The sequence below is a fragment of the Phyllobates terribilis genome, unplaced genomic scaffold (assembly GCF_046119375.1).
Source record: "Phyllobates terribilis strain yellow unplaced genomic scaffold, ASM4611937v1 Scaffold_7__3_contigs__length_470593459, whole genome shotgun sequence".
Lineage (NCBI taxonomy): Eukaryota > Metazoa > Chordata > Amphibia > Anura > Dendrobatidae > Phyllobates > Phyllobates terribilis.
Window position 1 is genome coordinate 136,579,130 of NW_027362767.1, and position 72,089 is coordinate 136,651,218.

The 72,089-nt window shown below is 43.1% G+C and overlaps 4 protein-coding genes across 5 annotated transcripts in view; 2 read left to right on the forward strand and 2 right to left on the reverse strand.

The window, feature by feature from the left end:
- Window positions 1–17,973: 17,973 nt before the first annotated feature.
- KLHDC9 (kelch domain containing 9) lies at window positions 17,974–20,250 on the forward strand. Of its 2 annotated transcripts, none has more exons than XM_073637601.1 (5): window positions 17,974–18,295; window positions 18,734–19,250; window positions 19,323–19,479; window positions 19,607–19,805; window positions 19,872–20,250. In XM_073637601.1, the coding sequence occupies exons 1-5, from the start codon at window positions 18,274–18,276 to the stop codon at window positions 20,033–20,035; spliced, it is 1,059 nt and encodes a 352-aa protein (XP_073493702.1). In that variant the 5' UTR covers window positions 17,974–18,273; the 3' UTR covers window positions 20,036–20,250. The 2 variants fall into 2 exon arrangements, with proteins under 2 accessions (XP_073493702.1, XP_073493704.1); XM_073637603.1 differs by having other exon boundaries at window positions 17,975–18,251.
- Window positions 20,251–20,947: 697 nt separating this feature from the next.
- PFDN2 (prefoldin subunit 2) lies at window positions 20,948–49,560 on the reverse strand. Its single transcript, XM_073639247.1, has 4 exons — window positions 49,408–49,560; window positions 25,602–25,690; window positions 21,473–21,596; window positions 20,948–21,361 (listed from the first exon to the last, which is right to left on the reverse strand). Exons 1-4 carry the CDS (start codon window positions 49,444–49,446, stop codon window positions 21,182–21,184), a joined length of 432 nt encoding a protein of 143 aa, XP_073495348.1. The 5' UTR covers window positions 49,447–49,560; the 3' UTR covers window positions 20,948–21,181.
- Window positions 49,472–54,216, forward strand: NIT1 (nitrilase 1). Its single transcript, XM_073637604.1, has 6 exons — window positions 49,472–49,599; window positions 50,760–51,011; window positions 53,218–53,321; window positions 53,440–53,573; window positions 53,648–53,773; window positions 53,847–54,216. Exons 1-6 carry the CDS (start codon window positions 49,544–49,546, stop codon window positions 54,114–54,116), a joined length of 942 nt encoding a protein of 313 aa, XP_073493705.1. The 5' UTR covers window positions 49,472–49,543; the 3' UTR covers window positions 54,117–54,216.
- Window positions 54,217–71,744: 17,528 nt separating this feature from the next.
- The window catches only part of DEDD (death effector domain containing), a 3,851-nt gene continuing 3,506 nt past the window's right edge, over window positions 71,745–72,089 (reverse strand). The window contains exon 5 of the mRNA XM_073639248.1: window positions 71,745–72,089. This exon is cut by the window's right edge and continues 1,220 nt beyond it. The gene's annotated coding sequence lies outside the window, so the exon portion shown is untranslated.

The following is a 72,089-nucleotide window of genomic DNA, read 5'->3' on the forward strand; positions in this document are numbered from 1 at the left end:
ATCTGTATTATTCTGTATATATACACTGCACAGTACCACTTCTCCTGTCCTGTATACTGGGTGTGATTCTCAGTATCTGTATTATTCTGTATATATAGACTGCACAGTACCACTTCTCCTGTCCTGTATACTGGGTGTGATTCTCAGTATCTGTATTATTCTGTATACATACACTGCACAGTACCACTTCCCCTGTCCTGTATACTGGGTGTAATTCTCAGTATCTGTATTATTCTGTATATACACTGCACAGTACCACTTCTCCTGTCCTGTATACTGGGTGTGATTCTCAGTATCTGTATTATTCTGTATACATACACTGCACAGTACCACTTCTCCTGCCCTGTATACTGGGTGTAATTCTCAGTATCTGTATTATTCTGTATATATACACTGCACAGTACCACTTCCCCTGTCCTGTATACTGGGTGTAATTCTCAGTACCTGTATTATTCTGTATATACACTGCACAGTACCCCTTCTCCTGTCCTGTATACTGGGTGTAATTCTCAGTATCTGTATTATTCTGTATATATACACTGCACAGTACCACTTCTCCTGTCCTGTATACTGGGTGTAATTCTCAGTATCTGTATTATTCTGTATATATACTGCACAGTACCACTTCTCCTGTCCGGTATACTGGGTGTAATCCACAGTATTTGTATTATTCTGTATATATACACACTGCACAGTACCACTTCTCCTGTCCTGTATACTGGGTGTGATTCTCAGTATCTGTATTATTCTGTATATATACTGCACAGTACCACTTCTCCTGTCCGGTATACTGGGTGTAATCCACAGTATTTGTATTATTCTGTATATATACACACTGCACAGTACCACTTCTCCTGTCCTGTATACTGGGTGTGATTCTCAGTATCTGTATTATTCTGTATATATACTGCACAGTACCACTTCTCCTGTCCTGTATACTGGGTGTAATCCTCAGTATCTGTATTATTCTGTATATATACACACTGAAAAGTACCACTTCTCCTGTCCTGTATACTGGGTGTAATTCTCAGTATCGGTATTATTCTGTACATATTCACTGCACAGTACCACTTCTCCTGTCCTGTATACTGGGTGTGATTCTCAGTATCTGTATTATTCTGTATATATACTGCACAGTACCACTTCTCCTGTCCGGTATACTGGGTGTAATCCTCAGTATCTGTATTATTCTGTATATATACACACTGCACAGTACCACTTCTCCTGTCCTGTATACTGGGTGTAATTCTCAGTATCTGTATTATTCTGTATATATACACTGCACAGTACCACTGCTCCTGCCCTGTATACTGGGTGTAATTCTCAGTATCTGTATTATTCTGTATATATACACTGCACAGTACCACTTCTCCTGTCCTGTATACTGGGTGTGATTTTCAGTATCTGTATTATTCTGTATATATACACTGCACAGTACCACTTCTCCTGTCCTGTATACTGGGTGTGATTCTCAGTATCTGTATTATTCTGTATATATACACTGCACAGTACCACTTCTCCTGTCCTGTATACTGGGTGTGATTCTCAGTATCTGTATTATTCTCTATATATACACTGCACAGCACCTCTTCTCCTGTCCTGTATACTGGGTGTGATTCTCAGTATCTGTATTATTCTGTATATATACACTGCGCAGTACCACTTCTCCTGTCCTGTATACTGGGTGTAATTCTCAGTAGCTGTATTATTCTGTATACATACACTGCACAGTACCACTTCTCCTGTCCTGTATACTGGGTGTAATTCTCAGTACCTGTATTATTCTGTATATATACACTGCACAGTACCACTTCTCCTGTCCTGTATACTGGGTGTAATTCTCAGTACCTGTATTATTCTGTATATATACACTGCACAGTACCACATCTCCTGTCCTGTATACTGGGTGTAATTCTCAGTATCTGTATTATTCTGTATATACACTGCACAGTACCCCTTCTCCTGTCCTGTATACTGGGTGTAATTCTCAGTATCTGTATTACTCTGTATATATACACTGCACAGTACCACTTCCCCTGTCCTGTATACTGGGTGTAATTCTCAGTATCTGTATTATTCTGTATATATACACTGCATAGTATCACTTCTCCTGTCCTGTATACTGGGTGTAATTCTCAGTATCTGTATTATTCTGCATATATACACTGCACAGTACCACTTCTCCTGTCCTATATACTGGGTGTAATTCTCAGTATCAGTATTATTCTGTATATATACTGCACAGTACCACTTCTCCTGTCCGGTATACTGGGTGTAATCCTCAGTATCTGTATTATTCTGTATATATACACTGCACAGTACCACTTCTCCTGTCCAGTATACTGGGTGTAATTCTCAGTATCTGTATTATTCTGTATATATACACTGCACAGTACCACTTCTCCTGTCCTGTATACTGGGTGTGATTTTCAGTATCTGTATTATTCTGTATATATACACTGCACAGTACCACTTCTCCTGTCCTGTATACTGGGTGTGATTCTCAGTATCTGTATTATTCTGTATATATACACTGCACAGTACCACTTCTCCTGTCCTGTATACTGGGTGTGATTCTCAGTATCTGTATTATTCTGTATATATAGACTGCACAGTACCACTTCTCCTGTCCTGTATACTGGGTGTGATTCTCAGTATCTGTATTATTCTGTATACATACACTGCACAGTACCACTTCCCCTGTCCTGTATACTGGGTGTAATTCTCAGTATCTGTATTATTCTGTATATACACTGCACAGTACCACTTCTCCTGTCCTGTATACTGGGTGTGATTCTCAGTATCTGTATTATTCTGTATACATACACTGCACAGTACCACTTCTCCTGCCCTGTATACTGGGTGTAATTCTCAGTATCTGTATTATTCTGTATATACCCTGCACAGTACCACTTCTCCTGTCCTGTATACTGGGTGTAATTCTCAGTACCTGTATTATTCTGTATATACACTGCACAGTACCCCTTCTCCTGTCCTGTATACTGGATGTAATTCTCAGTATCTGTATTATTCTGTATATATACACTGCACAGTACCACTTCTCCTGTCCTGTATACTGGGTGTAATTCTCAGTATCTGTATTATTCTGTATATATACTGCACAGTACCACTTCTCCTGTCCGGTATACTGGGTGTAATCCACAGTATTTGTATTATTCTGTATATATACACACTGCACAGTACCACTTCTCCTGTCCTGTATACTGGGTGTGATTCTCAGTATCTGTATTATTCTGTATATATACTGCACAGTACCACTTCTCCTGTCCGGTATACTGGGTGTAATCCACAGTATTTGTATTATTCTGTATATATACACACTGCACAGTACCACTTCTCCTGTCCTGTATACTGGGTGTGATTCTCAGTATCTGTATTATTCTGTATATATACTGCACAGTACCACTTCTCCTGTCCTGTATACTGGGTGTAATCCTCAGTATCTGTATTATTCTGTATATATACACACTGAAAAGTACCACTTCTCCTGTCCTGTATACTGGGTGTAATTCTCAGTATCGGTATTATTCTGTACATATTCACTGCACAGTACCACTTCTCCTGTCCTGTATACTGGGTGTGATTCTCAGTATCTGTATTATTCTGTATATATACTGCACAGTACCACTTCTCCTGTCCGGTATACTGGGTGTAATCCTCAGTATCTGTATTATTCTGTATATATACACACTGCACAGTACCACTTCTCCTGTCCTGTATACTGGGTGTAATTCTCAGTATCTGTATTATTCTGTATATATACACTGCACAGTACCACTGCTCCTGCCCTGTATACTGGGTGTAATTCTCAGTACCTGTATTATTCTGTATATATAAACTGAACAGTACCACTTCTCCTGTCCTGTATACTGGGTGTAATTCTCAGTATCTGTATTATTCTGTATATATACACTGCACAGTACCACTTCTCCTGTCCTGTATACTGGGTGTGATTCTCAGTATCTGTATTATTCTGTATATATACACTGCACAGTACCACTTCTCCTGTCCTGTATACTGGGTGTAATTCTCAGTATCTGTATTATTCTGTATATATACACTGCACAGTACCACTTCTCCTGTCCTGTATACTGGGTGTAATTCTCAATATCTGTATTATTCTGTATATACACTGCACAGTACCACTTCTCCTGTCCTGTATACTGGGTGTGATTCTCAGTATCTGTATTATTCTGTATATATACACTGCACAGTACCACTTCTCCTGTCCTGTATACTGGGTGTGATTCTCAGTATCTGTATTATTCTGTATATATACACTGCACAGCACCACTTCTCCTGTCCTGTATACTGGGTGTGATTCTCAGTATCTGTATTATTCTGTATATATACACTGCACAGCATCACTTCTCCTGTCCTGTATACTGGGAGTGATTCTCAGTATCTGTATTATTCTGTATATATACACTGCGCAGTACCACTTCTCCTGTCCTGTATACTGGGTGTAATTCTCAGTAGCTGTATTATTCTGTATACATACACTGCACAGTACCACTTCTCCTGTCCTGTATACTGGGTGTAATTCTCAGTACCTGTATTATTCTGTATATATACACTGCACAGTACCACTTCTCCTGTCCTGTATACTGGGTGTAATTCTCAGTACCTGTATTATTCTGTATATATACACTGCACAGTACCACATCTCCTGTCCTGTATACTGGGTGTAATTCTCAGTATCTGTATTATTCTGTATATACACTGCACAGTACCACTTCTCCTGTCCTGTATACTGGGTGTAATTCTCAGTACCTGTATTATTCTATATATACACTGCACAGTACCACTTCTCCTGTCCTGTATACTGGGTGTAATTCTCAGTATCTGTATTATTCTGTATATATACACTACACAGTACCACTTCTCCTGTCCTGTATACTGGGTGTGATTCTCAGTATCTGTATTATTCTGTATATATACACTGCACAGTACCACTTCTCCTGTCCTGTATACTGGGTGTGATTCTCAGTATCTGTATTATTCTGTATATACAGTTATATGAAAAAGTTTGGGCACCCCTATTAATCTTAAGCTTATTGTTTTATAAAAATTGGTGTTTTTGCAACAGCTATTTCAGTTTGATATATGTAATAACTGTTGGACACAGTAATGTTTCTGCCTTGAAATGAGGTTTATTGTACTATCAGAAAATGTGCAATCTGCATTCAAACAAAATTTGACAGGTGCATAAGTATGGGCACCTCACCAGAAAAGTGACATTAATATTTAGTAGATCCTCCTTTTGCAAAAATAACAGCCTCTAGTCGCTTCCTGTAGCTTTTAATGAGTTCCTGGATCCTGGATGAAGGTATTTTTGACCATTCCTCTTTACAAAACAATTCCAGTTCAGTTAAGTTTGATGGTCACCGAGCATGGACAGCCCTCTTCAAATGATCCCACAGATGTTCAATGATTTTCAGGTCTGGGGACTGGGATGGCCATTCCAGAACATTGTAATTGTTCCTCTGCATGAATGCCTGAGTAGATTTGGAGCGGTGTTTTGGATCATTGTCTTGCTGAAAGATCCATCCCCTGCGTAACTTCAACTTTGTCACTGATTCTTGAACATTATTGTCAAGAATCTGCTGATACTGAGTGGAATCCATGCGTCCCTCAACTTTAACAAGATTCCCGGTGCCGGCATTGGCCACACAGCCCCAAAGCATGATGGAACGTCCACCAAATTTTACTGTGGGTAGCAAGTGTTTTTCTTGGAATGCTGTGTTTTTTTGTCGCCATGCATAACACCTTTTTGTATGACCAAACAACTCAATCTTGGTTTCATCCGGCCACAGGACCTTCTTCCAAAAGGAAATTGGCTTCTCCAAATGTGCTTTTGCATACTTCAGCTGACTCTGTTTGTGGCGTGCTTGCAGAAACGGCTTCTTTCGCATCACTCTCCCATACAGCTTCTCCTTGTGCAAAGTGCGTTGTATAGTTGACCGATGCACAGTGACACCATCTGCAACAAGTTGATGCTGCAGCTCTCTGGAGGTGGTCTGAGGATTGTCCTTGACTGATCTCACCATTCTTCTTCTCTGCCTTTCTGATGTTTTTCTTTGCCTGCCACTTCTGGCCTTAACAAGAACTGTCCCTGTGTTCTTCCATTTCCTTACTATGTTCCTCACAGTGGAAACTGACAGGTTAAATCTCTGAGACAGCTTTTTGTATCCTTCCCCTGAACAACTATGTTGAATAATCTTTGTTTTCAGATCATTTGACAGTTGTTTTGAGGAGCCCATGATGCCACTCTTCAGAGGAGATTCAAACAGGAGAACAACTTGCAAGTGGCCACTTTAAGTAGCTTTTCTCATGATTGCATACACCTGGCTATGAAGTTCAAAGCTCAATGAGGTTACAAAACCAAAAAAAGTGCTTTAGTAAGTCATTAAAAAGTAGGTAGGAGTATTTAAAACAAGAAAATGATAAGGGTGCCCATACTTATGCACCTGTCAAATTTTGTTTGAATGCAGATTGCACATTTTCTGTTAGTACAATAAACTTCATTTCAAGGCAGAAACATTACTGTGTCCAACAGTTATTACATATATCAAACTGAAATAGCTGTTGCAAAAACACCAATTTTTATAAAACAATAAGCTTAAGATTAATAGGGGTGCCCAAACTTTTTCATATAACTGTATACACTGCACAGTACCACTTCTCCTGTCCTGTATACTGGGTGTAATTCTCAGTAGCTGTATTATTCTGTATACATACACTGCACAGTACCACTTCTCCTGTCCTGTATACTGGGTGTAATTCTCAGTAGCTGTATTATTCTGTATACATACACTGCACAGTACCACTTCTCCTGTCCTGTATACTGGGTGTGATTCTCAGTATCTGTATTATTCTGTATATATACACTGCGCAGTACCACTTCTCCTGTCCTGTATACTGGGTGCAATTCTCAGTAGCTGTATTATTCTGTATACATACACTGCACAGTACCACTTCTCCTGTCCTGTATACTGGGTGTGATTCTCAGTATCTGTATTATTCTGTATATATACACTGCGCAGTACCACTTCTCCTGTCCTGTATACTGGGTGTAATTCTCAGTAGCTGTATTATTCTGTATACATACACTGCACAGTACCACTTCTCCTGTCCTGTATACTGGGTGTAATTCTCAGTAGCTGTATTATTCTGTATACATACACTGCACAGTACCACTTCTCCTGTCCTGTATACTGGGTGTGATTCTCAGTATCTGTATTATTCTGTATATATACACTGCACAGTACCACTTCTCCTGTCCTGTATACTGGGTGTAATTCTCAGTATCTGTATTATTCTGTATATATACACTGCGCAGTACCACTTCTCCTGTCCTGTATACTGGGTGTAATTCTCAGTAGCTGTATTATTCTGTATACATACACTGCACAGTACCACTTCTCCTGTCCTGTATACTGGGTGTAATTCTCAGTATCTGTATTATTCTGTATATACACTGCACAGTACCACTTCACCTGTCCTGTATACTGGGTGTAATTCTCAGTATCTGTATTATTCTGCATATATACACTGCGCAGTACCACTTCTCCTGTCCTGTATACTGGGTGTAATTCTCAGTAGCTGTATTATTCTGTATACATACACTGCACAGTACCACTTCTCCTGTCCTGTATACTGGGTGTAATTCTCAGTATCTGTATTATTCTGTATATACACTGCACAGCACCACTTCTCCTGTCCTGTATACTGGGTGTAATTCTCAGTATCTGTATTATTCTGTATATATACACTGCACAGCACCACTTCTCCTGTCCTGTATACTGGGTGTGATTCTCAGTATCTGTATTATTCTGTATATACACTGCACAGTACCACTTCTCCTGTCCTGTATACTGGGTGTGATTCTCAGTATCTGTATTATTCTGTATATACAGTGCCTACAAGTAGTATTCAACCCCCTGCAGATTTAGCTGCTTTGATAAGATGCAAATAAGTTAGAGCCTTCAAACTGCAAACGAGAGTAGGTTTTATGAACAGAAGCATAAATCTTACAAACCAAAAAGTTATGTTGCTCAGTTGAATTTTATTAAATTTTAAACATAAAAGTGTGGGTCAATTATTATTCAACCCCTATGTTTAATATTTTGTGGAATAACCCTTGTTTGCAATTACAGCTAATAATCGTCTTTTATAAGACCTGATCAGGCCGGCACAGGTCTGTGGAGTTATCTTGGCCCACTCCTCCATGCAGATCTTCTCCAAGTTATCTAGGTTCTTTGGGTGTCTCATGTGGACTTTATTCTTGAGCTCCTTCCACAAGTTTTCAATTGGGTTAAGGTCAGGAGACTGACTAGGCCACTCCAACACCTTGACTTTTTCCCTCTTGAACCAGGCCTTGGTTTTCTTGGCTGTGTGCTTTGGGTCATTGTCTTGTTGGAAGATGAAATTACGACCCATCTTAAGATCCTTGATGGAGGAGCGGAGGTTCTTGGCCAAAATCTCCAGGTAGGCCGTGCTATCCATCTTCCCATGGATGCGGACCAGATGGCCAGGCCCCTTGGCTGAGAAACAGCCCCACAGCATGATGCTGCCACCACCATGCTTGACTGTAGGGATGGTATTCTTGGGGTCGTATGCAGTGCCATCCAGTCTCCAAACGTCACGTGTGTGGTTGGCACCAAAGATCTCGATCTTGGTCTCATCAGACCATAGAACCTTGAACCAGTCTGTCTCAGAGTCCTCCAAGTGATCATGAGCAAACTGTAGACGAGCCTTGACATGACGCTTTGAAAGTAAAGGTACCATACAGGCTCGTCTGGAACGGAGACCATTGCGGTGGAGTACGTTACTTATGGTATTGACTGAAACCAATGTCCCCACTGCCATGAGATCTTCCCGGAGCTCCTTCCTTGTTGTCCTTGGGTTAGCCTTGACTCTTCGGACAAGCCTGGCCTCGGCACGGGAGGACACTTTCAAAGGCTGTCCAGGCCGTGGAAGGCTAACAGTAGTTCCATAAGCCTTCCACTTACGGATGATGCTCCCAACAGTGGAGACAGGTAGGCCCAACTCCTTGGAAAGGGTTTTGTACCCCTTGCCAGCCTTGTGACCCTCCACGATCTTGTCTCTGATGGCCTTGGAATGCTCCTTTGTCTTTCCCATGTTGACCATGTCTGAGTGCTGTTCAAAAGTTTGGGGAGGGTCTTAAATAGTCAGAAAAGGCTGGCAAAAGAGATCTTTAATCCACACATGTGAAGCTCATTATTCTTGGTGCCTGAACTACTTCTTAATACTTTAGGGGGACCAAACAGAATTCTTGTGGTTTGAGGGGTTGAATAATAAATGACACTCTGAATTAACTTTTAACGTTTTAAAAAAAAAAAATAAAAAAAAACAAAAACAAAATTTGCTGCAGTGCATTTCCCACTTCCAGGCTGATCTACAGTACAAATGTCACAATGCCAAGTTAATTCCGCATGTGTCAACCAGCTAAATCTGCAGGGGGTTGAATACTACTTGTAGGCACTGTATACACTGCACAGTACCACTTCTCCTGTCCTGTATACTGGGTGTGATTCTCAGTATCTGTATTATTCTGTATATATACACTGCACAGTACCACTTCTCCTGTCCTGTATACTGGGTGTGATTCTCAGTACCTGTATTATTCTGTATATATACACTGCACAGCACCACTTCTCCTGTCCTGTATACTGGGTGTGATTCTCAGTATCTGTATTATTCTGTATATATACACTGCGCAGTACCACTTCTCCTGTCCTGTATACTGGGTGTAATTCTCAGTAGCTGTATTATTCTGTATACATACACTGCACAGTACCACTTCTCCTGTCCTGTATACTGGGTGTAATTCTCAGTACCTGTATTATTCTGTATATATACACTGCACAGTACCACATCTCCTGTCCTGTATACTGGGTGTAATTCTCAGTATCTGTATTATTCTGTATATACACTGCACAGTACCCCTTCTCCTGTCCTGTATACTGGGTGTAATTCTCAGTATCTGTATTACTCTGTATATATACACTGCACAGTACCACTTCTCCTGTCCTGTATACTGGGTGTGATTCTCAGTATCTGTATTATTCTGTATATATACACTGCACAGCACCACTTCTCCTGTCCTGTATACTGGGTGTGATTCTCAGTATCTGTATTATTCTGTATATATACACTGCGCAGTACCACTTCTCCTGTCCTGTATACTGGGTGTAATTCTCAGTAGCTGTATTATTCTGTATACATACACTGCACAGTACCACTTCTCCTGTCCTGTATACTGGGTGTAATTCTCAGTACCTGTATTATTCTGTATATATACACTGCACAGTACCACTTCTCCTGTCCTGTATACTGGGTGTAATTCTCAGTACCTGTATTATTCTGTATATATACACTGCACAGTACCACATCTCCTGTCCTGTATACTGGGTGTAATTCTCAGTATCTGTATTATTCTGTATATACACTGCACAGTACCCCTTCTCCTGTCCTGTATACTGGGTGTAATTCTCAGTATCTGTATTACTCTGTATATATACACTGCACAGTACCACTTCTCCTGTCCTGTATACTGGGTGTGATTCTCAGTATCTGTATTATTCTGTATACATACACTGCACAGTACCACTTCTCCTGTCCTGTATACTGGGTGTAATTCTCAGTACCTGTATTATTCTGTATATACACTGCACAGTACCCCTTCTCCTGTCCTGTATACTGGGTGTAATTCTCAGTATCTGTATTACTCTGTATATATACACACTGCACAGTACAACTTCCCTGTCCTGTATATACACTACACTGTACCAATTCTCTTGTCCTGTATACTGAGTGTAATTCTCTGTATCTGTATTACTCTGCATATATACACTGCACAGTACCACTTCTCCTGTCCTGTATACTGGGTGTGATTCTCAGTATCTGTATTATTCTGTATATATACACTGCACAGCACCACTTCTCCTGTCCTGTATACTGGGTGTGATTCTCAGTATCTGTATTATTCTGTATATACAGTTATATGAAAAAGTTTGGGCACCCCTATTAATCTTAAGCTTATTGTTTTATAAAAATTGGTGTTTTTGCAACAGCTATTTCAGTTTGATCTATGTAATAACTGTTGGACACAGTAATGTTTCTGCCTTGAAATGAGGTTTATTGTACTAACAGAAAATGTGCAATCTGCATTCAAACAAAATTTGACAGGTGCATAAGTATGGGCACCTCACCAGAAAAGTGACATTAATATTTAGTAGATCCTCCTTTTGCAAAAATAACAGCCTCTAGTCACTTCCTGCAGCTTTTAATGATTTCCTGGATCCTGGATGAAGGTATTTTTGACCATTCCTCTTTACAAAACAATTCCAGTTCAGTTAAGTTTGATGGTCGCCGAGCATGGACAGCCCTCTTCAAATGATCCCACAGATGTTCAATGATATTCAGGTCTGGGGACTGGGATGGCCATTCCAGAACATTGTAATTGTTCCTCTGCATGAATGCCTGAGTAGATTTGGAGCGGTGTTTTGGATCATTGTCTCGCTGAAAGATCCATCCCCTGCGTAACTTCAACTTTGTCACTGATTCTTGAACATTATTGTCAAGAATCTGCTGATACTGAGTGGAATCCATGCGTCCCTCAACTTTAACAAGATTCCCGGTGCCGGCATTGGCCACACAGCCCCAAAGCATGATGGAACGTCCACCAAATTTTACTGTGGGTAGCAAGTGTTTTTCTTGGAATGCTGTGTTTTTTTGTCGCCATGCATAACACCTTTTTGTATGACCAAACAACTCAATCTTGGTTTCATCCGGCCACAGGACCTTCTTCCAAAAGGAAATTGGCTTCTCCAAATGTGCTTTTGCATACTTCAGCTGACTCAGTTTGTGGCGTGCTTGCAGAAACGGCTTCTTTCGCATCACTCTCCCATACAGCTTCTCCTTGTGCAAAGTGCGTTGTATAGTTGACCGATGCACAGTGACACCATCTGCAACAAGTTGATGCTGCAGCTCTCTGGAGGTGGTCTGAGGATTGTCCTTGACTGATCTCACCATTCTTCTTCTCTGCCTTTCTGATGTTTTTCTTTGCCTGCCACTGCTGGCCTTAACAAGAACTGTCCCTGTGTTCTTCCATTTCCTTACTATGTTCCTCACAGTGGAAACTGACAGGTTAAATCTCTGAGACAGCTTTTTGTATCCTTCCCCTGAACAACTATGTTGAATAATCTTTGTTTTCAGATCATTTGACAGTTGTTTTGAGGAGCCCATGATGCCACTCTTCAGAGGAGATTCAAACAGGAGAACAACTTGCAAGTGGCCACTTTAAGTAGCTTTTCTCATGATTGCATACACCTGGCTATGAAGTTCAAAGCTCAATGAGGTTACAAAACCAAAAAAAGTGCTTTAGTAAGTCATTAAAAAGTAGGTAGGAGTATTTAAAACAAGAAAATGATAAGGGTGCCCATACTTATGCACCTGTCAAATTTTGTTTGAATGCAGATTGCACATTTTCTGTTAGTACAATAAACCTCATTTCAAGGCAGAAACATTACTGTGTCCAACAGTTATTACATATATCAAACTGAAATAGCTGTTGCAAAAACACCAATTTTTATAAAACATTAAGCTTAAGATTAATAGGGGTGCCCAAACTTTTTCATATAACTGTATACACTGCGCAGTACCACTTCTGTCCTGTATACTGGGTGTAATTCTCAGTAGCTGTATTATTCTGTATACATACACTGCACAGTACCACTTCTCCTGTCCTGTATACTGGGTGTAATTCTCAGTAGCTGTATTATTCTGTATACATACACTGCACAGTACCACTTCTCCTGTCCTGTATACTGGGTGTGATTCTCAGTATCTGTATTATTCTGTATACATACACTGCACAGTACCACTTCTCCTGTCCTGTATACTGGGTGTAATTCTCAGTAGCTGTATTATTCTGTATACATACACTGCACAGTACCACTTCTCCTGTCCTGTATACTGGGTGTGATTCTCAGTATCTGTATTATTCTGTATATATACACTGCACAGTACCACTTCTCCTGTCCTGTATACTGGGTGTAATTCTCAGTATCTGTATTATTCTGTATATATACACTGCGCAGTACCACTTCTCCTGTCCTGTATACTGGGTGTAATTCTCAGTAGCTGTATTATTCTGTATATATACACTGCGCAGTACCACTTCTCCTGTCCTGTATACTGGGTGTAATTCTCAGTAGCTGTATTATTCTGTATATATACACTGCGCAGTACCACTTCTCCTGTCCTGTATACTGGGTGTAATTCTCAGTAGCTGTATTATTCTGTATACATACACTGCACAGTACCACTTCTCCTGTCCTGTATACTGGGTGTGATTCTCAGTATCTATATTATTCTGTATACATACACTGCACAGTACCACTTCTCCTGTCCTGTATACTGGGTGTAATTCTCAGTAGCTGTATTATTCTGTATACATACACTGCACAGTACCACTTCTCCTGTCCTGTATACTGGGTGTGATTCTCAGTATCTGTATTATTCTGTATATATACACTGCACAGTACCACTTCTCCTGTCCTGTATACTGGGTGTAATTCTCAGTATCTGTATTATTCTGTATATATACACTGCGCAGTACCACTTCTCCTGTCCTGTATACTGGGTGTAATTCTCAGTAGCTGTATTATTCTGTATACATACACTGCACAGTACCACTTCTCCTGTCCTGTACACTGGGTGTGATTCTCAGTATCTGTATTATTCTGTATATATACACTGCACAGTACCACTTCTCCTGTCCTGTGTACTGGGTGTAATTCTCAGTATCTGTATTATTCTGTATATATACACTGCACAGTACCACTTCACCTGTCCTGTATACTGGGTGTAATTCTCAGTATCTGTATTATTCTGTATATATACACTGCACAGCACCACTTCTCCTGTCCTGTATACTGGGTGTAATTCTCAGTAACTGTATTATTCTATATATACACTGCACAGTACCACTTCTCCTGTCCTGTATACTGGGTGTAATTCTCAGTACCTGTATTATTCTATATATACACTGCACAGTACCACTTCTCCTGTCCTGTATACTGGGTGTAATTCTCAGTACCTGTATTATTCTGTATATATACACTGCACAGTACCACTTCTCCTGTCCTGTATACTGAGTGTAATTCTCAGTATCTGTATTATTCTGTATATATACACTGCACAGTACCACTTCTCCTGTCCTGTATACTGGGTGTAATGCTCAGTACCTGTATTATTCTGTATATACACTGCACAGTACCCCTTCTCCTGTCCTGTATACTGGGTGTAATTCTCAGTATCTGTATTACTCTGTATATATACACACTGCACAGTACAACTTCCCTGTCCTGTATATACACTACACTGTACCATTTCTCCTGTCCTGTATACTGAGTGTAATTCTCTGTATCTGTATTATTCTGTATATACACTGCACAGTACCACTTCTCCTGTCCTGTATACTGGGTGTAATTCTCAGTACCTGTATTATTCTATATATACACTGCACAGTACCACTTCTCCTGTCCTGTATACTGGGTGTAATTCTCAGTACCTGTATTATTCTATATATACACTGCACAGTACCACTTCTCCTGTCCTGTATACTGGGTGTAATTCTCAGTACCTGTATTATTCTGTATATATACACTGCACAGCACCACTTCTCCTGTCCTGTATACTGGGTGTAATTCTCTGTATCTGTATTATTCTGTATATATACACTGCACAGTACCACTTCTCCTGTCCTGTATACTGGGTGTGATTCTCAGTATCTGTATTATTCTGTATACATACACTGCACAGTACCACTGCTCCTGTCCTGTATACTGGGTGTAATTCTCAGTACCTGTATTATTCTGTATATACACTGCACAGTACCACTTCTCCTGTCCTGTATACTGGGTGTAATTCTCAGTATCTGTATTATCCTGTATATATACACTGCACAGTACCACTTCTCCTGTCCTGTATACTGGGTGTAATGCTCAGTACCTGTATTATTCTGTATATACACTGCACAGTACCCCTTCTCCTGTCCTGTATACTGGGTGTAATTCTCAGTATCTGTATTACTCTGTATATATACACACTGCACAGTACAACTTCCCTGTCCTGTATATACACTACACTGTACCAATTCTCCTGTCCTGTATACTGAGTGTAATTCTCTGTATCTGTATTATTCTGTATATACACTACACTGTACCATTTCTCCTGTCCTGTATACTGAGTGTAATTCTCTGTATCTGTATTATTCTGTATATACACTGCACAGTACCACTTCTCCTGTCCTGTATACTGGGTGTAATTCTCAGTACCTGTATTATTCTATATATACACTGCACAGTACCACTTCTCCTGTCCTGTATACTGGGTGTAATTCTCAGTACCTGTATTATTCTATATATACACTGCACAGTACCACTTCTCCTGTACTGTATACTGGGTGTAATTCTCAGTACCTGTATTATTCTATATATACACTGCACAGTACCACTTCTCCTGTCCTGTATACTGGGTGTAATTCTCAGTACCTGTATTATTCTGTATATATACACTGCACAGTACCACTTCTCCTGTCCTGTATACTGGGTGTAATTCTCAGTATCTGTATTATTCTGTATATACACACTGCACAGTACCACTTCTCCTGTCCTGTATACTGGGTGTAATTCTCTGTATCTGTATTATTCTGTATATATACACTGCACAGTACCACTTCTCCTTTCCTGTATACTGGGTGTGATTCTCAGTATCTGTATTATTCTGTATACATACACTGCACAGCACCACTTCTCCTGTCCTGTATACTGGGTGTAATGCTCAGTACCTGTATTATTCTATATATACACTGCACAGTACCACTTCTCCTGTCCTGTATACTGGGTGTAATTCTCAGTACCTGTATTATTCTGTATATATACACTGCACAGCACCACTTCTCCTGTCCTGTATACTGGGTGTAATTCTCTGTATCTGTATTATTCTGTATATATACACTGCACAGTACCACTTCTCCTGTCCTGTATACTGGGTGTGATTCTCAGTATCTGTATTATTCTGTATACATACACTGCACAGCACCACTTCTCCTGTTCTGTATACTGGGTGTAATTCTCAGTATCTGTATTATTCTGTATATATACACTGCACAGTACCACTGCTCCTGTCCTGTATACTGGGTGTAATTCTCAGTACCTGTAGTATTCTGTATATACACTGCACAGTACCACTTCTCCTGTCCTGTATACTGGATGTAATTCTCAGTATCTGTATTATTCTGTATATATACACTGCACAGTACCACTTCTCCTGTTCTGTATACTGGGTGTAATTCTCAGTATCTGTATTATTCTGTATATATACACTGCACAGTACCACTTCTCCTGTCCTGTATACTGGGTGTGATTCTCAGTATCTGTATTATTCTGTATATACACTGCACAGTACCACTTCTCCTGTCCTGTATACTGGGTGTAATTCTCAGTATCTGTATTATTCTGTATATACACTGCACAGTACCACTTCTCCTGTCCTGTATACTGGGTGTAATTCTCAGTATCTGTATTATCCTGTATATATACACTGCACAGTACCACTTCTCCTGTCCTGTATACTGGGTGTAATTCTCAGTATCTGTATTATTCTGTATATATACACTGCACAGTACCACTTCTCCTGTCCTCTGTACTGGGTGTAATTCTCAGTATCTGTATTATTCTGTATATATACACTGCACAGTACCACTTCTCCTGTTCTGTATACTGGGTGTAATCCTCAGCATCTGTATTATTCTGTATATATACACTGCGCAGTACCACTTCTCCTGTCCTGTATACTGGGTGTAATTCTCAGTATCTGTATTATGCTGTATATATACACTGCACAGTACCACTTCTCCTGTCCTGTATACTGGGTGTAATTCCCAGTATCTGTATTATTCTGTATATATACACTGCGCAGTACCACTTCTTCTGTCCTGTATACTGGGTGTAATTCTCAGTATCTGTATTATCCTGTATATATACACTGCACAGTACCACTTCTCCTGTCCTGTATACTGGGTGTAATTCCCAGTATCTATATTATTCTGTATATATACACTGCACAGCACCACTTCTCCTGTCCTGTATACTGGGTGTAATTCTCAGTATCTGTATTATCCTGTATATATACACTGCACAGTACCACTTCTCCTGTCCTGTATACTGGGTGTAATTCTCAGTATCTGTATTATTCTGTATATACACTGTACAGTACCACTTCTCCTGTCCTGTATACTGGGTGTAATTCCCAGTACCTGTATTATTCTGTATATATACACTGCACAGTACCACTTCTCCTGTCCTGTATACTGGGTGTAATTCCCAGTATCTATATTATTCTGTATATATACACTGCACAGCACCACTTCTCCTGTCCTGTATACTGGGTGTAATTCTCAGTATCTGTATTATCCTGTATATAAACACTGCACAGTACCACTTCTCCTGTCCTGTATACTGGGTGTAATTCTCAGTATCTGTATTATTCTGTATATATACACTTCACAGTACCACTTCTCCTGTCCTGTATACTGGGTGTAATTCTCAGTATCTGTATTATTCTGTATATACACTGCACAGTACCACTTCTCCTGTCCTGTATACTGGGTGTAATCCTCAGTACCTGTATTATTCTGTATATACACTGCACAGTACCACTTCTCCTGTCCTGTATACTGGGTGTAATTCTCAGTATCTGTATTATTCTGTATATATACACTGCACAGTACCACTTCTCCTGTCCTGTATACTGGGTGTAATTCTCAGTATCTGTGATATTCTGCACAGTACCACTTCTCCTGTCCTGTATACTGGGTGTAATTCTCAGTATCTGTGATATTCTGCACAGTACCATACCGCTTGCTCAGTATTGTCTCTGTACAGTCTCAGTCTGGCAGTGGTTTATGTACTGCGGTTGCTCTGGAGATGTGGGCGTGGTCAAGACGGAACTACAGCATCAGACCTGTGGATCAGATAAATGAGTGATTTTACTCTGCTGTTTATTAACCCTTTGTGTGCTGACACTGGCCCCAGCGTGCAGAGGGGGCACACAGCAGGACATATATTGATAAGGGAACAGGGCCCTTGTGTTGTGTTGAGGTTTCTGAGAGCCTTTGTCTACATGCAGATTGCTGGGTGAGTAGGGATTTCTTCAAAGATGTGTCTTCTTGAAGAGACAGGTTAGTAAGATGGGATTTAGTAAGGAGTAATTAATGGACATTACTCAGTAGGAAGGGTCCCTGATGGGTGAGGGTTTAAAAGATGTGTTTCTATAGGCATGACTTAGTGGGTGTATATCAGCTGGGTTTTATTAGTAATTGTGTCTCATTAGGGATCATTTAGTGAGGTTGTTCCAGTAGGGATTGCTTAGTGGGCACGTCTCCGTAGGGATTGCTTAGTGGGCACGTCTCCGTAGGGATTGCTTAGTGGGCACGTCTCCGTAGGGATTGCTTAGTGGGCACGTCTCCGTAGGGATTGCTTAGTGGGCACGTCTCCGTAGGGATTCAGTGGCTATGCCTCAGTCATCATTTAGTGGGTGGGTCACGGTGGAATATTTAATGGGTGTGTATCAGTAGGGGTCATCTGCTCTCAGTGAAGCATTTCCATGTGTCTTGTAGACCCAGCGATAATGTATGGAGCAGATCTGTGGACGTTGACCCCGGTGGCTCATGATTCACGATTTGCCCTTGCCCACCACACATGTACACCCATACAGGGCAAGCTGTATCTATATGGAGGGGTAAAATCCGCTGACCCCAAAGATCTCCCTCTTGATGATATTGTGACCTTTGACCCGGAGCAAACAGCCGCAGACAGTGGCGGTCAGGACAGTACGTTTAGAAGAAGTCATCACGACGCAGTCGTGCTCAATAACAGGTGGCTTTGTGTGGTCGGGGGATGGGACGGTGCACGGAGATTATCAACTATCTGCAGCTACGATACAGAGACCAGGGAGTGGGCATCATGGGCAGAGGAGCCATCCAGTAACCCCCCAGCGGGGCTCAGCAGTCACACCTGCACCAAGGTATCTGACCGCGAGCTGTGCGTGGTGGGCTGGGAAGGAGGACTACGCACACAGAGACGTTACGCCAGCGTATACACCCTACACCTCAACGCCAGCGACAAGACTTACCGGCAAGTAACATTTGTGCTGGTCCCCCGACTCTCCACACACTTGGCATTAAAATCTACATGTGTTATCCACAGGTACAAAGAGGAGGAATCCCACACCGCGTCACGATCAGGGCACTCCGCCATCCTCCTGCAGTCCGGCATCAGATATGGATGGTCTCTCTTCGTATTCGGGGGCAGAGAATCAACTGCTGGTGACTTAGTCGGACGGTGGGAAGCGGGAAAAATCCAGGTATCAGCCAGAAATGCCGCAATGGTCAGAGTTTCCTTGCCAAAAATAATGGAGGACCACAAATGGTCTCTGAAGGATTTCAGGTAGATTAGTCTGAGCCCTCTCTAATATTACGTCTCTTTTCCAGGAGAATGTGTCTCCTTGCTCTCGGCTGTCGGAGCAGTTGTCTAAGCTTGTAACCTCAGATAAAGCCAAACGCGAAGCCCCCAAGAGCCTGCGCCATCATTCCTGCTCCGCTATTGGTCCTTTTATAGTGGTTTATGGTGGAGAAACTCTCGCCCGGAGCCGCGATGCCATCTGCAACGACCTCTATGTCTGCGACACACGTGAGTTTTTCTTGGATTTGTAACGTTTACACTTGGTCACAGTGCCATCACAATATCCATTTACAGGCTGCAACCCAATGAGCTGGTTCCGTTTCCCTGGATCAGATCCTCTGCAGAAGAGAGTCGGCCACCGGACCAGCCAGCTTAATGGCCGCCTGTATCTGGTGGGTGGATTTGGCGCTGATGGCAGAACACCTTGCCCCACCATCTCTGTGCTGGAATTCCTGTAATGGGCAGAGACTGCAGGGGTCTTGTCCTCTCCACCTGGGCACCGATTTAACAGCTACAAAGACTATAATAATCAACAAATTGAAAAAGATCAAAACTTTGCCTGTATCCCAACAGCTCACCGCGCAGGACAATGTCAAACCACATAGCTCTATGTCAAATGTGTTTTGGGCCAAAATTCATGATATCACTTGGGTTCATTAAAAATTTTGCAGTATTTGCCATCTTTTGTGTCTGTGTTGCACAATGCGTAGCAGGCTGCAGAGTGAGCTAACCGAGAATCCATAAGCGAGTGACTGTTCACAGAGAGCATCTTATGAGCTCTTCTCAACTGATTTACAATCACAAAGTTCAGCTAAACTTTCAAGTGAGAAGGCAAAAACAAGAGGGTGAATTCAGATGTCTGTATATCGTGGTCTGAGTACACACCACAACTTCAGGACGTACGGTGTAGCACTATGGGGAGGCTCCCTCCATGGCGGCAGAAGAGCCGCCGTCCTCCGAGGGAGGCTCCGTCCATGGCGGCAGAAAAGCCGCCGTCCTCCGAGGGAGGCTCCGTCCATGGCAGCAGAAGAGCCGCCGTCCTCCGCGGGAGGCTCCGTCCATGGCGGCAGAAGAGCCGCCGTCCTCCGCGGGAGGCTCCGTCCATGGCGGCAGAAGAGCCGCCGTCCTCCGCGGGAGGCTCCGTCCATGGCGGCAGAAAAGCCGCCGTCCTCCGCGGGAGGCTCCGTCCATGGCGGCAGAAGAGCCGCCGTCCTCCGCGGGAGATTCTGTCCATGGCGGAACAGCCGCTGTCCTCTCTGGGAAGTTCTATCTACAATGGTAGAGCCACCGTCATCTGCAGGAAGATCTGTCCATCCATTAATGTGGTGCCGCCATCACCTGCAGCAGAGGGAACAAAAACTACAAACGCCTTATAACTGCAACAACAAAAACTTTATTTAACAAAAACAAAACAAATAAAGATCGATTATGCCCATCATAAATCAGGAGAGTGCCTTTGGTGCAGGCTGAGGCCATATTCAGGAATAACCCAACTTCTTAGGCGCACAGCTCAAAGATGGGGGTGACATGTAACCGCAGGAGAGGGCTCCGGATTCGTCCTCCATTAAATAAAAAAGATAAAAATGGCAGCTCCTGTGGGAGGATCACGACACCAGGACGCCCGCAGAGCTTGGTTTGCTGCCAGGTCCATCTCCATTCTCTTTGGGTGGTTGCTTCTGGTTGTCTTCACCCATAAGGCGGATGTTATGCTTCTCCCGATACTCGTTGAGCTCACGCCCCTTGGTCTGCAGCTGCGCGCTCAGCGTCTCGATAATCTTATTGATCTGAAACGAGATTGATTACAAAGACTGATGTAGTGATCTGCAGGGGAGGACCACAAGGTGCAGCAGGAAACAGAGAGCCTAGACATGTAACTTCTCTTGCATAATCCTCACCTGATCCTTATTATTCTGCAGAGCGGGGAGGACTTCCTTCACTGTGCGCTCCACCAACACACCCCCAACCATCCGGTAACACTTCCTGTCCTGATCCACGTCCTTCAAAGTGTCAATCACCAGTCTACAGACATGGAAAATAATGGGTTAACTATTGGTTTAGTAGATCAGCGGTGACATCACTGAGAATGCCACCTATCCATCACCAGAGATCAGCGGTGACATCACTGAGAATGCCGCCTATCCATCACTAGAGATCAGCGGTGACATCACTGAGAATGCCGCCTATCCATCACTAGAGATCAGCGGTGACATCACTGAGAATGCCGCCTATCCATCACTAGAGATCAGAGGTGACATCACTGAGAATGCCGCCTATCCATCACTAGAGATCAGCGGTGACATCACTGAGAATGCCGCCTATCCATCACTAGAGATCAGCGGTGACATCACTGAGAATGCCGCCTATCCATCACTAGAGATCAGCGGTGACATCACTGAGAATGCCTCCTATCCATCACCAGAGATCAGCGGTGACATCACTGAGAATGCCGTCTATCCATCACTAGAGATCAGCGGTGACATCACTGAGAATGCCGCCTATCCATCACTAGAACAAGAATCAGCGGTAACATCACTGAGAATGCCGCCTATCCATCATCAGAGATCAGCGGTGACATCACTGAGAATGCCGTCTATCCATAACTAGAGATCAGCGATGACATCACTGAGAATGTCGCCTATCCATCATCAGAGATCAGCGGTGACATCACTGAGAATGCCTCCTATCCATCACTAGAGATCAGCGGTGACATCACTGAGAATGCCGCCTATCCATCACTAGACAGCAGCCGTGACATCACTGAGAATGCCGCCTATCCATCACTAGAGAACAGCGGTGACATCACTGAGAATGCCGCCTATCCATCACTAGAGATCAGCGGTGACATCACTGAGAATGCCACCTATCCATCACGAGAGATCAGTGGTGACATCACTGAGAATGCCGCCTATCCATCACTAGAGATCAGCGGTGACATCACTGAGAATGCCGCCTATCCATCACTAGAGATCAGTGGTGACATCACTGAGAATGCCGCCTATCCATCACTAGAGATCAGCGGTGACATCACTGAGAATGCCGCCTATCCATCACCAGAGATCAGCGGTGACATCACTGAGAATGCCGCCTATCCATCACTAGAGATCAGCAGTGACATCACTGAGAATGCCGCCTATTCATCACTAGAGATCAGCGGTGACATCACTGAGAATGCCGTCTATCCATCACTAGAGATCAGCGGTGACATCACTGAGAATGCCTCCTATCCATCACCAGAGATCAGCGGTGACATCACTGAGAATGCCGCCTATCCATCACTAGAGATCAGCGGTGACATCACTGAGAATGCCGCCTATCCATCACTAGAGATCAGCGGTGACATCACTGAGAATGCCGCCTATCCATCACCAGAGATCAGCGGTGACATCACTGAGAATGCCGCCTATCCATCACTAGAGATCAGCGGTGACATCACTGAGAATGCCGCCTATCCATCACTAGAGATCAGCGGTGACATCACTGAGAATGCCTCCTATCCATCACCAGAGATCAGCGGTGACATCACTGAGAATGCCGTCTATCCATCACTAGAAATCAGCGGTGACATCACTGAGAATGCCGCCTATCCATCACTAGAACAAGAATCAGCGGTGACATCACTGAGAATGCCGCCTATCCATCATCAGAGATCAGCGGTGACATCACTGAGAATGCCGCCTATCCATAACTAGAGATCAGCGATGACATCACTGAGAATGCCGCCTATCCATCATCAGAGATCAGCGGTGACATCACTGAGAATGCCACCTATCCATCACTAGAGATCAGCGGTGACATCACTGAGAATGCCGCCTATCCATCACTAGACAGCAGCCGTGACATCACTGAGAATGCCGCCTATCCATCACTAGAGAACAGCGGTGACATCACTGAGAATGCCACCTATCCATCACGAGAGATCAGTGGTGACATCACTGAGAATGCCGCCTATCCATCACTAGAGATCAGCGGTGACATCACTGAGAATGCCGCCTATCCATCACTAGAGATCAGTGGTGACATCACTGAGAATGCCGCCTATCCATCACTAGAGATCTGCGGTGACATCACTGAGAATGCCGCCTATCCATCACTAGAGATCAGCAGTGACATCACTGAGAATGCCGCCTATCCATCACCAGAGATCAGCGGTGACATCACTGAGAATGCCGCCTATCCATCACTAGAGATCAGCAGTGACATCACTGAGAATGCCGCCTATCCATCACCAGAGATCAGCGGTGACATCACTGAGAATGCCGCCTATCCATCACCAGAGATCAGCGGTGACATCACTGAGAATGCCGCCTATCCATCACTAGAGATCAGCGGTGACATCACTGAGAATGCCGCCTATCCATCACCAGAGATCAGCGGTGACATCACTGAGAATGCCGCCTATCCATCACCAGAGATCAGCGGTGACATCACTGAGAATGCCGCCTATCCATCACTAGAGATCAGCGGTGACATCACTGAGAATGCCGCCTATCCATCACCAGAGATCAGCAGTGACATCACTGAGAATGCCGCCTATCCATCACTAGAGATCAGCGGTGACATCACTGAGAATGCCGCCTATCCATCACTAGAGATCAGCGGTGACATCACTGAGAATGCCGCCTATCCATCACTAGAGATCAGCGGTGACATCACTGAGAATGCTGCCTATCCATCACTAGAGATCAGCGGTGACATCACTGAGAATGCCGCCTATCCATCACCAGAGATCAGCAGTGACATCACTGAGAATGCCGCCTATCCATCACTAGAGATCAGCGGTGACATCACTGAGAATGCCGCCTATCCATCACTAGAGATCAGCCGTGACATCACTGAGAATGCCGCCTATCCATCACTAGAGATCAGCCGTGACATCACTGAGAATGCCGCCTATCCATCACCAGAGATCAGCGGTGACATCACTGAGAATGCCGCCTATCCATCACTAGAGATCAGCGGTGACATCACTGAGAATGCCGCCTATCCATCACTAGAGATCAGCGGTGACATCACTGAGAATGCTGCCTATCCATCACTAGAGATCAGCGGTGACATCACTGAGAATGCCGCCTATCCATCACCAGAGATCAGCAGTGACATCACTGAGAATGCCGCCTATCCATCACTAGAGATCAGCGGTGACATCACTGAGAATGCCGCCTATCCATCACTAGAGATCAGCCGTGACATCACTGAGAATGCCGCCTATCCATCACTAGAGATCAGCCGTGACATCACTGAGAATGCCGCCTATCCATCACCAGAGATCAGCGGTGACATCACTGAGAATGCCGCCTATCCATCACTAGAGATCAGCGGTGACATCACTGAGAATGCCGCCTATCCATCACCAGAGATCAGCAGTGACATCACTGAGAATGCCGCCTATCCATCACTAGAGATCAGCGGTGACATCACTGAGAATGCCGCCTATCCATCACTAGAGATCAGCGGTGACATCACTGAGAATGCCGCCTATCCATCACTAGAGATCAGCGGTGACATCACTGAGAATGCTGCCTATCCATCACTAGAGATCAGCGGTGACATCACTGAGAATGCCGCCTATCCATCACCAGAGATCAGCAGTGACATCACTGAGAATGCCGCCTATCCATCACTAGAGATCAGCGGTGACATCACTGAGAATGCCGCCTATCCATCACTAGAGATCAGCCGTGACATCACTGAGAATGCCGCCTATCCATCACTAGAGATCAGCAGTGACATCACTGAGAATGCCGCCTATCCATCACCAGAGATCAGCGGTGACATCACTGAGAATGCCGCCTATCCATCACTAGAGATCAGCGGTGACATCACTGAGAATGCCGCCTATCCATCACTAGAGATCAGCGGTGACATCACTGAGAATGCCGCCTATCCATCACTAGAACAAGAATCAGCACCATATGCCACATTATTTGTTGATAAACTACGACTCCCATGATCCATGGACAGCTATTGTACCAAAACTTGCTGATCTCTCCTCTACTGAGGTAAATATCGAGAAATTGTACTTACGCGTGTTCATTTAACTCCATCTCGAGCTCCGCCGCTTTGGAGGCTAGTCCTCTCTGATCTTGCCTGAGGCGATTAAACCCAGCGACAACCTAAAGGTGCAGAAACAAAAGAAATTACCAACACAGTAAATACAGTTATATGAAAAAGTTTGGGAACCCCTATTAATCTTAAGCTTAATGCTTTATAAAAATTGGTGTTTTTGCAACAGCTATTTCAGTTTGATATATGTAATAACTGTTGGACACAGTAATGTTTCTGCCTTGAAATGAGGTTTATTGTACTAACAGAAAATGTGCAATCTGCATTCAAACAGAATTTGACAGGTGCATAAGCATGGGCACCTCACCAGAAAAGTGACATTAATATTTAGTAGATCCTCCTTTTGCAAAAATAACAGCCTCTAGTCGCTTCCTATAGCTTTTAATGAGTTCCTGGATCCTGGATGAAGGTATTTTTGACCATTCCTCTTTACAAAACAATTCCAGTTCAGTTAAGTTTGATGGTCGCCGAGCATGGACAGCCCTCTTCAAATGATCCCACAGATGTTCAATGATATTCAGGTCTGGGGACTGGGATGGCCATTCCAGAACATTGTAATTGTTCCTCTGCATGAATGCCTGAGTAGATTTGGAGCGGTGTTTTGGATCATTGTCTTGCTGAAAGATCCGTCCCCTGCGTAACTTCAACTTTGTCACTGATTCTTGAACATTATTGTCAAGAATCTGCTGATACTGAGTGGAATCCATGCGTCCCTCAACTTTAACAAGGTTCCCGGTGCCGGCATTGGCCACACAGCCCCAAAGCATGATGGAACCTCCACCAAATTTTACTGTGGGTAGCAAGTGTTTTTCTTGGAATGCTGTGTTTTTTTGCCGCCATGCATAACACCTTTTTGTATGACCAAACAACTCAATCTTGGTTTCATCAGTCCACAGGACCTTCTTCCAAAAAGAAATTGGCTTCTCCAATGTGCTTTTGCATATCTCAGCCGACTCTGTTTGTGGCGTGCTTGCAGAAACGGCTTCTTTTGCATCACTCTCCCATAAAGCTTCTCCTTGTGCAAAGTGCGTTGTATAGTTGACCGATGCACAGTGACACCATCTGCAGCAAGTTGATGCTGCAGCTCTCTGGAGGTGGTCTGAGGATTGTCCTTGACTGATCTCACCATTCTTCTTCTCTGCCTTTCTGATGTTTTTCTTGGCCTGCCACTTCTGGCCTTAACAAGAACTGTCCCTGTGTTCTTCCATTTCCTTACTATGTTCCTCACAGTGGAATCTGACAGGTTAAATCTCTGAGACAGCTTTTTGTATCCTTCCCCTGAACAACTATGTAGAATAATCTTTGTTTTCAGATCATTTGACAGTTGTTTTGAGGAGCCCATGATGCCACTCTTCAGAGGAGATCCAAACAAGAGAACAACTTGCAAGTGGCCACTTTAAGTAGCTTTCAGCAGCAGATGGAAGGAAGGGAGACACAGTCATTACTAGTGGGTAGGCGGAGCCCACATAGGATAGAACACCTCAGATTAAAAAAGAGTGTTGTCCGGCCCCTCCAGCTTGGGCTCCTCCTACTCCAGCTCTCCAGTCTAAAATTTGAGGTCACAGAGGATGGTCGCTGCTGGAAGCAGCTCCTCAGAAAATTTTTTATTTTTATCGGACAGAGACTTGGACCCCCGTGGTCTTGAGGTCTCAGCGCTACTGGACCCCCACCCCTCCCTTGGCGGATCTGCATTACCCTTTGAGAGAGGTCCCTGCAGAACCCTGCCGGCCCCGGGGGATGAGGGATGCTTCCCTGGCGGGGACGCAAACCGCGCATCTGGGGTCACTGCGTTCTCCGCCCTGGGGGGAAGCTTGGGCACAGCGCCACAAATCCCTGGGGGTCCCTGTGGCGCTCAGCTGGGTGAGTACTCAGCATGTTAATGTGTTTTGAGTGCTTCAGCGGCTGCTGCGGCAGCCGCTGCTACATGTATTCATGTGGTGACTTGTGTTTTTTTGTCCGCAGGTGGATGCCTGCAGGACATGGAAGCGGGGCAGGAGCGGAGGAGTAGCGCGCGCTTTTTTTTTTTTTTTTTAAGCCGGCGGGGGGCGTGGCTTCGAGCCTTCCCGGTCTTTCGCGGGCAGGAAGCGCTCTGAGCGCGCGCTTTCTCCTGCCCCTCCTCTTCCGGCTTCTCTCTCCTCACAGCGCGGCGGCCATTACTGAACGGCTTCCATCGGGCTCCTCACTCTCCTCTCCTCCCGACAGACCGAAGGAACACTGCACCGCGGCCAGCTGGGTGAGTCGCTTCTGCCTGTCAGGGCAGAAGCTTAACCCCTCACCCCCTCAGCGCAGGGCACCTTTCTGAGGCACAATAAGGTGGCAGACTGTGCTGTCCTGCAGCTATTACCTCATATAGAGGTTCCTTTTTTTGTCTGGGGCTCGCACATCCTTTTCATTTCACAGAGGTTGTGGGGAGTCTGCGACATTAACCCCTTATTAGGCGGTTATCCCTTAATTGGGGGTCAGCTGGGGTAGCTCTCTCTTTAAGAGCTTTAACCCTTCAGCTTTCTTTTAAGAAACCACACTGTCCTACTTACTGACAGGTTTAACCTGCCATATACTGTGTGAGGGCATGTCAGATCAGGGTCCAGGAGGTGCGGACCGTCTCCCAGGTCCGCTACAGGATCAGTCTCGCGTGTCTGACACGCAGGAGTCCTCGACGGCGTCAAGCGCAGCGGTCGGGGGTTTCGGTGATGGGGCAGTGGTCAAAATGGAGGCCCTCACTCGTTCTATTGATGGCCTGTCTGACCTTCTAGGTTATTGGGTGTCAGCTAGATCCTCTCATGGCAGGAAGCGCCACAGGCCGGTACTGCCCTCCCCGCGCAGCGACTCGGAGATCTCTGTTATGGAGGGTTCTCCTTCAAGCTCAGATGGGGAGATGTCCGATTCGGATAAGGAGGATCGGCAGGGGCACTCTGCCTCTTTTTTGGGCCGTGCAGAGGCTTTTATTGGAGCCATGAGGGAGGCGTTACAGTTTCCGGAGGAGGTAACTAGACGTCCTGGTAAGTCGGCCCGGATGTTTCAGGAGTCGCATAGGTCGCGTTTGGCATTACCATCTCTGGATGAGCTTAATGGGGCAGTGGAGAAGGAACGCTTGTGTCCAGATAAACGTTTTCAGGGGACACGGTTTTTTGAGGCACTGTATCCGTGTTCCACGGAGTTGATTGATAATTGGATTCCTTCTCCTGAAGTGGATGTCCCTTTATCCCAGCTTAGCAAATCCTCATTACTGCCTGTTAAAGGGAAGGCGAGTCTGCAGGATCCGCTGGACAGAAAAACGGAGATGGCGGCGAAATCCATCTACGAGGCCGCGGGTCATGGATTCAGAGCGGTGCTAGGATCCATGTGTGCTTGTAAAGCTTCCCTAAGCTGGTTGGACCGTCTACGGACGGCGTGGCAGGATGGATCCCCGCTATCCGAGGTAGATGGGCTTTTTCAAGTTGTTGGAGGATGCGGCCCGATATGGCAGTGATGCAGGTTTAAATACCGCGTCACTGCTGTCCAGGGCACAATCCTCGGCGGTCACAGTCAGAAGAGCACTGTGGCTCAGACAGTGGACCGGGGACGCGGTTTCCAAGCAAGGTTTGCTATCTTTAGCTTACAAGGGTGGTCAGTTATTTGGATCTGACCTCACGGAGCTGATTGTCAAGGCAAAGGCAAAAGAAGCGGCCTTACCACAGCGAAGAACTGTGGCTTCTGCGTCGGGCAGGCCTAGTGCCGGTAGTAGTCGGCGGCCCTTTCGGTCCAGGGGACGGTCCGGTCAGCCCTCTTGGGGATCGGGTCGTCCCTCTTTTTCAGGAAAAAAGGCTTCTCAGAAATCCCGCACTCCCTGGAAACAGAGCTTCCGTCAAGAGAAGCGGGAAGCTGACAAAAAGCCCGCTAAGGCGGACTGACGCCAGGTTTTCACTCGAGGGCTCTCGAGTGGGGGGTCGCCTGCTCCAATTCGAATCGACTTGGGCGTCCCGCGTTTCGGACGCCTGGGTGACGCGGGTTGTGTCAGCAGGCTACTTCATAGAGTTTCTTTCTCGACCCCCGGACAGGTTTTGGCGATCTCGCATTCCGTCAGAGCCCGAGCTAGTTGCCGCTCTACGGCAGGAGGTCGATTCCCTTCTGCAGAAGGGTGTGGTGGTACCGGTTCCGCCGGAGGACCGGGGAAGAGGGTTTTATTCAAACCTCTTTGTGGTCCCCAAAAAGGAGGACAAATTTCGCCCCATTCTGGATCTCAAAAGATTGAATCGGCATGTCCGCACCCGGAAATTCCGCATGGAGTCGCTTCGCTCGGTTGTGGCGGCCCTGTCGCAGAACGACTTTTTGGTGTCAATCGACATTCGCGACGCTTATTTGCATGTTCCCGTCGGAAGGGCCCACCAACGCTTCCTTCGTTTTGCCATAGGTCAGGACCATTTCCAGTTTGTGGCCCTACCATTCGGGTTGGCCTCGGCGCCCAGAGTTTTTACAAAAATTCTGGCACCTCTCATGGCGATCCTTCGAAGACAGGGGGTTACGGTTCTTCCCTACCTGGACGACCTTTTGATTGTGGTGTCCTCAAAGGAGGAGGCGGTGACGGCTCGCAATCTATCCCTTCAGCTCCTGGAGGACTTCGGGTGGCTGATCAATTGGAAGAAGTCGTCTCTGGAACCGTCGCAGTCAATCCTGTTTTTGGGGATGCATTTCGACACGGTACGAGCAGTGGTGTCCCTGCCTCCAGACAAGCAAGCAAGTCTTCTTCGACATGTACAGGTTATGAAGTCTTCGACAGCAATGTCCCTTCGAAGGTGTATGCGCCTTTTGGGTTTGATGGTGGCGTCAATGGAGGCACTTCCGTTTGCCCAATTTCATTCCAGGACTCTCCAAATGCTCATTCTGAACCGTTGGGATCGATCACAGGCTTCGCTGGATCGCAGTGTCATCATCTCCCACAGGGTGCGAGAGTCTCTAGAATGGTGGTTACGTCCGGAAGCGTTATCCCTGGGGAAGTCCTTCCTCCTTCCGAGGTGGTCGGTCATAACCACCGATGCCAGCCTGTCAGGCTGGGGGGGTGTCTGGAACGATCTCTGGATTCAGGGAGTATGGTCGTCGGAAGAGTCTGTCCTGCCGATCAACATCCTGGAATTGAGGGCGATTTTCCTTTGCCTCCAACACTGGACGGTCCCTTTAAACGGTCTGCCAGTCCGAGTGCAGACAGACAACGCGACGGCGGTCGCGTATATCAACCATCAAGGTGGAACGAGGAGCTCCAGGCTCATGATGGAAGTGTCTCGGATCCTGGTATGGGCCGAGGCCAAGGTGCCAGCCATCTCTGCGATTCACATTCCGGGAGTTCAGAATATCACGGCGGACTTCCTCAGTCGCGAGAAGGTGGATCCCGGAGAATGGAGTCTTCACCCAGAAATTTTTGCACAGCTGTGCTCCCGTTGGGGAACTCCTCAAGTGGATTTGATGGCATCAAGGTTCAACACCAAGTTACCGACGTTCATGTCCAGGTACAAGGACCCGAAGGCTGTGGCGGTGGATGCTCTGGTGGCTCCGTGGGACCAATTCGAGCTAATCTATGTGTTCCCGCCGATATCCTTACTTCCTCTGGTGTTGCGTCGGATCAGACTGGAAAGAGTCCCGGCTATGTTAGTAGCCCCAGACTGGCCAAGGAGGACGTGGTTCTCGACGCTGGTGTCGCTTCTGGCTGCGCCTCCACTTCCTCTCCCTCTTCGCCCGGACCTGTTAACCCAAGGGCCCGTTCGTCATCCGGACCTGAAGTCTCTGCGTTTGACGGCGTGGCTCTTGAGACCGAAATCTTGACTCGTCAAGGTTTTTCAGCCGAAGTCATTGCCACTCTGCGAGCTGCCAGGGGTCCTGCCACTACTAGGATCTATCACAAGACTTGGGAGGCCTTCTTTTCATGGTGTTCGGGTTCTTCAAGGAACCCGAGGATTTTTTCCATTCCCAATTTGTTGGCCTTTTTGCAGTATGGCCTGGACAAGGGTTTGGCAGTTAGCACTCTGAGGGGTCAGGTTTCTGCTTTGTCCTTGCTGTTTCGGAAGGCTATTGCCTCGCGTAGGGACGTTCGTTCCTTTTTTCGCGGGGTAACCCGTCAGTTTCCGCCGCGGAAGGCGCTTGTGTCCCCTTGGCGGCTCAATCTGGTCTTGGAGGCTCTTCAACATGGGCCTTTTGAGCCTATGGACTCCGTTAGCCTTTCTTTGCTTTCTTGGAAGGTTGCCTTTTTAGTGGCAGTCACCTCTTTGAGAAGGGTTTCTGAACTGGCGGCTCTTTCTTGCTCGTCTCCTTTTCTGGAGTTTCTCCTGGATCGCGTGGTGCTTCGCACACGGGGCGACTTTCTACCTAAGGTGGTGTCACAATTTCATGTTAACCAGGATATTGTGTTGCCCTCGCTCTGTCCGGAACCGAGGAATGCGAAGGAATGGGCCTTGCACTCATTGGATTTAGTGCGGGCTTTGAAGTTCTATTTGTCTATTACTCAAGGTTTTCGGAAATCGGACTCTCTGTTTGTGATTCCAGCAGGTCGTCGGCGTGGTCAACGAGCTTCCAAGGACACTATAGCTCGATGGATTCGGTCGGCCATTTTAGAGGCTTATCGACTCAAGGGCGAATCTTGTCCAATTAAGATTCGAGCTCACTCCACGAGAGCTGTGGGTTCATCGTGGGCTTTTCATCAAGGGGCCTCGGCAGCTCAACTCTGCCGGGCGGCTACCTGGCGCTCCGTCCACACTTTTACAAAGTTTAATAAGGTGGACATCACCGCTCCTCACATATAATGATATATTACAGCGGTGACATCACCGCTCCTCACATATAATGATATATTACAGCGGTGACATCACCGCTCCTCACATATAATGATATATTACAGCAGTGACATCACCGCTCCTCACATATAATGATATATTACAGCGGTGACATCACCGCTCCTCACATATAATGATATATTACAGCAGTGACATCACCGCTCCTCACATATAATGATATATTACAGCAGTGACATCACCGCTCCTCACATATAATGATATATTACAGCAGTGACATCACCGCTCCTCACATATAATGATATATTACAGCAGTGACATCACCGCTCCTCACATATAATGATATATTACAGCAGTGACATCACCGCTCCTCACATATAATGATATATTACAGCAGTGACATCACCGCTCCTCACATATAATGATATATTACAGCAGTGACATCACCGCTCCTCACATATAATAATATATTACAGCGGTGACATCACCGCTCCTCACATATAATGATATATTACAGCAGTGACATCACCGCTCCTCACATATAATGATATATCACAGCAGTGACATCACCGCTCCTCACATATAATGATATATTACAGCAGTGACATCACCGCTCCTCACATATGATATATTACAACAGTGACATCACCGCTCCTCACATATAATGATATATTACAGCAGTGACATCACCGCTCCTCACATATAATGATACAGCAGTGACATCACCGCTCCTCACATATAATGATATATTACAGCAGTGACGTCACCGCTCCTCACATATAATGATATATTACAGCTGTGACGTCACCGCTCCTCACATATAATGATATATTACAGCGGTGACATCACCGCTCCTCACATATAATGATATATTACATCAGTGACATCACTGCTCCTCACATATAATGATATATTACAGCAGTGACATCACAGCTCCTCACATATAATGATATATTACAGCAGTGACATCACCGCTCCTCACATATAATGATATATTACAACAGTGACATCACCGCTCCTCACATATAATGATATATTACAGCGGTGACATCACCGCTCCTCACATATAATGATATATTACAGCAGTGACGTCACCGCTCCTCACATATAATGATATATTACAGCGGTGACGTCACCGCTACTCACATATAATGATATATTACAGCGGTGACATCACCGCTCCTCACATATAATGATATATTACAGCGGTGACATCACAGCTCCTCACATATAATGATATATTACAGCAGTGACATCACCGCTCCTCACATATAATGATATATTACAGCGGTGACATCACTGCTCCTCACATATAATGATATATTACAGCAGTGACATCACCGCTCCTCACATATAATGATATATTACAGCGGTGACATCACCGCTCCTCACATATAATGATATATTACAGCAGTGACATCACCGCTCCTCACATATAATGATATATTACAGCGGTGACATCACCGCTCCTCACATATAATGATATATTACAGCAGTGACGTCACCGCTCCTCACATATAATGATATATTACAGCGGTGACGTCACCGCTACTCACATATAATGATATATTACAGCGGTGACATCACCGCTCCTCACATATAATGATATATTACAGCGGTGACATCACAGCTCCTCACATATAATGATATATTACAGCAGTGACATCACCGCTCCTCACATATAATGATATATTACAGCGGTGACATCACCGCTCCTCACATATAATAATATATTACAGCGGTGACATCACCGCTCCTCACATATAATGATATATTACAGCAGTGACATCACCGCTCCTCACATATAATGATATATCACAGCAGTGACATCACCGCTCCTCACATATAATGATATATTACAGCAGTGACATCACCGCTCCTCACATATGATATATTACAACAGTGACATCACCGCTCCTCACATATAATGATATATTACAGCAGTGACATCACCGCTCCTCACATATAATGATACAGCAGTGACATCACCGCTCCTCACATATAATGATATATTACAGCAGTGACGTCACCGCTCCTCACATATAATGATATATTACAGCTGTGACGTCACCGCTCCTCACATATAATGATATATTAGAGCGGTGACATCACCGCTCCTCACATATAATGATATATTACATCAGTGACATCACTGCTCCTCACATATAATGATATATTACAGCAGTGACATCACAGCTCCTCACATATAATGATATATTACAGCAGTGACATCACCGCTCCTCACATATAATGATATATTACAACAGTGACATCACCGCTCCTCACATATAATGATATATTACAGCGGTGACATCACCGCTCCTCACATATAATGATATATTACAGCAGTGACGTCACCGCTCCTCACATATAATGATATATTACAGCGGTGACGTCACCGCTACTCACATATAATGATATATTACAGCGGTGACATCACCGCTCCTCACATATAATGATATATTACAGCGGTGACATCACAGCTCCTCACATATAATGATATATTACAGCAGTGACATCACCGCTCCTCACATATAATGATATATTACAGCGGTGACATCACTGCTCCTCACATATAATGATATATTACAGCAGTGACATCACAGCTCCTCACATATAATGATATATTACAGCAGTGACATCACCGCTCCTCACATATAATGATATATTACAGCAGTGACATCACCGCTCCTCACATATAATGATATATTACAGCAGTGACATCACTGCTCCTCACATATAATGATATATTACAGCAGTGACATCACCGCTCCTCACATATAATGATATATTACAGCGGTGACATCACCGCTCCTCACATATAATGATATATTACAGCAGTGACATCACCGCTCCTCACATATAATGATATATTACAGCAGTGACATCACCGCTCCTCACATATAATGATATATTACAGCGGTGACATCACCGCTCCTCACATATAATGATATATTACAGCGGTGACATCACCGCTCCTCACATATAATGATATATTACAGCAGTGACATCACCGCTCCTCACATATAATGATATATTACAGCGGTGACATCACCGCTCCTCACATATAATGATATATTACAGCAGTGACATCACAGCTCCTCACATATAATGATATATTACAGCGGTGACATCACCGCTCCTCACATATAATGATATATTACAGCGGTGACATCACCCCTCCTCACATACAGTTATATGAAAAAGTTTGGGCACCCCTATTAATCTTAAGCTTAATGTTTTCTTAAAATTGGTGTTTTTGCAACAGCTATTTCAGTTTGATATATGTAATAACTGTTGGACACAGTAATGTTTCTGCCTTGAAATGAGGTTTATTGTACTAACAGAAAATGTGCAATCTGCATTCAAACAAAATTTGACAGGTGCATAAGTATGGGCACCCTTATCATTTTCTTGTTTTAAATACTCCTACCTACTTTTTACTGACTTACTAAAGCACTTTTTTTGGTTTTGTAACCTCATTGAGCTTTGAACTTCATAGCCAGGTGTATGCAATCATGAGAAAAGCTACTTAAAGTGGCCACTTGCAAGTTGTTCTCCTGTTTGAATCTCCTCTGAAGAGTGGCATCATGGGCTCCTCAAAACGACTGTCAAATGATCTGAAAACAGAGATTATTCAACATAGTTGTTCAGGGGAAGGATACAAAAAGCTGTCTCAGAGATTTAACCTGTCAGTTTCCACTGTGAAAAACATAGTAAGGAAATGGAAGAACACAGGGACAGCTCTTGTTAAGGCCAGAAGTGACAGGCCAAGAAAAACATCAGAAAGGCAGAGAAGAAGAATGGTGAGATCAGTCAAGGACAATCCTCAGACCATCTCCAGAGAGCTGCAGCATCAACTTGCTGCAGATGGTGTCACTGTGCATCGGTCAACTATTCAACGCACTTTGCACAAGGAGAAGCTGTATGGGAGAGTGATGTGAAAGAAGCCGTTTCTGCAAGCACGCCACAAACCGAGTCGGCTGAGGTATGCAAAAGCACATTTGGAGAAGCCAATTTCTTTTTGGAAGAAGGTCCTGTGGACTGATGAAACCAAGATTGAGTTGTTTGGTCATACAAAAAGGCGTTATGCATGGTGGCAAAAAAACACAGCATTCCAAGAAAAACACTTGATACCCACAGTAAAATTTGGTGGAGGTTCCCTCATGCTTTGGGGCTCTGTGGCCAATGCCGGCACCGGGAATCTTGTTAAAGTTGAGGGACGCATGGATTCCACTCAGTATCAGCAGATTCTTGACAATAATGTTCAAGAATCAGTGACAAAGTTGAAGTTACGCAGGGGATGGATCTTTCAGCAAGACAATGATCCAAAACACCGCTCCAAATCTACTCAGGCATTCATGCAGAGGAACAATTACAATGTTCTGGAATGGCCATCCCAGTCCCCAGACCTGAATATCATTGAACATCTGTGGGATCATTTGAAGAGGGCTGTCCATGCTCGGCGACCATCAAACTTAACTGAACTGGAATTGTTTTGTAAAGAGGAATGGTCAAAAATACCTTCATCCCGGATCCAGGAACTCATTAAAAGCTACAGGAAGCGACTAGAGGCTGTTATTTTTGCAAAAGGAGGATCTACTAAATATTAATGTCACTTTTCTGGTGAGGTGCCCATACTTATGCACCTGTCAAATTTTGTTTGAATGCAGATTGCACATTTTCTGTTAGTACAATAAACCTCATTTCAAGGCAGAAACATTACTGTGTCCAACAGTTATTACATATATCAAACTGAAATAGCTGTTGCAAAAACACCAATTTTTATAAAACATTAAGCTTAAGATTAATAGGGGTGCCCAAACTTTTTCATATAACTGTATAATGATATATTACAGCGGTGACATCACCGCTCCTCACATATAATGATATATTACAGCGGTGACATCACTGCTCCTCACATATAATGATATATTACAGCGGTGACATCACCGCTCCTCACATATAATGATATATTACAGCGGTGACATCACCGCTCCTCACATATAATGATATATTACAGCGGTGACATCACCGCTCCTCACATATAATGATATATTACAGCAGTGACATCACCACTCCTCACATATAATGATATATTACAGCAGTGACATCACCACTCCTCACATATAATGATATATTACAGCAGTGACATCACCGCTCCTCACATATAATGATATATTACAGCGGTGACATCACCGCTCCTCACATATAATGATATATTACAGCGGTGACATCACCGCTCCTCACATATAATGATATATTACAGCAGTGACATCACCGCTCCTCACATATAATGATATATTACAGCGGTGACATCACCGCTCCTCACATATAATGATATATTACAGCGGTGACATCACCGCTCCTCACATATAATGATATATTACAGCGGTGACATCACTGCTCCTCACATATAATGATATATTACAGTGGTGACATCACTGCTCCTCACATATAATGATATATTACAGCGGTGACATCACCGCTCCTCACATATAATGATATATTACAGCAGTGACATCACCGCTCCTCACATATAATGATATATTACAGCAGTGACATCACCGCTCCTCACATATAATGATATATTACAGCAGTGACATCACCGCTCCTCACATATAATGATATATTACAGCGGTGACATCACCGCTCCTCACATATAATGATATATTACAGCAGTGACATCACCGCTCCCCACATATGATATATTACAGCAGTGACATTACCGCTCCCCACATATAATGATATATTACAGCAGTGACATCACCGCTCCTCACATATAATGATATATTACAGCAGTGACATCACCGCTCCTCACATATAATGATATATTACAGCAGTGACATCACCGTTCCTCACATATAATGATATATTACAGCGGTGACATCACCGCTCCTCACATATCTATATATATAATCGTCTTATCCGTCTGTCTGTCTGTCCTGGAAATCCCACGTCGCTCATTGGTCCGGCAGTGGCCAATCAGCGCCGCGGGATTTCTGAAAAAAGATGGCGGCCGTTAGTGGCTCATCTGCGGGACGGAGATGCAGCCGGGAGATGACCGGCGCGAGGCGCTCATCTCCCGGTCGGTAGCAGCAGAAGGACCCCGACCGCCGGCGCCGCTTACCTCCATGCGGCTAGGGTGTCAAGGGAGGACCGGGGAGCGGCGCTGCGGGTCGGTATACTTCTGCTGCGAGCAGTCGCTCATCTCCCGGCTTCTCGCAGCGGAAGTAGCCGCACAGGCAGCGGCACTCCCCGGTCCTCACCAATACGATTCGCTGATTGGTTGCGGGCAGAGAGCGTGACCAATCAGTGATCTTGGCGCTAAAGTTAAACACCGCTCTGCTGATTGGTTGCGGCCGCTGCCCGCGACCAATCACCGATTTGGGCGCCACATTTAAATAGCGGCCGCGACCAATCACCGATGTTGGCGCCACATTAAAACACTGCTGTGCTGATTGTGCGCGGACGCCAGGCGCGACCAATCAGCGATTTTGGCGCCAAATTTAAACAACGCTCTGCTGATTGGTCGCCGACGCCAGCCGCGACCAGAGAGATTGGCGCCAAATTTAAACAACGCTCTACTGATTGATCGCTGACGCCAGCCGCGACCAATCAGCGAGATTGGCGCCAAATTTAAACAACGCTCTGCTGATTGGTCACCGACGCCAGCCGACCGCGACCAATCAGCGACATTGGCGCCAAATTTAAACAACGCTCTGATCTCCCGACAGCAAGTGTGAACGGAGGACCGAGGAGCAGCGCCGCCGGTCGGGATGCTTCTGCTGCGAGCAGCAGCTCATCTCCCAGCTGCTCGCAGCGGAAGTACCCGCACAGGCAGCGCCGCTCCCCGGCGAACAATCAGCGATATGCGCGGCAAATTTAAACCCCGCTCTGCTGATTGGTTGCGGTCGCCGGCCGCGACCAATCAGCAGTATTGGCACCAAATTTAAACACCGCTTTGCTGATTGGTGGCGGTTACCGGTGGCAAATATTCAGCAATATTGGCGCCAAATTTTAACACCGCTCTGCTGATTAGTCGCAACCACCGGCCGCGACCAATCAGCGATACTGGCGCCATATTTAAACACCGCTATGGTGATTGGTCGCGGTTACCGGTGGCAAATAATCAGCATTATTGGCGCCAAATTTAAAACACCGCTCTGTTTACAGCAGTGACATCACAGCTCCTCACATATAATGATATATTACAGCAGTGACATCACCGCTCCTCACATATAATGATATATTACAGCGGCGACATCACCGCTCCTCACATATAATGATATATTACAGCGGTGACATCACCGCTCCTCACATATAATGATATATTACAGCAGTGACATCACCGCTCTTCACATATAATGATATATTACAGCGGTGACATCACCGCTCTTCACATATAATGATATATTACAGCGGTGACATCACCGCTCCTCACATATAATGATATATTACAGCGGTGACATCACCGCTCCTCGCATATAATGATATATTACAGCGGTGACATCACCGCTCCTCACATATAATGATATATTACAGCAGTGACATCACCGCTCCTCACATATAATGATATATTACAGCAGTGACATCACAGCTCCTCACATAATGATATATTACAGCAGTGACATTACAGCTCCTCACATATAATGATATATTACAGCAGTGACATCACCGCTCCTCACATATAATGATATATTACAGCAGTGACATCACCGCTCCTCACATATAATGATATATTACAGCAGTGACATCACCGCTCCTCACATATAATGATATATTACAGCAGTGACATCACCGCTCCTCACATATAATGATATATTACAGCAGTGACATCACCGCTCCCCACATATAATGATATATTACAGCGGTGACATTACCGCTCCCCACATATAATGATATATTACAGCGGTGACATCACCACTCCTCACATATAATGATATATTACAGCAGTGACATCACCGCTCCTCACATATAATGATATATTACAGCGGTGACATCACAGCTCCTCACATATAATGATATATTACAGCGGTGACATTACCGCTCCCCACATATAATGATATATTACAGCGGTGACATCAGCGCTCCTCACATATAATGATATATTACAGCAGTGACATCAGCGCTCCTCACATATAATGATATATTACAGCAGTGACATCAGCGCTCCTCACATATAATGATATATTACAGCGGTGACATCAGCGCTCCTCACATATAATGATATATTACAGCGGTGACATCAGCGCTCCTCACATATAATGATATATTACAGCGGTGACATCAGCGCTCCTCACATATAATGATATATTACAGCGGTGACATCACCGCTCCTCACATATAATGATATATTACAGCGGTGACATCACCGCTCCTCACATATAATGATATATTACAGCGGTGACATCACCGCTCCTCAGATATAATGATATATTACAGCAGTGACATCACCGCTCCTCAGATATAATGATATATTACAGCAGTGACATCACCGCTCCTCAGATATAATGATATATTACAGCAGTGACATCACCGCTCCTCAGATATAATGATATATTACAGCAGTGACATCACCGCTCCCCACATATAATGATATAATACAGCAGTGACATCACCGCTCCTCACATATAATGATATATTACAGCAGTGACATCACCGCTCCTCACATATAATGATATATTACAGCAGTGACATCACCGCTCCTCACATATAATGATATATTACAGCAGTGACATCACCGCTCCTCACATATAATGATATATTACAGCGGTGACATCACCGCTCCTCACATATAATGATATATTACAGCGGTGACATCACCGCTCCTCACATATAATGATATATTACAGCAGTGACATCACCGCTCCTCACATATAATGATATATTACAGCGGTGACATCACCGCTCCTCACATATAATGATATATTACAACAGTGACATCACCGCTCCTCACATATAATGATATATTACAGCAGAGACATCACAGCTCCTCACATATAATGATATATTACAGCGGTGACATCACCGCTCCTCACATATAATGATATATTACAACAGTGACATCACCGCTCCTCACATATAATGATATATTACAGCGGTGACATCACCGCTCCTCACATATAATGATATATTACAGCAGTGACATCACCGCTCCTCACATATAATGATATATTACAACAGTGACATCACCGCTCCTCACATATAATGATATATTACAGCAGTGACATCACCGCTCCTCACATACAATGATATATTACAACAGTGACATCACCGCTCCTCACATATAATGATATATTACAACAGTGACATCACCGCTCCTCACATATAATGATATATTACAGCAGTGACATCACCGCTCCTCACATATAATGATACAGCAGTGACATCACCGCTCCTCACATATAATGATATATTACAGCAGTGACGTCACCGCTCCTCACATATAATGATATATTACAGCGGTGACGTCACCGCTCCTCACATATAATGATATATTACAGCGGTGACATCACAGCTCCTCACATATAATGATATATTACATCAGTGACATCACTGCTCCTCACATATAATGATATATTACAGCAGTGACATCACAGCTCCTCACATATAATGATATATTACAGCAGTGACATCACCGCTCCTCACATATAATGATATATTACAACAGTGACATCACCGCTCCTCACATATAATGATATATTACAGCGGTGACATCACCGCTCCTCACATATAATGATATATTACAGCAGTGACGTCACCGCTCCTCACATATAATGATATATTACAGCGGTGACGTCACCGCTCCTCACATATAATGATATATTACAGCGGTGACATCACCGCTCCTCACATATAATGATATATTACAGCAGTGACATCACAGCTCCTCACATATAATGATATATTACAGCAGTGACATCACCGCTCCTCACATATAATGATATATTACAGCGGTGACATCACTGCTCCTCACATATAATGATATATTACAGCAGTGACATCACCGCTCCTCACATATAATGATATATTACAGCGGTGACATCACTGCTCCTCACATATAATGATATATTACAGCAGTGACATCACGGCTCCTCACATATAATGATATATTACAGCAGTGACATCACCGCTCCTCACATATAATGATATATTACAGCAGTGACATCACCGCTCCTCACATATAATGATATATTACAGCAGTGACATCACCGCTCCTCACATATAATGATATATTACAGCGGTGACATCACCGCTCCTCACATATAATGATATATTACAGCGGTGACATCACCGCTCCTCACATATAATGATATATTACAGCAGTGACATCACCGCTCCTCACATATAATGATATATTACAGCGGTGACATCACCGCTCCTCACATATAATGATATATTACAGCAGTGACATCACAGCTCCTCACATATAATGATATATTACAGCGGTGACATCACCGCTCCTCACATATAATGATATATTACAGCGGTGACATCACCCCTCCTCACATACAGTTATATGAAAAAGTTTGGGCACCCCTATTAATCTTAAGCTTAATGTTTTTTTAAAATTGGTGTTTTTGCAACAGCTATTTCAGTTTGATATATGTAATAACTGTTGGACACAGTAATGTTTCTGCCTTGAAATGAGGTTTATTGTACTAACAGAAAATGTGCAATCTGCATTCAAACAAAATTTGACAGGTGCATAAGTATGGGCACCCTTATCATTTTCTTGTTTTAAATACTCCTACCTACTTTTTACTGACTTACTAAAGCACTTTTTTTGGTTTTGTAACCTCATTGAGCTTTGAACTTCATAGCCAGGTGTATGCAATCATGAGAAAAGCTACTTAAAGTGGCCACTTGCAAGTTGTTCTCCTGTTTGAATCTCCTCTGAAGAGTGGCATCATGGGCTCCTCAAAACGACTGTCAAATGATCTGAAAACAGAGATTATTCAACATAGTTGTTCAGGGGAAGGATACAAAAAGCTGTCTCAGAGATTTAACCTGTCAGTTTCCACTGTGAAAAACATAGTAAGGAAATGGAAGAACACAGGGACAGCTCTTGTTAAGGCCAGAAGTGGCAGGCCAAGAAAAACATCAGAAAGGCAGAGAAGAAGAATGGTGAGATCAGTCAAGGACAATCCTCAGACCATCTCCAGAGAGCTGCAGCATCAACTTGCTGCAGATGGTGTCACTGTGCATCGGTCAACTATTCAACGCACTTTGCACAAGGAGAAGCTGTATGGGAGAGTGATGTGAAAGAAGCCGTTTCTGCAAGCACGCCACAAACAGAGTCGGCTGAGGTATGCAAAAGCACATTTGGAGAAGCCAATTTCTTTTTGGAAGAAGGTCCTGTGGACTGATGAAACCAAGATTGAGTTGTTTGGTCATACAAAAAGGCGTTATGCATGGTGGCAAAAAAACACAGCATTCCAAGAAAAACACTTGATACCCACAGTAAAATTTGGTGGAGGTTCCCTCATGCTTTGGGGCTCTGTGGCCAATGCCGGCACCGGGAATCTTGTTAAAGTTGAGAGACGCATGGATTCCACTCAGTATCAGCAGATTCTTGACAATAATGTTCAAGAATCAGTGACAAAGTTGAAGTTACGCAGGGGATGGATCTTTCAGCAAGACAATGATCCAAAACACCGCTCCAAATCTACTCAGGCATTCATGCAGAGGAACAATTACAATGTTCTGGAATGGCCATCCCAGTCCCCAGACCTGAATATCATTGAACATCTGTGGGATCATTTGAAGAGGGCTGTCCATGCTCGGCGACCATCAAACTTAACTGAACTGGAATTGTTTTGTAAAGAGGAATGGTCAAAAATACCTTCATCCCGGATCCAGGAACTCATTAAAAGCTACAGGAAGCGACTAGAGGCTGTTATTTTTGCAAAAGGAGGATCTACTAAATATTAATGTCACTTTTCTGGTGAGGTGCCCATGCTTATGCACCTGTCAAATTTTGTTTGAATGCAGATTGCACATTTTCTGTTAGTACAATAAACCTCATTTCAAGGCAGAAACATTACTGTGTCCAACAGTTATTACATATATCAAACTGAAATAGCTGTTGCAAAAACACCAATTTTTATAAAACATTAAGCTTAAGATTAATAGGGGTGCCCAAACTTTTTCATATAACTGTATAATGATATATTACAGCGGTGACATCACCACTCCTCACATATAATGATATATTACAGCGGTGACATCACTGCTCCTCACATATAATGATATATTACAGCGGTGACATCACTGCTCCTCACATATAATGATATATTACAGTGGTGACATCACTGCTCCTCACATATAATGATATATTACAGCGGTGACATCACCGCTCCTCACATATAATGATATATTACAGCAGTGACATCACCACTCCTCACATATAATGATATATTACAGCAGTGACATCACCACTCCTCACATATAATGATATATTACAGCAGTGACATCACCGCTCCTCACATATAATGATATATTACAGCGGTGACATCACCGCTCCTCACATATAATGATATATTACAGCGGTGACATCACCGCTCCTCACATATAATGATATATTACAGCAGTGACATCACCGCTCCTCACATATAATGATATATTACAGCGGTGACATCACCGCTCCTCACATATAATGATATATTACAGCGGTGACATCACCGCTCCTCACATATAATGATATATTACAGCGGTGACATCACTGCTCCTCACATATAATGATATATTACAGTGGTGACATCACTGCTCCTCACATATAATGATATATTACAGCGGTGACATCACCGCTCCTCACATATAATGATATATTACAGCAGTGACATCACCACTCCTCACATATAATGATATATTACAGCAGTGACATCACCACTCCTCACATATAATGATATATTACAGCAGTGACATCACCGCTCCTCACATATAATGATATATTACAGCAGTGACATCACCGCTCCTCACATATAATGATATATTACAGCGGTGACATCACCGCTCCTCACATATAATGATATATTACAGCAGTGACATCACCGCTCCCCACATATGATATATTACAGCAGTGACATTACCGCTCCCCACATATAATGATATATTACAGCAGTGACATCACCGCTCCTCACATATAATGATATATTACAGCAGTGACATCACCGCTCCTCACATATAATGATATATTACAGCAGTGACATCACCGTTCCTCACATATAATGATATATTACAGCGGTGAAATCACCTCTCCTCACATATAATGATATATTACAGCGGTGACATCACCGCTCCTCACATATAATAATATATTACAGCGGTGACATCACCGCTCCTCACATATAATGATATATTACAGCGGTGACATCACCGCTCCTCACATATCTATATATATAATCGTCTTATCCCGTCTGTCTGTCTGTCCTGGAAATCCCACGTCGCTCATTGGTCCGGCAGCGGCCAATCAGCGCCGCGGGATTTCTGAAAAAAGATGGCGGCCGTTAGTGGCTCATCTGCGGGACGGAGATGCAGCCGGGAGATGACCGGCGCGAGGCGCTCATCTCCCGGTCGGTAGCAGCAGAAGGACCCCGACCGCCGGCGCCGCTTACCTCCATGCGGCTAGGGTGTCAAGGGAGGACCGGGGAGCGGCGCTGCGGGTCGGTATACTTCTGCTGCGAGCAGTCGCTCATCTCCCGGCTTCTCGCAGCGGAAGTAGCCGCACAGGCAGCGGCACTCCCCGGTCCTCACCAATACGATTCGCTGATTGGTTGCGGGCAGAGAGCGTGACCAATCAGTGATCTTGGCGCTAAAGTTAAACACCGCTCTGCTGATTGGTTGCGGCCGCTGCCGGCGACCAATCACCGATTTGGGCGCCACATTTAAATAGCGGCCGCGACCAATCACCGATGTTGGCGCCACATTAAAACACTGCTGTGCTGATTGTGCGCGGACGCCAGGCGCGACCAATCAGCGATTTTGGCGCCAAATTTAAACAACGCTCTGCTGATTGGTCGCCGACGCCAGCCGCGACCAATCAGCGAGATTGGCGCCAAATTTAAACAACGCTCTGCTGATTGGTCACCGACGCCAGCCGACCGCGACCAATCAGCGACATTGGCGCCAAATTTAAACAACGCTCTGATCTCCCGACAGCAAGTGTGAACGGAGGACCGAGGAGCAGCGCCGCCGGTCGGGATGCTTCTGCTGCGAGCAGCAGCTCATCTCCCAGCTGCTCGCAGCGGAAGTACCCGCACAGGCAGCGCCGCTCCCCGGCGAACAATCAGCGATATGCGCGGCAAATTTAAACCCCGCTCTGCTGATTGGTTGCGGTCGCCGGCCGCGACCAATCAGCAGTATTGGCACCAAATTTAAACACCGCTTTGCTGATTGGTGGCGGTTACCGGTGGCAAATATTCAGCAATATTGGCGCCAAATTTTAACACCGCTCTGCTGATTAGTCGCAACCACCGGCCGCGACCAATCAGCGATACTGGCGCCATATTTAAACACCGCTATGGTGATTGGTCGCGGTTACCGGTGGCAAATAATCAGCATTATTGGCGCCAAATTTAAAACACCGCTCTGTTTACAGCAGTGACATCACAGCTCCTCACATATAATGATATATTACAGCGGCGACATCACCGCTCCTCACATATAATGATATATTACAGCAGTGACATCACCGCTCCTCACATATAATGATATATTACAGCAGTGACATCACCGCTCCTCACATATAATGATATATTACAGCAGTGACATCACCGCTCTTCACATATAATGATATATTACAGCGGTGACATCACCGCTCTTCACATATAATGATATATTACAGCGGTGACATCACCGCTCCTCACATATAATGATATATTACAGCGGTGACATCACCGCTCCTCGCATATAATGATATATTACAGCGGTGACATCACCGCTCCTCACATATAATGATATATTACAGCAGTGACATCACCGCTCCTCACATATAATGATATATTACAGCAGTGACATCACAGCTCCTCACATAATGATATATTACAGCAGTGACATCACAGCTCCTCACATATAATGATATATTACAGCAGTGACATCACCGCTCCTCACATATAATGATATATTACAGCAGTGACATCACCGCTCCTCACATATAATGATATATTACAGCAGTGACATCACCGCTCCTCACATATAATGATATATTACAGCAGTGACATCACCGCTCCTCACATATAATGATATATTACAGCAGTGACATCACCGCTCCTCACATATAATGATATATTACAGCAGTGACATCACCGCTCCCCACATATAATGATATATTACAGCGGTGACATTACCGCTCCCCACATATAATGATATAATACAACAGTGACATCACCGCTCCTCACATATAATGATATATTACAGCAGTGACATCACCACTCCTCACATATAATGATATATTACAGCAGTGACATCACCGTTCCTCACATATAATGATATATTACAACAGTGACATCACCGCTCCTCACATATGATATATTACAGCAGTGACATCACCGCTCCTCACATTTGATGATATATTACAGCAGTGACATCACCGCTCCTCACATATAATGATATATTACAGCGGTGACATCACCGCTCCTCACATATAATGATATATTACAGCGGTGACATCACCGCTCCTCACATATAATGATATATTACAGCGGTGACATCACCGCTCCTCACATATAATGATATATTACAGCAGAGACATCACAGCTCCTCACATATAATGATATATTACAGCGGTGACATCACCGCTCCTCACATATAATGATATATTACAACAGTGACATCACCGCTCCTCACATATAATGATATATTACAGCGGTGACATCACCGCTCCTCACATATAATGATATATTACAGCAGTGACATCACCGCTCCTCACATATAATGATATATTACAGCAGTGACATCACCGCTCCTCACATATAATGATATATTACAGCGGTGACATCACCGCTCCTCACATATAATGATATATTACAGCAGTGACATCACCGCTCCTCACATATAATGATATATTACAACAGTGACATCACCGCTCCTCACATATAATGATATATTACAGCAGTGACATCACCGCTCCTCACATATAATGATATATTACAGCAGTGACATCACCGCTCCTCACATATAATGATATATTACAGCGGTGACATCACCGCTCCTCACATATAATGATATATTACAGCAGTGACATCACCGCTCCTCACATATAATGATATATTACAGCAGTGACATCACCGCTCCTCACATATAATGATATATTACAGCGGTGACATCACCGCTCCTCACATATAATGATATATTACAGCAGTGACATCACCGCTCCTCACATATAATGATATATTACAGCAGTGACATCACCGCTCCTCACATATAATGATATATTACAGCAGTAACATCAACGCTCCTAACATATAATGATATATTACAGCAGTGACATCACCGCTCCTCACATATAATGATATATTACAGCAGTGACATCACCTCTCCTCACATATAATGATATATTACAGCAGTGACATCACCGCTCCTCACATATAATGATATATTACAGCAGTGACATCACCGCTCCTCACATATAATGATATATTACAGCATTGACATCACCGATCCTCACATATAATGATATATTACATCAGTGACATCACCGCTCCTCACATATAATGATATATTACAGCAGTGACATCACCGCTCCTCACATATAATGATATATTACAGCAGTGACATCACCGCTCCTCACATATAATGATACATTACAGCAGTGACATCACCGCTCCTCACATATAATGATATATTACAGCAGTGACATCACCGCTCCTCACATATAATGATATATTACAGCAGTGACATCACCGCTCCTCACATATAATGATATATTACAGCAGTGACGTCACCGCTCCTCACATATAATGATGTATTACTGCAGTGACGTCACCACTGTAGCTATATATGCCGGTTACCTGCTCCGCTGCTATCTGTTTGGCCGCCGCTGACGCCATGTTTCTTCGCTCTCACGTTAGGATCCGTTGCTGCATGGACCGGAAATGCCAGGTCACATGACTTCCGGCTGATCTGCAGTCGCACATCCAGCACCGGATGTCAGGCTGCGGGCGGCTTCTGGGGCGCGCTAACTGCGTCATCGTCGGGCTCTGGTGAGTGACGTCACGTCATTCGGGTTGTGGCCCTAAAACGAGAGGAACCTGTGCCCATTTCAGTCAGTGTATAGATAATAGCAGTGTGTAGGTTGGATTGCTGGGACTTGTAGTTGACAATAAACTATAATAATAATAATGTGTCACATATTAGACCTCAGTGAGAGGTGGAGTTTTTAGGCAGCTGACAACTTCCCATTAAAGATTAACAACTCCCTATAAGAGGCTGACAACCCCCTATAAGAGGCTGACAACCCCCTATAAGAGGCTGACCACCCCCTATAAGAGGCTGACCACCCCCTATAAGAGGCTGACAACCCCCTATAAGAGACTGACAACTCCCTATAAGAGGCTGACAACCCCCTATAAAAGGCTGACAACCTCCTATAAGAGACTGACAACCCCCTATAAAAGGCTGACAACCTCCTATAAGAGACTGACAACCCCCTATAAGAGACTGACAACCAACTATAAGAGGCTGACAACCCCCTGTAAGAGGCTCACCACTCCCTATAAGAGACTGACCACTCCCTATAAGAGGCTCACCACTCCCTATAAGAGACTGACAACCCCCTATAAGAGACTGACCACCCCCTATAAGAGGCTGACCACCCCCTATAAGAGGCTGACCACCCCCTATAAGAGGCTGACAACCAACTATAAGAGGCTGACAACCTCCTATAAGAGACTGACAACCCCCTATAAGAGACTGACAACCAACTATAAGAGGCTCACCACTCCCTATAAGAGACTGACCACTCCCTATAAGAGGCTCACCACTCCCTATAAGAGGCTCACCACTCCCTATAAGAGACTGACAACCCCCTATAAGAGGCTGACAACCCCCTGTAAGAGGCTGACCACTCGCTATAAGAGGCTGACAACCCCCTATAAGAGGCTGACAACCCCCTATAAGAGGCTGGCAACTTCCTATAAGAGGCTGACAACCCCCTATAAGAGGCTGACAACTTTCTGTAAGTGGCTGACAGCCCCCTATAAGAGGCTGACAACTTCCTATAAAACATTTTTAAAGCTTCTCAAATGTTGAGTGCTTTTTCTCGACTGCTGATTGGCTGGAGGGCTGCTTGTAGGAAGGGCTGGTGTTCTGACCTCTGACTGATGCGTTGGGATTATTGCTGACCCCTTTGTTTTCTGTGAAGGGTCAGGAAGATGTCATCCTCGGGAGCCGGGCAGAAGCCGCTGATCGCTGTCTGTCAGATGACGTCCACATCAGATAAGGAGAAGAATTTCTCCACATGTTCGCGGCTCGTCCAGGAGGCCTCGGCCCACCGCGCCTGTATGGTGTTCCTGCCGGAGGCCTGTGACTACATTGGTGGCAGCACTGAGGAGACCCTCAACCTGGCCGAGACCCTGCAGGGGGACCTCATACAGCGCTACAGCGGCCTGGCAAGGTAAGGAGGGCGCCTGCGGGTGAAGCTAGGGTTCCCTCAGTGCTGGTAATACAGCGCAGCACAGTGCAAGTGCATGGGGGTGCAGTGAGGTCTTAAGGGGGCACATTGAGGTCACATGGGGGCGCACTGCGACCGAGAAGACGGCGACAACCGAATCGCAGGAAGTCCAACCTTGTCGGATATGTTGCTTGCTTGTCACAGTGTGCCCCCCATGTAACCCCCATCACCTGTATTGTGCTGGTCTGTTGCAGCAGCACCGAGCAAAGTTTGGATACACAACGGGTGTCACCGCCAATGAGAATGACTTGTAGCACCATCAAGAGGGGGCACTTTAAAGATCAGTGTCTACCTCTCCAGTCAAACTGCAAGCTGCGGTCATAATTCAAATGCTCCAGTTACATACAACCCCTGGCAAAAATTATGGAATCACCGGGCTCGGAGGATGTTCATTCAGTTGTTTAATGTTGTTTAAAAAAAGCAGATCACAGACATGGCACAAAACTAAAGTCATTTCAAATGACAACTTTCTGGCTTTAAGAAACACTAAAACAAATCACAAAAAAAAAATGTGGTACTCAGTAAGGATAATTTTTTTCAGACCAAGCAGAGGGAAAAATCAAATCTGAGGAAAGAATTATGGAATCACCCTGTAAATTTTCATTTCCAAAACTAACACCTGCATCAAATTAGATCTGCTCGTTAGTCTGCATCTAAAAAGGAGTGATCACACCATGGAGAGCTGTTGCACCAAGTGGACTGACATGAATCATGGCTCCAATACGAGAGATGTCAATTGAAACAAAGGAGAGGATTATCAAACTCTTAAAAGAAGGTAAATCATCGCGCAATGTTGCAAAAGATGTTGGTTGTTCACAGTCAGCTGTGTCTAAAATCTGGACCAAATACAAACAACATGGGAAGGTTGTTAAAGGCAAACATGCTGGTAGACCAAGGAAGACATCAAAGCGTCAAGACCGGAAACTTAAAGCAATATGTCTCCAAAACAGGAAATGCACAACAAAACAAATGAGGAACGAATAGGAATAAACTGGAGTCAATGTCTGTGAACGAACTGTAAGAAACCCCCTAAAGGAAATGGGATTTACATACAGAAAAGCTAAACATAAGCCATCATTAACACCTAAACAGAAAAAAACAAGGTTACAATGGGCTAAGGAAAAGCAATCGTGGACTGTGGATGACTGGATGAAAGTCATATTGAGTGATGAATCGCGAATCTGCATTGGGCAAGGTGATGATGCTGGAACTTTTGTTCGGTGCCATTCCAATGAGATTTATAAAGATGACTGCATGAAGAGAACGTGCAAATTTCCACAGTCATTGATGATATGGGGCTGCATGTCAGGTAAAGGCACTGGGGAGATGGCTGTCATTACATCTTCAATAAATGCCCAAGTTTACATTGATATTTTGGACAGTTTGCTTATCCCATCAATTGAAAGGATGTTTGGGGATGATGACATCATTTTTCAAGATGATAATGGATCCTGCCATAGAGCAAAAACTGTGAAAACATTCCTTGAAAGAAGACACATAAGGTCAATGTCATGGCCTGCAAATAGTCCGGATCTCAATCCAATTGAAAATCTTTGGTGGAAGTTGAAGAAAATGGTCCAAGACAAGGTTCCAACCTGCAAAGCTGATCTGGCAACAGCAATCAGAGAAAGTTGGAGCCAGATTGATGAAGAGTAATGTTTGTCACTCATTAAGTCCATGCCTCAGAGACTGCAAGCTGTTATTAAAGCCAGAGGTGGTGCAACAAAATACTAGTGATGTATTGGAGTGTTCTTTTGTGTGTTTGTTTTTCATGACTCCATATTTTTTCCCTCAGAATTGAGTGATTCCATAATTTTTCCCTCTGCTTGGTCTGAAAAAAAAATTACCCTTACTGAGTACCACATTTTTAATCTTGATTTCTTTTAGTGTTTCTTAAAGCCCTAAAGTTGCCATTTGAAATGACTTTAGTTTTGTGCCATGTCTGTGATCTGCTTTTTTTCAACAACATTAGACAACTGAATGAACATCCTCCGAGCCCAGTGATACCATAATTTTTGCCAGGGGTTGTATAAGCTGCATGCACTGTTCTTATAAGACCTGATCTAAGTACAGCTTTGACTGTGACTGGAGTAGAAAACAGCAGGGGTCGTAGTGTGACTGGTGTGTTGCTCTTCCCCTCCGGTCTCAGGGATTGCAGCGTCTGGTTGTCTCTCGGAGGATTTCATGAGAAGGGAAGTGACTGGGACAAGGACAGGAGAATCTCCAACTCCCATGTGATCCTGAATCCTGAAGGTAGGAACTGCAGTCACACCCAGAGCTGGGTGCACAGTGCTCTAAGACAGAAGCATGCAGCTCTGGATGTGTTTGGAGTAGAGGCTGTTCCATCACAGATTGTTTGCTTTGTGGACAGGGCACATCGTATCCGTCTACCGTAAAGCGCACCTGTTTGACGTGGAGCTGCAGAGCGGCATCACCCTCTGGGAGAGCGGATTCACCGTCCCAGGGGACGAGATCGTACCACCTGTCAGCACCCCAGGGGGGAAGGTAAGGAGGAGAGCGCTGGATTGAGACAAAGTCACGCAATCCCAGCTGGGTCTGATCGCTGCACTGTGCCGTAGGTCGGGCTGGCGGTTTGCTATGATCTGCGGTTCCCGGAGATGTCTTTGGTGTTGTCTCGGGAAGGAGCGGAGATTCTCACCTACCCCTCGGCCTTCACCGTCACCACCGGGCTGGCTCACTGGGAGGTGCGTCTTTATGAGTGCTGAGATACTGCTGATTAGCTACAGTGTGATACTCATCCCATCCTGTGCCCTGCAGGTGTTACTGCGAGCTCGTGCCATAGAGAACCAGTGCTACGTGGTGGCAGCGGCACAAACTGGGGTGCACAACGCGCACAGGACGTCGTACGGCCACGCCATGGTTGTAGATCCGTGGGGGGTAGTAGTAGCACAGTGCACAGATGGAACAGGCCTGTGCTATGCAGAAATCGACCTGCCATATCTTCAGCGGGTGCGGAGGGAGATGCCGGTGCAGGATCATCGCCGCCCTGACCTATACGGCTGTATCACCAGGAAGACATTAAGCTGAAAAACAAGATGGAGGTCACGAGAGGACACAATAATCATGTACACGCACACAATGTAATCTGCACACGGGACAGAAATAAATGGAGGTTGTGATTTATAAATGGTCTCCTGCTCATCCATTATAACACGTAGGACAGAAGTATTCCCGATAGTGATCAGAGGAAACATTAGTGGCCGGTGCTGAGTGTATCACGGCCTCACACGAACATCGCCGAGACAAATTTATCAGGAGCAAGTACACAGTGCCCATATCCACCCCATGCAGTGAGGACGGAGTACTCACATGAGCCAAGTCACTGCAGTCAGAAGAGGAGGTCCACTACAGAATAACCAGTATCTATAATACTGCCCCCTATGTACAAGAATATAACTACTATAATACTGCCCCCTATGTACAAGAATATAACTACTATAATACTGCCCCCTATGTACAAGATTATAACTACTATAATACTGCCCCCTATGTACAAGAATATAACTAGTGTAATACTGCCCCTATGTACAAGAATATAACTACTATAATACTGCCCCCTATGTACAAGAATATAACTACTATAATACTGCCCCCTATGTACAAGAATATAACTACTATAATACTGCCCCCTATGTACAAGAATATAACTACTATAATATAATACTGCCCCCTATGTACAAGAATATAACTACTATAATACTGCTCCTATGTACAAGAATATAACTACTAGAATACTGCCCCCTATGCACAAGAATATAACTACTATAATACTGCCCCCTATATACAAGAATATAACTACTATAATACTGCCCCTATGTACAAGAATATAACTACTATAATACTGCTCCTATGTACAAGAATATATCTACTATAATACTGCTCCTATGTACAAGAATATAACTACTATAATACTGCTCCTATGTACAAGAATATAACTACTATAATACTGCCCCTATGTACAAGAATATAACTACTATAATACTGCCCCCTATGTACAATAATATAACTACTATAATACTGCTCCCTATGTACAAGAATATAACTACTATAATACTGCCCCTATGTACAATAATATAACTACTATAATACTGCCCCCTATGTACAAGAATATAACTACTATAATACTGCCCCCTATGTACAAGAATATAACTACTATAATACTGCTCCTATGTACAAGAATATAACTACTATAATACTGCTCCTATGTACAAGAATATAACTACTATAATACTGCTCTTATGTACAAGAATATAACTACTATAATACTGCTCCTATGTACAAGAATATAACTACTATAATACTGCTCCTATGTACAAGAATATAACTACTATAATTCTGCCCCCTATAAACAAGAATATAACTACTATAATACTGCCCCCTATGTTCAAGAATATAACTGCTATAATACTGCCCCCTATGTACAAGAATATAACTACTATAATACTGCTCTTATGTACAAGAATATAACTACTATAATACTGCCCCTATGTACAAGAATATAACTACTATAATACTGCTCCTATGTACAAGAATATAACTACTATAATACTGCTCCTATGTACAAGAATATAACTACTATAATACTGCTCCTATGTACAAGAATATAATTACTATAATACTGCTCCTATGTACAAGAATATAACTACTATAATACTGCCCCCTATATACAAGAATATAACTACTATAATACTGCCCCCTATGTACAAGAATATAACTACTATAATACTGTCCCTATGTACAAGAATATAACTACTATAATACTGCCCCTATGTACAAGAATATAACTACTATAATACTGCCCCTATGTACAAGAATATAACTACTATAATACTGCGCCTATGTACAAGAATATAACTACTATAATACTGCCCCTATGTACAAGAATATAACTACTATAATACTGCCCCTATGTACAAGAATATAACTACTATAATACTGCTCCTATGTACAAGAATATAACTACTATAATACTGCCCCCTATGTACAAGAATATAACTACTATAATACTGCCCCCTATGTACAAGAATATAACTACTATAATACTGCTCCTATGTACAAGAATATAACTACTATAATACTGCTCTTATGTACAAGAATATAACTACTATAATACTGCTCCTATGTACAAGAATATAACTACTATAATACTGCTCCTATGTACAAGAATATAACTACTATAATACTGCTCCTATGTACAAGAATATAACTACTATAATTCTGCCCCCTATAAACAAGAATATAACTACTATAATACTGCCCCCTATGTTCAAGAATATAACTACTATAATACTGCCCCCTATGTACAAGAATATAACTACTATAATACTGCTCTTATGTACAAGAATATAACTACTATAATACTGCCCCTATGTACAAGAATATAACTACTATAATACTGCTCCTATGTACAAGAATATAACTACTATAATACTGCTCCTATGTACAAGAATATAACTACTATAATACTGCTCCTATGTACAAGAATATAATTACTATAATACTGCTCCTATGTACAAGAATATAACTACTATAATACTGCCCCCTATATACAAGAATATAACTACTATAATACTGCCCCCTATATACAAGAATATAACTACTATAATACTGCCCCCTATGTACAAGAATATAACTACTATAATACTGTCCCTATGTACAAGAATATAACTACTATAATACTGCCCCTATGTACAAGAATATAACTACTATAATACTGCCCCTATGTACAAGAATATAACTACTATAATACTGCCCCTATGTACAAGAATATAACTACTATAATACTGCCCCTATGTACAAGAATATAACTACTATAATACTGCCCCTATGTACAAGAATATAACTACTATAATACTGCTCCTATGTACAAGAGTATAACTACTATAATACTGCCCCTATGTACAAGAATATAACTACTATAATACTGCTCCTATGTACAAGAATATAACTACTATAATACTGCTCCTATGTACAAGAATATAACTACTATAATACTGCCCCTATGTACAAGAATATAACTACTATAATACTGCTCCTATGTACAACAATATACAGTGTGGGCAAAAGTATTGGCACCCCTGCAATTCTGTCAGATAATACTCAGTTTCTTCCTGAAAATGATTGCAATTACAAATTCTTTGGTATTCTCTTCATTTAATTTGTCTTCAATGAAAAAACACAAAAAGAATTGTCCTAAAGCCAAATTGGATATAATTCCACACCAAACCTAAAAAAGGGGGTGGACAAAAGTATTGGCACCCTTTGAAAAATCATGTGATGCTTCTCTAATTCGTGTAATTAACAGCACCTGTAACTTACCTGTGGCACCTAACAGGTGTTGGCAATAACTAAATCACACTTGCAGCCAGTTAACATGGATTAAAGTTGACTCAGCCTCTGTCCTGTGTCCTTGTGTGTACCACATTGAGCATGGAGAAAAGAAAGAAGACCAAAGAACTGTCTGAGGACTTGAGAAACCAAATTGTGAGGAAGCATGAGCAATCTCAAGGCTACAAGTCCATCTCCAAAGACCTGAATGTTCCTGTGTCTTCCGTGCGCAGTGTCATCAAGAAATTTAAGGCCCATGGCACTGTGGCTAACCTCCCTAGATGTGGACGGAAAAGAAAAATTGACGAGAGATTTCAACGCAAGATTGTGCGGATGGTTGATAAAGAACTTCGACTAACATCCAAACAAGTTCAAGCTGCCCTGCAGTCCGAGGGTACAACAGTGTCAACCCGTACTGTCCGTCGGCGTCTGAATGAAAAGGGACTGTATGGTAGGATACCCAGGAAGACCCCACTTCTTACCCCGAGACATAAAAAAGCCAGGCTGGAGTTTGCCAAAACTTACCTGAGAAAGCCTAAAACGTTTTGGAAGAATGTTCTCTGGTCAGATGAGACAAAAGTAGAGCTTTTTGGGAAAAAGCATCAACATAGAGTGTACAGGGAAAAAAAAGAGGCATTCAAAGAAAAGAACACGGTCCCTACAGTCAAACATGGTGGAGGTTCCCTGATGTTTTGGGGTTGCTTTGCTGCCTCTGGCACTGGACTGCTTGACCGTGTGCATGGCATTATGAAGTCTGAAGACTACCAACAAATTTTGCAGCATAATGTAGGGCCCAGTGTGAGAAAGCTGGGTGTCCCTCAGAGGTCATGGGTCTTCCAGCTGGACAATGACCCAAAACACACTTCCAAAAGCACTATAAAATGGTTTGAGAGAAAGCACTGGAGACTTCTAAGGTGGCCAGCAATGAGTCCAGACCTGAATCCCATAGAACACCTGTGGACAGATCTCAAAATGGCAGTTTGGAGAAGGCGCCCTTCAAATATCAGGGACCTGGAGCAGTTTGCCAAAGAAGAATGGTCTACAATTCCAGCAGAGCATTGTAAGAAACTCATTGATGGTTACCGGAAGCGGTTGTTCGCAGTTATTTTAGCTAAAGGTTGTGCAACCAAGTATTAGGCTGAGGGTGCCAATACTTTTGTCCGGCCCTTTTTTGGAGTTTTGTGTGAAATGATCAATGATTTGATTTTTGATTCATTCTCTTTTGTTTTTTTTCCTTGCAAGCAAATTAAATGAAGATAATAATACCAAAGAATTTGTGATTGCAATCATTTTCAGGAAGAAACTGAGTATTATCTGACAGAATTGCAGGGGTGCCAATACTTTTGGCCAGCACTGTAACTACTATAATACTGCCCCTATGTACAAGAATATAACTACTATAATACTGCTCCTATGTACACGAATATAACTACTATAATACTACCCCTATGTGCAAGAATATAACTACTATAATACTGCTCCTACGTACAAGAATATAACTACTATAATACTGCTCCTACGTACAAGAATATAACTACTATAATACTGCTCCTATGTACAAGAATATAACTATTATAATACTGCCTCTATATACAAGAATATAACTACTATAATACTGCACCCTATGTACAAGAATATAACTAATATAATACTGCCCCTATGTACAAGAATATAACTATAATACTGCCCTCTATGTACAAGAATATAACTACTATAATACTGCTCCTCTATGTACAAGAATATAACTACTATAATACTGCTCCTATATACAAGAATATAACTACTATAATACTGCCCTCTATGTACAAGAATATAACTACTATAATACTGCTCCTATATACAAGAATATAACTACTATAATACTGTCCCCTATGTGCAAGAATATAACTACTATAATACTTCTCCTATATACAAGAATATAACTACTATAATACTGCTCCCTATGTACAAGAATATAACTACTATAATACTGCCCCCTATGTACAAGAATATAACTACTATAATACTGCTCCTATGTACACGAATATAACTACTATAATACTACCCCTAAGTGCAAGAATATAACTACTATAATACTGCTCATACGTACAAGAATATAACTACTATAATACTGCTCCTATGTACAAGAATATAACTATTATAATACTGCCTCTATATACAAGAATATAACTACTATAATACTGCACCCTATGTACAAGAATATAACTAATATAATACTGCCCCTATGTACAAGAATATAACTATAATACTGCCCTCTATGTACAACAATATAACTACTATAATACTGCTCCTCTATGTACAAGAATATAACTACTATAATACTGCTCCTATATACAAGAATATAACTACTATAATACTGCCCTCTATGTACAAGAATATAACTACTTTAATACTGTCCCCTATGTGCAAGAATATAACTACTATAATACTTCTCCTATATACAAGAATATAACTACTATAATACTGCTCCCTATGTACAAGAATATAACTACTATAATACTGCTCCTATGTACACGAATATAACTACTATAATACTGCCCCCTATGTACAAGAATATAACTGCTATAATACTGTCCCCTATGTACAAGAATATAACTGTTACGCACACGCCCGGACTGAGTGGCGTGAGCATGATTAGTGATCCCACTGGACCATGAACCGAGGAGTGCCTGGAGGGGCGTAACTAAGTATCAACTCGGTCTGACCAAGGTCACACGGCGGCTCAGTCGACTCCGTGAACCAGAGAGGAACCGAGCAGAGGGACCAGGTGCTACTCCAGGTCAGACCCCGGTCACAGCTGTTGACCCATACCGGGGAATGCAGGAACAGGCAGGTTAGGCTGGCATACAGACAGGTGGGTACTGGCAGGCACGGCTGGTATGCAGACAAGTGGGTATTGGCAGGCACGGCTGGTATGCAGACAGGTGGGCACTGGCAGGCACGGCTGGCATGCAGACAGGCGGGTACTGGCAGGTAGGAATGCAGGCAGGATAGGGACCAGTACAGACTGGGACACAGGAACGGAGCCGCAGGTGCGGTAGACAAGCAGAGCAGAGCAAAACCCGCAGATGCGGTAGACAAGCAGAACAAAACCCGCAGATGCGGTAGACAAGCAGCGCAGAGCAAAACCCGCAGGTGCGGTAGACAAGCTGAGCAAAACCCGCAGGTGCGGTAGAGAAGCAGAGCAGAGCAAAACCCGCAGGTGCGGTAGACAAGCAGAGCAGAGCAAAACCCGCAGGTGCGGTAGACAAGCAGAGCAGAGCAAAACCCGCAGATGCGGTAGACAAGCAGAGCAGAGCAAAACCCGCAGATGCGGTAGACAAGCAGAGCCGAGCAAAACTCGCAGATGCGGTAGACGAGCAGAACAGAGCGAAACCGCAGGTGCGGTGAACAAGCAGAGCAGAGCGAAACTGCAGGTGCGGTGAACAAGCAGGGCAGAGCAAAACCGCAGGTGCGGTGAACAAGCAGAACCAGATACACACAAGGTACTTACAATGAAGTAGCGAGTGTACACAAAACTCACAAACAGAAGTAAAGAGACAACGAGTTGGAGTTAGGCGCAGGTTCAGACACTGCAGGAAAATGGAAGGTTCGGACATAGAGAGAAACAGGTAACGGGCTAGGACACAGTTCAGACAGGAACTGAAGCAGGAATAAGATACAGGAACGAGCCTGGGAACTCAGCCCCCAGGGTGGCGGAGACAGACTAGAAGTCACAGATACAGGTAACAGGCTTGGGTATACAGCCCCCAGGGGCGGAAACAGACAAGATACAGGACAGGACCTGGCAACTCAGTTGCACAGAACACACTGAATGAAAGTGTTGCTCAGACACCCCCTAATGGGTGGAGGGGGTTTAAGTATCCAGTGACTCACAGCAATAGGCTGGGGAGGCATTAGGAGTGCGCACACAGTAACTGTAAGAATCAGGCAGTAGTCGCGCCGCCGCCCTAAACAATCAGACAAGAGACACAGCAGGTACTGGATCACAGTGTGCAGCCTGGATTGATAGGTAAGATGGTGGTCTTGCATGGTGGGGGGGGGGGTAAGCCAAGCCAGCACGCCCCCAGGGATGTTACAATAACTACTATAATACTGCCCTTATGTACAAGAATATAACTATTATAATATTGCCTTACTGCCTCCTATGTACAAGAATATAACTAGTATAATACTGCCTCTATGTACAAAGAATTTAACTACTATAATAATGCCCCCTATGTACAAGAATATAACTATAATACTGCCCCCTATGTACAAGAATGTAACTACTATAATACTGCCCCTATATACAAGAACATAACTACAATAATACTGCCCCCTATGTACAAGAATAAAACTACTATAATACTGCTCCTATGTACAAGAATATTACTACTATAATACTGCCCTATGTACAAGAATATTACTACTATAATACTGCTCCTACATACAGGAACATAACTACTATATTACTGCCCTCTATGTACAAGAATATAACTACTATAATACTACTCCTATGTACAAGAATATAACTACTATAATACTGCCACTATGTACAAGAATATAACTACTATAATATTGCCCTCTATGTACAAGAATATAACTACTATAATACTGCTCCTATGTACAAGAATATAACTACTATAATACTGCCACTATGTACAAGAATATAACTACTATAATACTGCGCCTGTGTACAAGAATATTACTACTATAATACTGCTCCTATATACAAGAATATAACTAATAATAATACTGCCACTATGTACAAGAATATAACTACTATAATACTGCCCCTATGTACAAGAATATAACTACTATAATACAGCCCCTATGTACAAGAATATAACTACTATAATACTGCCCCTATGTACAAGAATATAACTACTATAATACTGCTCCTATGTACAAGATCATAACTACTATAATACTGCCCCTATGTACAAGAATATAACTACTATAATCCTGCTCCAGGTACAATAATATAACTACTATAATACTGCTCCTATGTACAAGAATATAACTACTATAATACTGCTCCTATGTACAAGATCATAACTACTATAATACTGCCCCTATGTACAAGAATATAACTACTATAATACTGCCCCCTATGTACAAGAATATAACTAGTATAATACTGCCCCCTATGTACAAGAATATAACTACTATAATACTGCCCCTATGTACAAGAATATAACTACTATAATACTACCCCTATGTATAAGAATATAACTACTATAATACTGCCCCCTATGTACAAGAATATAACTACTATAATACTGCCCTCTATGTACAAGAATATAACTACTATAATACTGCCCCCTATGTACAAGAATATAACTACTATAATACTGCCCCTATGTACAAGAATATAACTACTATAATACTGCCCCCTATGTACAAGAATATAACTACTATAATACTGCCCCCTATGTACAAGAATATAACTACTATAATTCTGCCCCCTATGTACAAGAATATAACTACTATAATACTGCCCTCTATATACAAGAAGATAACTATAATACTGCCCCTATGTACAAGAATATAACTACTATAATACTGCCCCTATGTACAAGAATATAACTACTATAATACTGCTCCTATGTACAAGAATATAACTACTATAATACTGCTCCTATGTAGAAGAAAGGAAGAAAGACGAATCTTTCGAAACGCGTAGGACCCGCCCTATCCCAGCTCACTAGCGCTAAGAGACCGCTGCATCCTGTGTGTCACGTGTCAGCGCGTCACACAAGTCTCGCGTGCTTTCTGCAGGAAGCGCACGCTCTCCCTATCCGAGATCACGCGAGGAGCGGAAGTCTCCGGCCGGGACTCCGCTCTCGCTCCGGATACAGTCACGGTACCTGCCGACAGGACGCCCCCGTCCCTGGGACAACTGTCTGACTCAGATCCACGCAGACCTCCCCAACTGTGAGTAACTGGATGCTGCGACCGCTCCGTCTACTTTGCACAGCTTTACCCTCCATTGACTAACCGGCCGCTTCCCTCCTAGAACCAGGCCTATCTATACGTTAAGACTACCCCTACCAATATTTCTCCTATCTGGCACCGACCGGCTCTAGGACCTAGGGGAACCACCGTGCTACAAACTTCCCTGACAAGGTATACCTAGTAGGATTCTCATACCTTGGTTGGTTGACATCTTGCCTCACCTGACCCATGTGACTCACCTCACCACAGGTACAATTATCACACCACCAGGACGTATAGGGTCACCACTGTAATAGACCCACCGGACTTCCCTGGACTGCTACAGGTGACCTAATGGAACACACCTGCATCATCAGGTAAATATCCACTACTTATTTATAGCCCCCACTAGGGCAAAGATCGTTTTCTACCCACCCTCTACCTTCGCACTGCAGGTAGACTAAAAATACAACCTAGGACACCAGGGTTCCAGGAAGCCTAGGCCCCTGGACCTCTTCTTACCCGAAACTAATATCCGCCCGGATTACAGTAGGTACAGAGAATTTACTTATTTTGCAGCATCTCTCTACCTTAATTAATCCTTCATACCTATCATTTAGTCCTGTAGATTCTCCCACCATGGAATAAGAGTACCTACCTAACAGATAGTCCCTGATACTTATTCACCAATAAGAACAAGGACCCTACTACAGGTACATTGGTCACCATCTATCTCATCTTGACCTTATCCAATAATCCCACTAAACTAACCTCCCTTACCCTTTTTCCACAGGTTCTTACACCTCTGGACCACACTAAGGACCATCTTCTATCAAAATAATACGTTACTCCTATTCTCTAGACACACTGACCTTGGTCAGAGACTTTATCACTTTTAACTGGTTTTAAACACCTTTTATCTATTTATTCAAATAAAGCTTAATTTATTTTATCCAATCTACGACTAGTCCTTAGTTACGCCCCCACGTTGGTAACTCCCCAATTTCCCTCTACCCACTACCCAAGCGCGAATTATACCCCTATTTGTATTGGTACTACCCCATTGACACATTGTGGTTTGTGTCCCTTGATTCGCTGCTTATCAGTGACCAGCCTACCAGCGCCTCCTACCTTTTATTTGGATTACTATAATACTGCCCCCTATGTACAAGAATATAACTACTATAATACTGCCCCTATGTACAAGAATATAACTACTATAATACTGCCCCTATGTACAAGAATATAACTACTATAATACTGCCCCTGTGTACAAGAATATAACTACTATAATACTGCCCTCTATATACAAGAATATAACTACTATAATACTGCCCCTATGTACAAGAATACAACTACTATAATACTACCCCTATGTACAAGTATATAACTGCTATAATACTGCCCCCTATATACAAGAATATAACTGCTATAATACTGCCCCCTATGTACAAGAATATAACTACTATAATACTGCCCCTATGTACAAGAATATAACTACTATAATACTGCCCCTATGTGCAAGAATATAACTACAATAATACTGCTCCTATGTACAAGAATATAACTACTATAATACTGCCCCTATGTACAAGAATATAACTACTATAATACTGCCCCTATGTGCAAGAATATAACTACAATAATACTGCTCCTATGTACAAGAATATAACTACTATAATACTGCTCCTATGTACAAGATCATAACTACTATAATACTGCTCCTGGTACAATAATATAACTACTATAATACTGCCCCTATGTACAAGAATATAACTACTATAATACTGCCCCTATGTACAAGAATATAACTATTATAATACTGCCCCCTATGTACAAGAATATAACTGCTGTAATACTGCCCTCTATATACAAGAATATAATACTGCCCCTATGTACAAGAATATAACTACTATAATACTGCCACTATGTACAAGAATATAACTACTATAATACTGCCTCCTATGTACAAGAATATAATTACTATAATACTGCCACTATGTACAAGAATATAACTGCTATAATACTGCCCCCTATGTACAAGAATATAACTACTATAATACTGCCCCTATGTACAAGAATATAACTACTATAATACTGCCCCTATGTGCAAGAATATAACTACAATAATACTGCTCCTATGTACAAGAATATAACTACTATAATACTGCTCCTATGTACAAGATCATAACTACTATAATACTGCTCCTGGTACAATAATATAACTACTATAATACTGCCCCTATGTACAAGAATATAACTACTATAATACTGCTCCTATGTACAAGAATATAACTACTATAATACTGCTCCTATGTACAAGATCATAACTACTATAATACTGCTCCTGGTACAATAATATAACTACTATAATACTGCCCCTATGTACAAGAATATAACTACTATAATACTGCCCCTATGTACAAGAATATAACTATTATAATACTGCCCCCTATGTACAAGAATATAACTACTGTAATACTGCCCTCTATATACAAGAATATAATACTGCCCCTATGTACAAGAATATAACTACTATAATACTGCCACTATGTACAAGAATATAACTACTATAATACTGCCTCCTATGTACAAGAATATAATTACTATAATACTGCCACTATGTACAAGAATATAACTGCTATAATACTGCCCCCTATGTACAAGAATATAACTACTATAATACTGCCCCCTATGTACAAGAATATAACTACTATAATACTGGCCCTATGTACAAGAATATAACTACTATAATACTGCCCTCCTATGTACAAGAATATAACTACTATAATACTGCCCCCTATGTACAAGAATATAACTACTATAATACTGCTCCTATGTACAAGAATATAACTACTATAATACTGCCCCTATGTACAAGAATATAACTACTATAAGGCTGAGTTCACACGATGCGTATTTCATGCGTTTCCGCGGCGTTTTTGCTGTTGCGTAAACGCCGCGTTAACGCATGAAAAACGCATGGTAGAAGGGCAGCAATGTTCCCCAATGGAAATCCGCATGTGCTGTGCCCATGATGCAGATTTTTCCGCAGCGTAAACGCTGCGGTCAAAAATCCGCAGCATGTCAATTAATTTTGCGGAAACGCGGCGATTTCGCCGCCATTGACTTGCATTAGAACGCGCCAATTCCGCAAGACTGCATCTGTACTTGCGTAATTGGTGCGTTCTAATGTGCGGATGGTACCCGGGTGTGGAGGAGAGGAGAGTCTCATCCACACCCAGGTACCATTAAAAAAGGTGTAAAAAAAGAATAAAATAAAAAATAAATGTATTCTTACCTTCTGTCGGCCCGCACAGCGCTCCCGCTTGGTTCCCGGCACTTGCAGTGAGTTGTAGGACCTGCGGTGACGTCAGAGTCATGTGACGGGTCACGTGACGCTGACGTCGGCAGGTCTTTCAATTCAAAGTTGCTGGGAGAATGGAGTGAGCAGGACAGCGCGGGCCATCGGAGGTAAGTATATACACTCTCTCGGGTCACACTATATAAATCCATGCCGTTTGCATGGATTTATATAGTGTGACCTAGTTGTCAAGCACTTTCCAAGTGATGCTAAAATCGCCTGGAAAGCGCTTGTCAATCTGCATGCGGAAACGCATGTGAATCTGCATGTGGATCCGCATGTATTCTGCAGGAAAAACGCATGCACAATCTGCATGCGTTTTTTCTGCCAGGGAGATGCAGAAATGATGCAGAAATTTTCTGCTTCATTTCTGCATCGTGTGCACATACCCTGAGGCTGTGTGCCCACGTAGCGTTTTTCAAGCGTATATGCTGTGGAATTTCCGCAGCGTAAACGCTTGAAAAACGCATGTATATCCGCACCCCATGGTCCCCAATGGCATTCCGCAATGTCAATGCCCATGCTGCGGATTTTTCCGCAGCGTATATGCTGCGGTCAAAAATCCGCAGCATGTTCATTAATTTTGCGGAAGCGCAGCGGAATCAATGTGCGGATGGTACCCAAGTCTGGATGAGAGGAGACTCTCATCCAGACCTGGGTACCAATGAACCTGTAAAAAAAGGAATAAAATAAAGTTTATACTTATCTTCTGATGTTTTCCCTCCGTCGCGCTGTTGTCTGAAGGACCTGCCACGTCATTGAGTCATGTGACCCACCACATGACTCAATGACATCACCGCAGGTCCTGCACACAACAGCGTGAGCCGCTCAAGCCTCCGGACGGGGCAGAGAATGCATCAGAAGGTGAGTATAAAGTTTTTTTTTTTTTTTTTTTTTTTACCATTCTGAACAAGTTGTCAAGCACTTTTCCAAGTGATGCTTGGAGAAGTGCTTGATAACCCGCATGCGGAAATGCATGCAAAGACGCCTCACAAACACTTCTACCTGGCGGGAAAACCGCATGTAATATCCGCATGCGATTTTCCCGCCAGGGAGAAGCGTAAAAAATATGCTTCAGGTCCGCAACGTGGGCACATAGCCTAATACTGCCCCCTATGTACAAGACTATAACTACTATAATACTGTCCCCTATGTACAAGACTATAACTACTATAATACAGCCCCTATGTACAAGAATATAACTCCTATAATACTGCCCCTATGTACAAGAATATAACTCCTATAATACTGCCCCTATGTACAAGAATATAACTCCTATAATACTGCCCCTATGTACAAGAATATAACTACTATAATACTGCCCCTATGTACAAGAATATAGCTACTATAATACAGTCCCCTATGTACAAGAATATAAATACTATAAGACTGCCCCCTACGTACTAGAATATAGCTACTATAATACTGCCCCTATGCACAAGAATATAACTACTATAATACTGCCCCTATGTACAAGAATATAACTACTATAATACTACCCCTATGTATAAGAATATAACTACTATAATACTACCCCTATGTATAAGAATATAACTACTATAATACTACCCCTATGTACAAGAATATAACTACTATAATACTGCCCCTATGTACAAGAATATAACTACTATAATACTGCCCCTATGTACAAGAATATAACTACTATAATACTGCCCCTATGTACAAGAATATAACTACTATAATACTGCCCCTATGTACAAGAATATAACTCCTATAATACTGCCCTTTATATTCAAGAATATAACTACTATAATACTGCCCCCTATGTACAAGAATATAACTACTATAATACTGCCCTCTATATACAAGAATATAACTGCTATAATACTGCCCCTATGTACAAGAATATAACTCCTATAATACTGCTCCTATGTACAAGAATATAACTCCTATAATACTGCCCCTATGTACAAGAATATAACTCCTATAATACTGCCCCTATGTACAAGAATATAACTACTATAATACTGTCACTATGTACAAGAATATAACTAGTATAATACTGTCCCTATGCACAAGAATATAACTACTATAATACTGCTATGTACAAGAATATAACTACTATAATACTCCTCCCTATGTACAAGAATGTAACTACTATAATACTGTTCCTATGTACAAGAATGTAACTACTATAATACTGTCACTATGTACAAGAATGTAACTACTATAATACTGTTCCTATGTACAAGAATGTAACTACTATAATACTGTTCCTATGTACAAGAATGTAACTACTATAATACTGTTCCCTATGTACAAGAATATAACTACTATAATACTACCCCTATGTACAAGAATATAACTACTATAATACTGCCACTATGTACAAGAATATAACTACTATAATACTGCCCCTATGTACAAGAATATAACTACTATAATACTGCCACTATGTACAAGAATATAACTACTATAATACTACCCCTATGTACAAGAATATAACTACTATAATACTACCCCTATGTACAAGAATATAACTACTATAATACTGCCACTATGTTCAAGAATATAACTACTATAATACTGCCCCTATGTAAAAGAATATAACTACTATAATACTGCCCCCTATGTACAAGAACATAACTACTATAATACTGCTCCTATGTACAAGAACATAACTACTATAATACTGCTCCTATGTACAAGAACATAACTACTATAATACTGCCCCTATGTACAAAAAACATAACTACTACTAGATGGTGGCCCGATTCTAATGCATCGGGTATTCTAGAATATGTATGCGGCCGATAGGGCGCAATCAGCAGAGCGTTATTTAAATTTGGAGCCAATAATGGGGATTGGAAACGGCCGCGACCAATCAGCAGAGCGGTGTTAAAATTTGGCGCCAATATTGCTGATTATTTGCCACCGGTAATCGCGACTAATCAGCAGAGCGGGGTTTAAATTTGGCGCCAATAATGCTGATTGTTCGCCGGGGAGCGGCGCTGCCTGTGCGGGTACTTCCGCTGCGAGCAGCTGGGAGATGAGCAGCTGCTCGCAGCAGAAGCATCCCGACCGGCGGCGCCGCTCCTCGGTCCTCCGTTCACACTTGCCGTCGGGAGATCAGAGCGTTGTTTAAATTTGCCGCCAATCTCGCTGAATGGTCGCGGCTGGAGTCCGCGACCAATCAGCAGAGCGTTGTTTAAATTTGAAGCCAAAATCGCTGATTGGTCGCGGACGCCAGCCGCGACCAATCAGCACAGCAGTGTTTAAATGTGGCGCCGAGATCGGTGATTGGTCGCGGCCGCTATTTAAATGTGGCGCCCAAATCGGTGATTGGTCGCGGGCAGCGGCCGCAACCAATCAGCAGAGCGGTGTTTAACTTTAGTGCCAAGATGACTGATTGGTCGCTCTCCGCCCGCAACCAATCAGCGAATCGTATTGGTGAGGACTGGGGAGCGGAATCGTATTGGTGAGGACCGGGGAGCGCCGCTGCCTGTGCGGCTACTTCCGCTGCGAGAAGCCAGGAGATAAGCGACTGCTTGCAGCAGAAGTATACCGACCCGCAGCGCCGCTCCCCGGTCCTCCCTTGACACCCTAGCCGCATGGAGGTCAGCGGCGCCGGCGGTCGGGGTCCTTCTGCTGCTACCGGCCGGGAGATGAGCGGCCGCTCGCAGCAGAAGTATCTCGACCCGCAGCGCTGCTCCCCGGTCTTCCCTTCCGCATGGAGGTCAGCGGCGCTGGCGGTCGAGGTCCTTCTGATGCTACTGACCGGGAGATGAGAGCCTCGCGCCGATCATCTCCCGGCTGCATCTCTGTCCCGCAGATGAGCCGCTAACGGCCGCCATCTTTTTTCAGAAATCCCGCGGCGCTGATTGGCCACTGCTGGACCAATGAGCGACGCGGGATTTCCAGGACAGACAGACAGACAGACGGATAAGACGATTTTATATATATATATATATATATAATACTACTCCTATGTACAAGAATATAACTACTATAATACTGTCCCTATGTACAAGAATATAACTACTATAATACTACCCCTATGTACAAGAATATAACTACTATAATACTGCTCCTATGTACAAGAATATAACTACTATAATACTGCTCCTATGTACAAGAATATAACTACTATAATACTGCTCCTATGTACAAGAATATAACTACTATAATACTGCTCCTATGTACAAGAATATAATTACTATAATACTGCTGCCTATGTACAAGAATATAACTACTATAATACTGCTCCTATGTACAAGAATATAACTACTATAATACTGCCCCCTATGTACAAGAATATAACTACTATAATACTGCCCCTATGTACAAGAATATAACTACTATAATACTGCTCCTATGTACAAGAATATAACTACTATAATACTGCACCTTATGTACAAGAATATAACTACTATAATACTGCCCACTATGTACAAGAATATAACTACTATAATACTGCCCCTATGTACAAGAATATAACTACTATAATACTGCCCCTATGTACAAGAATATAACTACTATAATACTGCTCCTATGTACAAGAATATAACTACTATAATACTGCCCCTATGTACAAGAATATAACTACTATAATACTGCACCTATGTACAAGAATATAACTACTATAATACTGTCCCTATGTACAAGAATATAACTACTATAATACTGCTCCTATGTACAAGAATATAACTACTATAATACTGCCCCTATGTACAATATAACTACTATAATACTGCCCCCTATGTACAAGAATATAACTACTATAATACTGCCCCCTATGTACAAGAATATAACTACTATAACACTGCTCCTATGTACAAGAATATAACTACTATAATACTGCCCCTATGTACAAGAATATAACTACTATAATACTGCCCCTATGTACAAGAATATAACTACTATAATACTGTCCCCTATGTACAAGAATATAACTACTATAATACTGCTCCTATGTACAAGAATATAACTACTATAATACTGCTCCTATGTACAAGAATATAACTACTATAATACTGCCTGTATACAGAATAGACCATGAACAGGATAACACGAGGACACGGATGTACAGGTTTCGGGGATCAGGGATCCACCTCTTGTGATGGTTTATTAGTGGGTGCTTAGAGCAATAACCAGATGTTTGCAGAAGAAAAATTAAAAAGTAGATTTTTTTTTCGTTGAATGTTCTGAAGTTGTTTTGATAGACGAAAAACAATATATATATATTTTTTGCAAGTTTAAGAACATTTCTTTCATTTCTCTTTTCCCGAAGCAGCTGAGAGGGCGACAAAAAGGAGACAGTAACACTGACACGACAGAACATCACATACAGGGAGGATGGCGCCATTTCTAGGCAACGTTTATTGTGCGCTCACACGGTACAATCAGATCTTCACCGAGGACGTCCTGTG

Coding starts and splice junctions, on each gene's coding strand:
- KLHDC9 (XM_073637601.1), top strand. CDS start 18,274: ATGTGTCTTCTTGAAGAGACAG. Junction 18,296..18,733: donor GTGTCTTCTTGAAGAGACAG/GTTAGTAAGATG, acceptor TGTGTCTTGTAG/ACCCAGCGATAATGTATGGA. Junction 19,251..19,322: donor GCCAGCGACAAGACTTACCG/GCAAGTAACATT, acceptor TGTTATCCACAG/GTACAAAGAGGAGGAATCCC.
- PFDN2 (XM_073639247.1), bottom strand. CDS start 49,446: ATGGCGTCAGCGGCGGCCAAACAGATAGCAGCGGAGCAG. Junction 21,597..25,601: donor ATGGAGTTAAATGAACACGC/GTAAGTACAATT, acceptor CCATGTCTGTAG/ACTGGTGATTGACACTTTGA. Junction 21,362..21,472: donor TGCAGAATAATAAGGATCAG/GTGAGGATTATG, acceptor ATCTCGTTTCAG/ATCAATAAGATTATCGAGAC.
- NIT1 (XM_073637604.1), top strand. CDS start 49,544: ATGTCAGGCTGCGGGCGGCTTCTGGGGCGCGCTAACTGCGTCATCGTC. Junction 49,600..50,759: donor TGCGTCATCGTCGGGCTCTG/GTGAGTGACGTC, acceptor TTTTCTGTGAAG/GGTCAGGAAGATGTCATCCT. Junction 53,574..53,647: donor TCAGCACCCCAGGGGGGAAG/GTAAGGAGGAGA, acceptor ACTGTGCCGTAG/GTCGGGCTGGCGGTTTGCTA.